This window comes from Eubalaena glacialis, chromosome 3 (assembly GCF_028564815.1).
Source record: "Eubalaena glacialis isolate mEubGla1 chromosome 3, mEubGla1.1.hap2.+ XY, whole genome shotgun sequence".
NCBI lineage: Eukaryota > Metazoa > Chordata > Mammalia > Artiodactyla > Balaenidae > Eubalaena > Eubalaena glacialis.
In genome coordinates this window covers 70,099,787-70,171,875 of record NC_083718.1, presented here as the reverse complement: position 1 = coordinate 70,171,875, position 72,089 = coordinate 70,099,787, and positions in this window count along the sequence as shown.

The following is a 72,089-nucleotide window of genomic DNA, read 5'->3' as shown; positions in this document are numbered from 1 at the left end:
AGAGAAAAATGGATAAAGAGGTTGTGGTACTTATGCACAATGGAATATCACTCAGCCATGAAATCAATGTCACAAGGCTAGTAGCAGCATGACGAGTGGATTTAGGTACGATGACTCTAAGTGAAATAAGTCACACAGAAAAAGACACTTATCCTAAGATATCACTTATAGAGGGAATGTCAAAATCGCTACACTTGAACTGAATTACAAAACAGAACAGAATCACACGTTTAGAAAACACACTATGGCTGCTTAACGGGAAAGATCAGGTGGGGTGATGCATAAAACAAGGGTTTGAAATTAGCTCAGATACCATTCCATAAGCCAAATATGTAATAGACAAACCTACTCCCTGCTCAGTGAACTGGACTCAACATCCCCTATTCACCGCACAAGAATATATCTGACTAGTAAGAATCTTAAAACCTATGTATTGATATCTCTCTGGAAATGAATCAATAGGGTGTAAAGCGGCATAAACACAGCAGTGAAAAGCAGCTAAACCCCATAACAAAAATAAATTACTTTAAAAAAAACCCATAAAACAAAGACAGTGAAAGAGAGAGAAATTCTTACAAAATCCGTTCAGGGGCTCTGATGCAACCTGGATTGACCATATCTACACCCACAGCTGGATGAGACATAAGGCTGGACACTCTTGGGGCTGAGAGGATTGGTGAGGTTGGGTGAGCAAACGCAGACCCTTTCAAGTAATAGTGCGTGGTACCCTTCCCATGGGTCCCAAATCTCCAGGTTCAAGGGCATCTTCCTACATCGAAAACATGCATGGGAAACCCAGAAGATGGTACACCGTGTGATCGGGAAAGGTTTCTGAAATGCACCTCATTTCTCCTCTCCTTGTGCTCGGGTTCGCCATTCCAGCCGCTTTACGAACAATCTCCCTACTTGGAGAATCAGCACCGTTAACCTCCTGTTTCGTACAGGTTGCAATTTGTCCTGAGGATGAACGGGAAGAGGGGGAACCAAGTAGAGACTAGCTCTAGGTGTGGGGACAGGCACAGGTCACTCTATTTTCCCATCAGGAAGAAGAATGAACCACAGGCTCAGCCTGCCCCCCCGGAACCAGAATAGGGCCTGAAGCAATCCTGCGCTTTTGCGGCCAGCTCCCAAACAAGCGAGTTGACAAATGGAGCTCAGGGGCACTGCAATTCACAAACCTGCAGAGTTCTAAATGATAACTCTCGTCCACAAATATATTGAGGGAAGGCAACGAAGAGGATTTGAAAGCAAGGCAGAATTGCAGGAAACAGATTTCAGGAGGTAGATTCGACTCGCCTTTAAAGCACATGAAAAGCGGCAAAACGTCGACAATGATGCCCTTGGCCAAAAAGGGCGTATGCGTTTTTTCCTGAATATATTCAGGAAAAAACGCATACGCCCTTTTTGGCCAACCAAGCAAGCCTGAAAGGCAAATCAGCACTACAAAGAAGTCTCGCTTGCCATCGGTCAAAAGGGCCATGCTGAAAAAAGTGTAAAAACCAGAAATGCAGGACAGGCCATGGACACATGGGAGCCTTGCTACCATGATGGGCAGGATGTAATTTGCCAACAGCCACTCTGGAGAAGTGTACGGTGTGTCCTGAAACATGTAATAAACACAGCTTAGAGAGCATAGGGCACTTCCACTCATGGGCGTATACATTGGGAAAACTGAAAATCCACAAGACACAGGCACCCCAGAGTGTAGGGCTGCTCTGTTTACAAGAATCTCCACTTCGGTACACCTTCAATAGCCCAGGAAAGAGAAAAATGGATAAAGAGGTTGTGGTACTTATGCACAATGGAATATCACTCAGCCATGAAATCAATGTCACAAGGCTAGTAGCAGCATGACGAGTGGATTTAGGTACGATGACTCTAAGTGAAATAAGTCACACAGAAAAAGACACTTATCCTAAGATATCACTTATAGAGGGAATGTCAAAATCGCTACACTTGAACTGAATTACAAAGCAGAACAGAATCACACGTTTAGAAAACACACTATGGCTGCTTAACGGGAAAGATCAGGTGGGGTGATGCATAAAACAAGGGTTTGAAATTAGCTCAGATACCATTCCATAAGCCAAATATGTAATAGACAAACCTACTCTCTGCTCAGTGAACTGGACTAAACATCCCCTATTCACCGCACAAGAATATATCTGACTAGTAAGAATCTTAAAACCTATGTATTGATATCTCTCTGGAAATGAATCAATAGGGTGTAAAGCGGCATAAACACAGCAGTGAAAAGCAGCTAAACCCCATAACAAAAATAAATTACTTTAAAAAAAACCCATAAAACAAAGACAGTGAAAGAGAGAGAAATTCTTACAAAATCCGTTCAGGGGCTCTGATGCAACCTGGATTGACCATATCTAGACCCACAGCTGGATGAGACATAAGGCTGGACACTCTTGGGGCTGAGAGGATTGGTGAGGTTGGGTGAGCAAACGCAGACCCTTTCAAGTAATAGTGCGTGGTACCCTTCCCATGGGTCCCAAATCTCCAGGTTCAAGGACATCTTCCTACATGGAAAACATGCCTGGGAAACCCAGAAGATGGTACACCGTGTGATCGGGAAAGGTTTCTGAAATGCACCTCATTTCTCCTCTCCTAGTGCTCGGGTTCGCCATTCCAGCCGCTTTACGAACAATCTCCCTACTTGGAGAATCAGCACCGTTAACCTCCTGTTTCGTACAGGTTGCAATTTGGCCTGAGGATGAACGGGAAGAGGGGGTACCAAGGAGAGACTAACTCTAGGTGTTGGGACAGGCACAGGTCACTCTATTTTCCCATCAGGAAGAAGAATGAACCACAGGCTCAGCCTGCCCCCCCGGAACCAGAATAGGGCCTGAAGCAATCCTGCGCTTTTGCGGCCAGCTCCCAAACAAGCGAGTTGACAAATGGAGCTCAGGGGCACTGCAATTCACAAACCTGTAGAGTTATAAATGATAACTCTCGTCCACAAATATATTGAGGGAAGGCAACGAAGAGGATTTGAAAGCAAGGCAGAATTGCAGGAAACAGATTTCAGGAGGTAGATTCGACTCGCCTTTAAAGCACATGAAAAGCGGCAAAACGTCGACAATGATGCCCTTGGCCAAAAAGGGCGTAGGCGTTTTTTCCTGAATATATTCAGGAAAAAACGCATACGCCCTTTTTGGCCAACCAAGCAAGCCGGAAAGGCAAATCGGCACTACAAAGAAGTCTCGCTTGCCATCGGTCAAAAGGGCCATGCTGAAAAAAGTGTAAAAACCAGAAATGCAGGACAGGCCATGGACACATGGGAGCCTTGCTACGCTGATGGGCAGGATGTAATTTGCCAACAGCCACTCTGGAGAAGTGTACGGTGTGTCCTGAAACATGTAATAAACACAGCTTAGAGAGCATAGGGCACTTCCACTCATGGGCGTATACATTGGGAAAACTGAAAATCCACAAGACACAGGCACCCCAGAGTGTAGGGCTGCTCTGTTTACAAGAATCTCCACTTCGGTACACCTTCAATAGCCCAGGAAAGAGAAAAATGGATAAAGAGGTTGTGGTACTTATGCACAATGGAATATCACTCAGCCATGAAATCAATGTCACAAGGCTAGTAGCAGCATGACGAGTGGATTTAGGTACGATGACTCTAAGTGAAATAAGTCACACAGAAAAAGACACTTATCCTAAGATATCACTTATAGAGGGAATGTCAAAATCGCTACACTTGAACTGAATTACAAAACAGAACAGAATCACACGTTTAGAAAACACACTATGGCTGCTTAACGGGAAAGATCAGGTGGGGTGATGCATAAAACAAGGGTTTGAAATTAGCTCAGATACCGTTCCATAAGCCAAATATGTAATAGACAAACCTACTCCCTGTTCAGTGAACTGGACTCAACATCCCCTATTCACCGCACAAGAATATATCTGACTAGTAAGAATCTTAAAACCTATGTATTGATATCTCTCTGGAAATGAATCAATAGGGTGTAAAGCGGCATAAACACAGCAGTGAAAAGCAGCTAAACCCCATAACAAAAATAAATTACTTTAAAAAAAACCCATAAAACAAAGACAGTGAAAGAGAGAGAAATTCTTACAAAATCCGTTCAGGGGCTCTGATGCAACCTGGATTGACCATATCTACACCCACAGCTGGATGAGACATAAGGCTGGAAACTCTTGGGGCTGAGAGGATTGGTGAGGTTGGGTGAGCAAACGCAGACCCTTTCAAGTAATAGTGCGTGGTACCCTTCCCATGGGTCCCAAATCTCCAGGTTCAAGGGCATCTTCCTACATCGAAAACATGCATGGGAAACCCAGAAGATGGTACACCGCGTGATCGGGAAAGGTTTCTGAAATGCACCTCATTTCTCCTCTCCTTGTGCTCGGGTTCGCCATTCCAGCCACTTTAATAACAATCTCCCTACTTGGAGAATCAGCACCGTTAACCTCCTGTTTCGTACAGGTTGCAATTTGTCCTGAGGATGAACGGGAAGAGGGGGAACCAAGTAGAGACTAGCTCTAGGTGTGGGGACAGACACAGGTCACTCTATTTTCCCATCAGGAAGAAGAATGAACCACAGGCTCAGCCTGCCCCCCCGGAACCAGAATAGGGCCTGAAGCAATCCTGCGCTTTTGCGGCCAGCTCCCAAACAAGCGAGTTGACAAATGGAGCTCAGGGGCACTGCAATTCACAAACCTGCAGAGTTCTAAATGATAACTCTCGTCCACAAATATATTGAGGGAAGGCAACGAAGAGGATTTGAAAGCAAGGCAGAATTGCAGGAAACAGATTTCAGGAGGTAGATTCGACTCGCCTTTAAAGCACATGAAAAGCGGCAAAACGTCGACAATGATGCCCTTGGCCAAAAAGGGCGTATGCGTTTCTTCCTGAATATATTCAGGAAAAAACGCATACGCCCTTTTTGGCCAACCAAGCAAGCCGGAAAGGCAAATCAGCACTACAAAGAAGTCTCGCTTGCCATCGGTCAAAAGGGCCATGCTGAAAAAAGTGTAAAAACCAGAAATGCAGGACAGGCCATGGACACATGGGAGCCTTGCTACGCTGATGGGCGGGATGTAAATTGCCAACAGCCACTCTGGAGAAGTGTACGGTGTGTCCTGAAACATGTAATAAACACAGCTTAGAGAGCATAGGGCACTTCCACTCATGGGCGTATACATTGGGAAAACTGAAAATCCACAAGACACAGGCACCCCAGAGTGTAGGGCTGCTCTGTTTACAAGAATCTCCACTTCGGTACACCTTCAATAGCCCAGGAAAGAGAAAAATGGATAAAGAGGTTGTGGTACTTATGCACAATGGAATATCACTCAGCCATGAAATCAATGTCACAAGGCTAGTAGCAGCATGACGAGTGGATTTAGGTACGATGACTCTAAGTGAAATAAGTCACACAGAAAAAGACACTTATCCTAAGATATCACTTATAGAGGGAATGTCAAAATCGCTACACTTGAACTGAATTACAAAACAGAACAGAATCACACGTTTAGAAAACACACTATGGCTGCTTAACGGGAAAGATCAGGTGGGGTGATGCATAAAACAAGGGTTTGAAATTAGCTCAGATACCATTCCATAAGCCAAATATGTAATAGACAAACCTACTCCCTGCTCAGTGAACTGGACTCAACATCCCCTATTCACCGCACAAGAATATATCTGACTAGTAAGAATCTTAAAACCTATGTATTGATATCTCTCTGGAAATGAATCAATAGGGTGTAAAGCGGCATAAACACAGCAGTGAAAAGCAGCTAAACCCCATAACAAAAATAAATTACTTTAAAAAAAACCCATAAAACAAAGACAGTGAAAGAGAGAGAAATTCTTACAAAATCCGTTCAGGGGCTCTGATGCAACCTGGATTGACCATATCTACACCCACAGCTGGATGAGACATAAGGCTGGACACTCTTGGGGCTGAGAGGATTGGTGAGGTTGGGTGAGCAAACGCAGACCCTTTCAAGTAATAGTGCGTGGTACCCTTCCCATGGGTCCCAAATCTCCAGGTTCAAGGGCATCTTCCTACATCGAAAACATGCATGGGAAACCCAGAAGATGGTACACCGTGTGATCGGGAGAGGTTTCTGAAATGCACCTCATTTCTCCTCTCCTTGTGCTCGGGTTCGCCATTCCAGCCGCTTTACGAACAATCTCCCTACTTGGAGAATCAGCACCGTTAACCTCCTGTTTCGTACAGGTTGCAATTTGGCCTGAGGATGAACGGGAAGAGGGGGTACCAAGGAGAGACTAACTCTAGGTGTTGGGACAGGCACAGGTCACTCTATTTTCCCATCAGGAAGAAGAATGAACCACAGGCTCAGCCTGCGCCCCCGGAACCAGAATAGGGCCTGAAGCAATCCTGCGCTTTTGCGGCCAGCTCCCAAACAAGCGAGTTGACAAATGGAGCTCAGGGGCACTGCAATTCACAAACCTGTAGAGTTATAAATGATAACTCTCGTCCACAAATATATTGAGGGAAGGCAACGAAGAGGATTTGAAAGCAAGGCAGAATTGCAGGAAACAGATTTCAGGAGGTAGATTCGACTCGCCTTTAAAGCACATGAAAAGCGGCAAAACGTCGACAATGATGCCCTTGGCCAAAAAGGGCGTATGCGTTTTTTCCTGAATATATTCAGGAAAAAACGCATACGCCCTTTTTGGCCAACCAAGCAAGCCGGAAAGGCAAATCAGCACTACAAAGAAGTCTCGCTTGCCATCGGTCAAAAGGGCCATGCTGAAAAAAGTGTAAAAACCAGAAATGCAGGACAGGCCATGGACACATGGGAGCCTTGCTACCATGATGGGCAGGATGTAATTTGCCAACAGCCACTCTGGAGAAGTGTACGGTGTGTCCTGAAACATGTAATAAACACAGCTTAGAGAGCATAGGGCACTTCCACTCATGGGCGTATACATTGGGAAAACTGAAAATCCACAAGACAAAGGCACACCAAAGTGAAGGGCTGCTCTGTTTACAAGAATCTCCACTTCGGTACACCTTCAATAGCCCAGGAAAGAGAAAAATGGATAAAGAGGTTGTGGTACTTATGCACAATGGAATATCACTCAGCCATGAAATCAATGTCACAAGGCTAGTAGCAGCATGACGAGTGGATTTAGGTACGATGAATCTAAGTGAAATAAGTCACACAGAAAAAGACACTTATCCTAAGATATCACTTATAGAGGGAATGTCAAAATCGCTACACTTGAACTGAATTACAAAACAGAACAGAGTCACACGTTTAGAAAACACACTATGGCTGCTTAACGGGAAAGATCAGGTGGGGTGATGCATAAAACAAGGGTTTGAAATTAGCTCAGATACCATTCCATAAGCCAAATATGTAATAGACAAACCTACTCCCTGCTCAGTGAACTGGACTCAACATCCCCTATTCACCGCACAAGAATATATCTGACTAGTAAGAATCTTAAAACCTATGTATTGATATCTCTCTGGAAGTGAATCAATAGGGTGTAAAGCGGCATAAACACAGCAGTGAAAAGCAGCTAAACCCCATTATAAAAAGAAATTACTCAAAAAAAACCCCATAAAACAAAGACAGTGAAAGAGACAGAAATTCTTACAAAATCCGTTCAGGGGCTATGATGCAACCTGGATTGACCATATCTAGACCCACAGCTGGATGAGACATAAGGCTGGACACTCTTGAGGCTGAGAGGATTGGTGAGGTTGGGTGAGCAAACGCAGACTCTTTAAAGTAATACTGCGTGGTACCCATCCCATGGGTCCCAAATCTCCAGGTTCAAGGGCATCTTCCTACATCGAAAACATGCATGGGAAACTCAGAAGTTGGTAAACCGTGTGATCGGGAAAGGTTTCTAAAACGCACCTCATTTCTCCTATCCTTGTCCTCGGGTTCGCCATTCCAGCCACTTTAATAACAATCTCCCTACTTGGAGAATCAGCACCGTTAACCTCCTGTTTCGTACAGGTTGCAATTTGTCCTGAGGATGAACGGAAGAGGGGGAACCAAGTAGAGACTAGCTCTAGGTGTGGGGACAGGCACAGGTCACTCTATTTTCCCATCAGGAAGAAGAATGAACCACAGGCTCAGCCTGCCCCCCCGGAACCAGAATAGGGCCTGAAGCAATCCTGCGCTTTTGTGGCCAGCTCCCAAACAAGCGAGTTGACAAATGGAGCTCAGGGGCACTGCAATTCACAAACCTGCAGAGTTCTAAATGATAACTCTCGTCCACAAATATATTGAGGGAAGGCAACGAAGAGGATTTGAAAGCAAGTCAGAATTGCAGGAAACAGATTTCAGGAGGTAGATTCGACTCGCCTTTAAAGCACATGAAAAGCGGCAAAACGTCGACAATGATGCCCTTGGCCAAAAAGGGCGTATGCGTTTTTTCCTGAATATATTCACGAAAAAACGCATACGCCCTTTTTGGCCAACCAAGCAAGCCGGAAAGGCAAATCAGCACTACAAAGAAGTCTCGCTTGCCATCGGTCAAAAGGGCCATGCTGAAAAAAGTGTAAAAACCAGAAATGCAGGACAGGCCATGGACACATGGGAGCCTTGCTACGCTGATGGGCGGGATGTAAATTGCCAACAGCCACTCTGGAGAAGTGTACGGTGTGTCCTGAAACATGTAATAAACACAGCTTAGAGAGCATAGGGCACTTCCACTCATGGGCGTATACATTGGGAAAACTGAAACTCCAGAAGACAAAGGCAACCCAGAGTGTAGGGCTGCTCTGTTTACAAGAATCTCCACTTCGGTACACCTTCAATAGCCCAGGAAAGAGAAAAATGGATAAAGAGGTTGTGGTACTTATGCACAATGGAATATCACTCAGCCATGAAATCAATGTCACAAGGCTAGTAGCAGCATGACGAGTGGATTTAGGTACGATGACTCTAAGTGAAATAAGTCACACAGAAAAAGACACTTATCCTAAGATATCACTTATAGAGGGAATGTCAAAATCGCTACACTTGAACTGAATTACAAAACAGAACAGAGTCACACGTTTAGAAAACACACTATGGCTGCTTAACGGGAAAGATCAGGTGGGGTGATGCATAAAACAAGGGTTTGAAATTAGCTCAGATACCATTCCATAAGCCAAATATGTAATAGACAAACCTACTCCCTGCTCAGTGAACTGGACTCAACATCCCCTATTCACCGCACAAGAATATATCTGACTAGTAAGAATCTTAAAACCTATGTATTGATATCTCTCTGGAAATGAATCAATAGGGTGTAAAGCGGCATAAACACAGCAGTGAAAAGCAGCTAAACCCCATAACAAAAATAAATTACTTTAAAAAAAACCCATAAAACAAAGACAGTGAAAGAGAGAGAAATTCTTACAAAATCCGTTCAGGGGCTCTGATGCAACCTGGATTGACCATATCTACACCCACAGCTGGATGAGACATAAGGCTGGACACTCTTGGGGCTGAGAGGATTGGTGAGGTTGGGTGAGCAAACGCAGACCCTTTCAAGTAATAGTGCGTGGTACCCTTCCCATGGGTCCCAAATCTCCAGGTTCAAGGGCATCTTCCTACATCGAAAACATGCATGGGAAACCCAGAAGATGGTACACCGTGTGATCGGGAAAGGTTTCTGAAATGCACCTCATTTCTCCTCTCCTTGTGCTCGGGTTCGCCATTCCAGCCGCTTTACGAACAATCTCCCTACTTGGAGAATCAGCACCGTTAACCTCCTGTTTCGTACAGGTTGCAATTTGGCCTGAGGATGAACGGGAAGAGGGGGAACCAAGTAGAGACTAGCTCTAGGTGTGGGGACAGGCACAGGTCACTCTATTTTCCCATCAGGAAGAAGAATGAACCACAGGCTCAGCCTGCCCCCCCGGAACCAGAATAGGGCCTGAAGCAATCCTGCGCTTTTGCGGCCAGCTCCCAAACAAGCGAGTTGACAAATGGAGCTCAGGGGCACTGCAATTCACAAACCTGCAGAGTTCTAAATGATAACTCTCGTCCACAAATATATTGAGGGAAGGCAACGAAGAGGATTTGAAAGCAAGGCAGAATTGCAGGAAACAGATTTCAGGAGGTAGATTCGACTCGCCTTTAAAGCACATGAAAAGCGGCAAAACGTCGACATTGATGCCCTTGGCCAAAAAGGGCGTATGCGTTTTTTCCTGAATATATTCAGGAAAAAACGCATACGCCCTTTTTGGCCAACCAAGCAATCCTGAAAGGCAAATCAGCACTACAAAGAAGTCTCGCTTGCCATCGGTCAAAAGGGCCATGCTGAAAAAAGTGTAAAAACCAGAAATGCAGGACAGGCCATGGACACATGGGAGCCTTGCTACGCTGATGGGCGGGATGTAAATTGCCAACAGCCACTCTGGAGAAGTGTACGGTGTGTCCTGAAACATGTAATAAACACAGCTTAGAGAGCATAGGGCACTTCCACTCATGGGCGTATACATTGGGAAAACTGAAAATCCACAAGACACAGGCACCCCAGAGTGTAGGGCTGCTCTGTTTACAAGAATCTCCACTTCGGTACACCTTCAATAGCCCAGGAAAGAGAAAAATGGATAAAGAGGTTGTGGTACTTATGCACAATGGAATATCACTCAGCCATGAAATCAATGTCACAAGGCTAGTAGCAGCATGACGAGTGGATTTAGGTACGATGACTCTAAGTGAAATAAGTCACACAGAAAAAGACACTTATCCTAAGATATCACTTATAGAGGGAATGTCAAAATCGCTACACTTGAACTGAATTACAAAGCAGAACAGAATCACACGTTTAGAAAACACACTATGGCTGCTTAACGGGAAAGATCAGGTGGGGTGATGCATAAAACAAGGGTTTGAAATTAGCTCAGATACCGTTCCATAAGCCAAATATGTAATAGACAAACCTACTCCCTGCTCAGTGAACTGGACTAAACATCCCCTATTCACCGCACAAGAATATATCTGACTAGTAAGAATCTTAAAACCTATGTATTGATATCTCTCTGGAAATGAATCAATAGGGTGTAAAGCGGCATAAACACAGCAGTGAAAAGCAGCTAAACCCCATAACAAAAATAAATTACTTTAAAAAAAACCCATAAAACAAAGACAGTGAAAGAGAGAGAAATTCTTACAAAATCCGTTCAGGGGCTCTGATGCAACCTGGATTGACCATATCTACACCCACAGCTGGATGAGACATAAGGCTGGACACTCTTGGGGCTGAGAGGATTGGTGAGGTTGGGTGAGCAAACGCAGACCCTTTCAAGTAATAGTGCGTGGTACCCTTCCCATGGGTCCCAAATCTCCAGGTTCAAGGACATCTTCCTACATCGAAAACATGCATGGGAAACCCAGAAGATGGTACACCGTGTGATCGGGAAAGGTTTCTGAAATGCACCTCATTTCTCCTCTCCTTGTGCTCGGGTTCGCCATTCCAGCCGCTTTACGAACAATCTCCCTACTTGGAGAATCAGCACCGTTAACCTCCTGTTTCGTACAGGTTGCAATTTGGCCTGAGGATGAACGGGAAGAGGGGGTACCAAGGAGAGACTAACTCTAGGTGTTGGGACAGGCACAGGTCACTCTATTTTCCCATCAGGAAGAAGAATGAACCACAGGCTCAGCCTGCCCCCCCGGAACCAGAATAGGGCCTGAAGCAATCCTGCGCTTTTGCGGCCAGCTCCCAAACAAGCGAGTTGACAAATGGAGCTCAGGGGCACTGCAATTCACAAACCTGTAGAGTTATAAATGATAACTCTCGTCCACAAATATATTGAGGGAAGGCAACGAAGAGGATTTGAAAGCAAGGCAGAATTGCAGGAAACAGATTTCAGGAGGTAGATTCGACTCGCCTTTAAAGCACATGAAAAGCGGCAAAACGTCGACAATGATGCCCTTGGCCAAAAAGGGCGTAGGCGTTTTTTCCTGAATATATTCAGGAAAAAACGCATACGCCCTTTTTGGCCAACCAAGCAAGCCGGAAAGGCAAATCGGCACTACAAAGAAGTCTCGCTTGCCATCGGTCAAAAGGGCCATGCTGAAAAAAGTGTAAAAACCAGAAATGCAGGACAGGCCATGGACACATGGGAGCCTTGCTACGCTGATGGGCAGGATGTAATTTGCCAACAGCCACTCTGGAGAAGTGTACGGTGTGTCCTGAAACATGTAATAAACACAGCTTAGAGAGCATAGGGCACTTCCACTCATGGGCGTATACATTGGGAAAACTGAAAATCCACAAGACACAGGCACCCCAGAGTGTAGGGCTGCTCTGTTTACAAGAATCTCCACTTCGGTACACCTTCAATAGCCCAGGAAAGAGAAAAATGGATAAAGAGGTTGTGGTACTTATGCACAATGGAATATCACTCAGCCATGAAATCAATGTCACAAGGCTAGTAGCAGCATGACGAGTGGATTTAGGTACGATGACTCTAAGTGAAATAAGTCACACAGAAAAAGACACTTATCCTAAGATATCACTTATAGAGGGAATGTCAAAATCGCTACACTTGAACTGAATTACAAAACAGAACAGAATCACACGTTTAGAAAACACACTATGGCTGCTTAACGGGAAAGATCAGGTGGGGTGATGCATAAAACAAGGGTTTGAAATTAGCTCAGATACCGTTCCATAAGCCAAATATGTAATAGACAAACCTACTCCCTGTTCAGTGAACTGGACTCAACATCCCCTATTCACCGCACAAGAATATATCTGACTAGTAAGAATCTTAAAACCTATGTATTGATATCTCTCTGGAAATGAATCAATAGGGTGTAAAGCGGCATAAACACAGCAGTGAAAAGCAGCTAAACCCCATAACAAAAATAAATTACTTTAAAAAAAACCCATAAAACAAAGACAGTGAAAGAGAGAGAAATTCTTACAAAATCCGTTCAGGGGCTCTGATGCAACCTGGATTGACCATATCTAGACCCACAGCTGGATGAGACATAAGGCTGGAAACTCTTGGGGCTGAGAGGATTGGTGAGGTTGGGTGAGCAAACGCAGACCCTTTCAAGTAATAGTGCGTGGTACCCTTCCCATGGGTCCCAAATCTCCAGGTTCAAGGGCATCTTCCTACATCGAAAACATGCATGGGAAACCCAGAAGATGGTACACCGTGTGATCGGGAAAGGTTTCTGAAATGCACCTCATTTCTCCTCTCCTTGTGCTCGGGTTCGCCATTCCAGCCGCTTTACGAACAATCTCCCTACTTGGAGAATCAGCACCGTTAACCTCCTGTTTCGTACAGGTTGCAATTTGGCCTGAGGATGAACGGGAAGAGGGGGTACCAAGGAGAGACTAACTCTAGGTGTTGGGACAGGCACAGGTCACTCTATTTTCCCATCAGGAAGAAGAATGAACCACAGGCTCAGCCTGCCCCCCCGGAACCAGAATAGGGCCTGAAGCAATCCTGCGCTTTTGCGGCCAGCTCCCAAACAAGCGAGTTGACAAATGGAGCTCAGGGGCACTGCAATTCACAAACCTGTAGAGTTATAAATGATAACTCTCGTCCACAAATATATTGAGGGAAGGCAACGAAGAGGATTTGAAAGCAAGGCAGAATTGCAGGAAACAGATTTCAGGAGGTAGATTCGACCTGCCTTTAAAGCACATGAAAAGCGGCAAAACGTCGACAATGATGCCCTTGGCCAAAAAGGGCGTAGGCGTTTTTTCCTGAATATATTCAGGAAAAAACGCATACGCCCTTTTTGGCCAACCAAGCAAGCCGGAAAGGCAAATCGGCACTACAAAGAAGTCTCGCTTGCCATCGGTCAAAAGGGCCATGCTGAAAAAAGTGTAAAAACCAGAAATGCAGGACAGGCCATGGACACATGGGAGCCTTGCTACGCTGATGGGCAGGATGTAATTTGCCAACAGCCACTCTGGAGAAGTGTACGGTGTGTCCTGAAACATGTAATAAACACAGCTTAGAGAGCATAGGGCACTTCCACTCATGGGCGTATACATTGGGAAAACTGAAAATCCACAAGACACAGGCACCCCAGAGTGTAGGGCTGCTCTGTTTACAAGAATCTCCACTTCGGTACACCTTCAATAGCCCAGGAAAGAGAAAAATGGATAAAGAGGTTGTGGTACTTATGCACAATGGAATATCACTCAGCCATGAAATCAATGTCACAAGGCTAGTAGCAGCATGACGAGTGGATTTAGGTACGATGACTCTAAGTGAAATAAGTCACACAGAAAAAGACACTTATCCTAAGATATCACTTATAGAGGGAATGTCAAAATCGCTACACTTGAACTGAATTACAAAACAGAACAGAATCACACGTTTAGAAAACACACTATGGCTGCTTAACGGGAAAGATCAGGTGGGGTGATGCATAAAACAAGGGTTTGAAATTAGCTCAGATACCGTTCCATAAGCCAAATATGTAATAGACAAACCTACTCCCTGTTCAGTGAACTGGACTCAACATCCCCTATTCACCGCACAAGAATATATCTGACTAGTAAGAATCTTAAAACCTATGTATTGATATCTCTCTGGAAATGAATCAATAGGGTGTAAAGCGGCATAAACACAGCAGTGAAAAGCAGCTAAACCCCATAACAAAAATAAATTACTTTAAAAAAAACCCATAAAACAAAGACAGTGAAAGAGAGAGAAATTCTTACAAAATCCGTTCAGGGGCACTGATGCAACCTGGATTGACCATATCTACACCCACAGCTGGATGAGACATAAGGCTGGAAACTCTTGGGGCTGAGAGGATTGGTGAGGTTGGGTGAGCAAACGCAGACCCTTTCAAGTAATAGTGCGTGGTACCCTTCCCATGGGTCCCAAATCTCCAGGTTCAAGGGCATCTTCCTACATCGAAAACATGCATGGGAAACCCAGAAGATGGTACACCGCGTGATCGGGAAAGGTTTCTGAAATGCACCTCATTTCTCCTCTCCTTGTGCTCGGGTTCGCCATTCCAGCCACTTTAATAACAATCTCCCTACTTGGAGAATCAGCACCGTTAACCTCCTGTTTCGTACAGGTTGCAATTTGTCCTGAGGATGAACGGGAAGAGGGGGAACCAAGTAGAGACTAGCTCTAGGTGTGGGGACAGACACAGGTCACTCTATTTTCCCATCAGGAAGAAGAATGAACCACAGGCTCAGCCTGCCCCCCCGGAACCAGAATAGGGCCTGAAGCAATCCTGCGCTTTTGCGGCCAGCTCCCAAACAAGCGAGTTGACAAATGGAGCTCAGGGGCACTGCAATTCACAAACCTGCAGAGTTCTAAATGATAACTCTCGTCCACAAATATATTGAGGGAAGGCAACGAAGAGGATTTGAAAGCAAGGCAGAATTGCAGGAAACAGATTTCAGGAGGTAGATTCGACTCGCCTTTAAAGCACATGAAAAGCGGCAAAACGTCGACAATGATGCCCTTGGCCAAAAAGGGCGTATGCGTTTCTTCCTGAATATATTCAGGAAAAAACGCATACGCCCTTTTTGGCCAACCAAGCAAGCCGGAAAGGCAAATCAGCACTACAAAGAAGTCTCGCTTGCCATCGGTCAAAAGGGCCATGCTGAAAAAAGTGTAAAAACCAGAAATGCAGGACAGGCCATGGACACATGGGAGCCTTGCTACGCTGATGGGCGGGATGTAAATTGCCAACAGCCACTCTGGAGAAGTGTACGGTGTGTCCTGAAACATGTAATAAACACAGCTTAGAGAGCATAGGGCACTTCCACTCATGGGCGTATACATTGGGAAAACTGAAAATCCACAAGACACAGGCACCCCAGAGTGTAGGGCTGCTCTGTTTACAAGAATCTCCACTTCGGTACACCTTCAATAGGCCAGGAAAGAGAAAAATGGATAAAGAGGTTGTGGTACTTATGCACAATGGAATATCACTCAGCCATGAAATCAATGTCACAAGGCTAGTAGCAGCATGACGAGTGGATTTAGGTACGATGACTCTAAGTGAAATAAGTCACACAGAAAAAGACACTTATCCTAAGATATCACTTATAGAGGGAATGTCAAAATCGCTACACTTGAACTGAATTACAAAACAGAACAGAATCACACGTTTAGAAAACACACTATGGCTGCTTAACGGGAAAGATCAGGTGGGGTGATGCATAAAACAAGGGTTTGAAATTAGCTCAGATACCATTCCATAAGCCAAATATGTAATAGACAAACCTACTCCCTGCTCAGTGAACTGGACTCAACATCCCCTATTCACCGCACAAGAATATATCTGACTAGTAAGAATCTTAAAACCTATGTATTGATATCTCTCTGGAAATGAATCAATAGGGTGTAAAGCGGCATAAACACAGCAGTGAAAAGCAGCTAAACCCCATAACAAAAATAAATTACTTTAAAAAAAACCCATAAAACAAAGAGAGTGAAAGAGAGAGAAATTCTTACAAAATCCGTTCAGGGGCTCTGATGCAACCTGGATTGACCATATCTACACCCACAGCTGGATGAGACATAAGGCTGGACACTCTTGGGGCTGAGAGGATTGGTGAGGTTGGGTGAGCAAACGCAGACCCTTTCAAGTAATAGTGCGTGGTACCCTTCCCATGGGTCCAAAATCTCCAGGTTCAAGGGCATCTTCCTACATCGAAAACATGCATGGGAAACCCAGAAGATGGTACACCGTGTGATCGGGAGAGGTTTCTGAAATGCACCTCATTTCTCCTCTCCTTGTGCTCGGGTTCGCCATTCCAGCCGCTTTACGAACAATCTCCCTACTTGGAGAATCAGCACCGTTAACCTCCTGTTTCGTACAGGTTGCAATTTGGCCTGAGGATGAACGGGAAGAGGGGGTACCAAGGAGAGACTAACTCTAGGTGTTGGGACAGGCACAGGTCACTCTATTTTCCCATCAGGAAGAAGAATGAACCACAGGCTCAGCCTGCGCCCCCGGAACCAGAATAGGGCCTGAAGCAATCCTGCGCTTTTGCGGCCAGCTCCCAAACAAGCGAGTTGACAAATGGAGCTCAGGGGCACTGCAATTCACAAACCTGTAGAGTTATAAATGATAACTCTCGTCCACAAATATATTGAGGGAAGGCAACGAAGAGGATTTGAAAGCAAGGCAGAATTGCAGGAAACAGATTTCAGGAGGTAGATTCGACTCGCCTTTAAAGCACATGAAAAGCGGCAAAACGTCGACAATGATGCCCTTGGCCAAAAAGGGCGTATGCGTTTTTTCCTGAATATATTCAGGAAAAAACGCATACGCCCTTTTTGGCCAACCAAGCAAGCCGGAAAGGCAAATCAGCACTACAAAGAAGTCTCGCTTGCCATCGGTCAAAAGGGCCATGCTGAAAAAAGTGTAAAAACCAGAAATGCAGGACAGGCCATGGACACATGGGAGCCTTGCTACCATGATGGGCAGGATGTAATTTGCCAACAGCCACTCTGGAGAAGTGTACGGTGTGTCCTGAAACATGTAATAAACACAGCTTAGAGAGCATAGGGCACTTCCACTCATGGGCGTATACATTGGGAAAACTGAAAATCCACAAGACAAAGGCACACCAAAGTGAAGGGCTGCTCTGTTTACAAGAATCTCCACTTCGGTACACCTTCAATAGCCCAGGAAAGAGAAAAATGGATAAAGAGGTTGTGGTACTTATGCACAATGGAATATCACTCAGCCATGAAATCAATGTCACAAGGCTAGTAGCAGCATGACGAGTGGATTTAGGTACGATGAATCTAAGTGAAATAAGTCACACAGAAAAAGACACTTATCCTAAGATATCACTTATAGAGGGAATGTCAAAATCGCTACACTTGAACTGAATTACAAAACAGAACAGAGTCACACGTTTAGAAAACACACTATGGCTGCTTAACGGGAAAGATCAGGTGGGGTGATGCATAAAACAAGGGTTTGAAATTAGCTCAGATACCATTCCATAAGCCAAATATGTAATAGACAAACCTACTCCCTGCTCAGTGAACTGGACTCAACATCCCCTATTCACCGCACAAGAATATATCTGACTAGTAAGAATCTTAAAACCTATGTATTGATATCTCTCTGGAAGTGAATCAATAGGGTGTAAAGCGGCATAAACACAGCAGTGATAAGCAGCTAAACCCCATTATAAAAAGAAATTACTCAAAAAAAACCCCATAAAACAAAGACAGTGAAAGAGACAGAAATTCTTACAAAATCCGTTCAGGGGCTATGATGCAACCTGGATTGACCATATCTAGACCCACAGCTGGATGAGACATAAGGCTGGACACTCTTGAGGCTGAGAGGATTGGTGAGGTTGGTGAGCAAAAGCAGACTCTTTAAAGTAATACTGCGTGGTACCCATCCCATGGGTCCCAAATCTCCAGGTTCAAGGGCATCTTCCTACATCGAAAACATGCATGGGAAACTCAGAAGTTGGTAAACCGTGTGATCGGGAAAGGTTTCTAAAACGCACCTCATTTCTCCTATCCTTGTCCTCGGGTTCGCCATTCCAGCCACTTTAATAACAATCTCCCTACTTGGAGAATCAGCACCGTTAACCTCCTGTTTCGTACAGGTTGCAATTTGTCCTGAGGATGAACGGAAGAGGGGGAACCAAGTAGAGACTAGCTCTAGGTGTGGGGACAGGCACAGGTCACTCTATTTTCCCATCAGGAAGAAGAATGAACCACAGGCTCAGCCTGCCCCCCCGGAACCAGAATAGGGCCTGAAGCAATCCTGCGCTTTTGTGGCCAGCTCCCAAACAAGCGAGTTGACAAATGGAGCTCAGGGGCACTGCAATTCACAAACCTGCAGAGTTCTAAATGATAACTCTCGTCCACAAATATATTGAGGGAAGGCAACGAAGAGGATTTGAAAGCAAGTCAGAATTGCAGGAAACAGATTTCAGGAGGTAGATTCGACTCGCCTTTAAAGCACATGAAAAGCGGCAAAACGTCGACAATGATGCCCTTGGCCAAAAAGGGCGTATGCGTTTTTTCCTGAATATATTCAGGAAAAAACGCATACGCCCTTTTTGGCCAACCAAGCAAGCCGGAAAGGCAAATCAGCACTACAAAGAAGTCTCGCTTGCCATCGGTCAAAAGGGCCATGCTGAAAAAAGTGTAAAAACCAGAAATGCAGGACAGGCCATGGACACATGGGAGCCTTGCTATGCTGATGGGCGGGATGTAAATTGCCAACAGCCACTCTGGAGAAGTGTACGGTGTGTCCTGAAACATGTAATAAACACAGCTTAGAGAGCATAGGGCACTTCCACTCATGGGCGTATACATTGGGAAAACTGAAACTCCAGAAGACAAAGGCAACCCAGAGTGTAGGGCAGCTCTGTTTACAAGAATCTCCACTTCGGTACACCTTCAATAGCCCAGGAAAGAGAAAAATGGATAAAGAGGTTGTGGTACTTATGCACAATGGAATATCACTCAGCCATGAAATCAATGTCACAAGGCTAGTAGCAGCATGACGAGTGGATTTAGGTACGATGACTCTAAGTGAAATAAGTCACACAGAAAAAGACACTTATCCTAAGATATCACTTATAGAGGGAATGTCAAAATCGCTACACTTGAACTGAATTACAAAACAGAACAGAATCACACGTTTAGAAAACACACTATGGCTGCTTAACGGGAAAGATCAGGTGGGGTGATGCATAAAACAAGGGTTTGAAATTAGCTCAGATACCGTTCCATAAGCCAAATATGTAATAGACAAACCTACTCCCTGCTCAGTGAACTGGACTCAACATCCCCTATTCACCGCACAAGAATATATCTGACTAGTAAGAATCTTAAAACCTATGTATTGATATCTCTCTGGAAATGAATCAATAGGGTGTAAAGCGGCATAAACACAGCAGTGAAAAGCAGCTAAACCCCATAACAAAAATAAATTACTTTAAAAAAAACCCATAAAACAAAGACAGTGAAAGAGAGAGAAATTCTTACAAAATCCGTTCAGGGGCTCTGATGCAACCTGGATTGACCATATCTACACCCACAGCTGGATGAGACATAAGGCTGGACACTCTTGGGGCTGAGAGGATTGGTGAGGTTGGGTGAGCAAACGCAGACCCTTTCAAGTAATAGTGCGTGGTACCCTTCCCATGGGTCCCAAATCTCCAGGTTCAAGGGCATCTTCCTACATCGAAAACATGCATGGGAAACCCAGAAGATGGTACACCGTGTGATCAGGAAAGGTTTCTAAAACGCACCTCATTTCTCCTATCCTTGTGCTAGGGTTCGCCATTCCAGCCGCTTTACTAACAATCTCCCTACGTGGAGAATCAGCACCGTTAACCTCCTGTTTCGTACAGGTTGCAATTTGTCCTGAGGATGAACGGGAAGAAGGGGAACCAATGAGAGACGAGCTCGAGGTGTTGGGACAGGCACAGGTCACTCTATTTTCCCATCAGGAAGAAGAATGAACCACAGGCTCAGCCTGCGCCCCCGGAACCAGAATAGGGCCTGAAGCAATCCTGCGCTTTTGCGGCCAGCTCCCAAACAAGCGAGTTGACAAATGGAGCTCAGGGGCACTGCAATTCACAAACCTGCAGAGTTATAAATGATAACTCTCATCCACAAATATATTGAGGGAAGGCAACGAAGAGGATTTGAAAGCAAGGCAGAATTGCAGGAAACAGATTTCAGGAGGTAGATTCGACTCGCATTTAAAGCACATGAAAAGCGGCAAAACGTCGACAATGATGCCCTTGGCCAAAAAGGGCGTATGCGTTTTTTCCTGAATATATTCAGGAAAAAACGCATACGCCCTTTTTGGCCAACCAAGCAAGCCGGAAAGGCAAATCAGCACTACAAAGAAGTCTCGCTTGCCATCGGTCAAAAGGGCCATGCTGAAAAAAGTGTAAAAACCAGAAATGCAGGACAGGCCATGGACACATGGGAGCCTTGCTACGCTGATGGGCAGGATGTAATTTGCCAACAGCCACTCTGGAGAAGTGTACGGTGTGTCCTGAAACATGTAATAAACACAGCTTAGAGAGCATAGGGCACTTCCACTAATGGGCGTATACATTGGGAAAACTGAAAATCCACAAGACAAAGGCACACCAAAGTGTAGGGCTGCTCTGTTTACAAGAATCTCCACTTCGGTACACCTTCAATAGCCCAGGAAAGAGAAAAATGGATAAAGAGGTTGTGGTACTTATGCACAATGGAATATCACTCAGCCATGAAATCAATGTCACAAGGCTAGTAGCAGCATGACGAGTGGATTTAGGTACGATGACTCTAAGTGAAATAAGTCACACAGAAAAAGACACTTATCCTAAGATATCACATATAGAGGGAATGTCAAAATCGCTACACTTGAACTGAATTACAAAACAGAACAGAATCACACGTTTAGAAAACACACTATGGCTGCTTAACGTGAAAGATCAGGTGGGGTGATGCATAAAACAAGGGTTTGAAATTAGCTCAGATACCGTTCCATAAGCCAAATATGTAATAGACAAACCTACTCCCTGCTCAGTGAACTGGACTCAACATCCCCTATTCACCACACAAGAATATATCTGACTAGTAAGAATCTTATAATCTATGTATTGATATCTCTCTGGAAATGAATCAATAGGGTGTAAAGCGGCATAAACACAGCAGTGAAAAGCAGCTAAACCCCATAACAAAAATAAATTACTTTAAAAAAAACCCATAAAACAAAGACAGTGAAAGAGAGAGAAATTCTTACAAAATCCGTTCAGGGGCTCTGATGCAACCTGGATTGACCATATCTACACCCACAGCTGGACGAGACATAAGGCTGGACACTCTTGGGGCTGAGAGGATTGGTGAGGTTGGGTGAGCAAACGCAGACCCTTTCAAGTAATAGTGCGTGGTACCCTTCCCATGAGTCCCAAATCTCCAGGTTCAAGGGCATCTTCCTACATCTAAAACATGCATGGGAAACCCAGAAGATGGTACACCGTGTGATCGGGAAAGGTTTCTAAAACGCACCTCATTTCTCCTATCCTTGTGCTCGGGTTCGCCATTCCAGCCGCTTTACTAACAATCTCCCTACGTGGAGAATCAGCACCGTTAACCTCCTGTTTCGTACAGGTTGCAATTTGTCCTGAGGATGAACGGGAAGAGGGGGAACCAAGTAGAGACTAGCTCTAGGTGTGGGGACAGGCACAGGTCACTCTATTTTCCCATCAGGAAGAAGAATGAACCACAGGCTCAGCCTGCGCCCCCGGAACCAGAATAGGGCCTGAAGCAATCCTGCGCTTTTGCGGCCAGCTCCCAAACAAACGAGTTGACAAATGGAGCTCAGGGGCACTGCATTTCACAAACCTGCAGAGTTCTAAATGATAACTCTCGTCCACAAATATATTGAGGGAAGGCAACGAAGAGGATTTGAAAGCAAGGCAGAATTGCAGGAAACAGATTTCAGGAGGTAGATTCGACTCGCCTTTAAAGCACATGAAAAGCGGCAAAACGTCGACAATGATGCCCTTGGCCAAAAAGGGCGTATGCGTTTTTTCCTGAATATATTCAGGAAAAAACGCATACGCCCTTTTTGGCCAACCAAGCAAGCCGGAAAGGCAAATCAGCACTACAAAGAAGTCTCGCTTGCCATCGGTCAAAAGGGCCATGCTGAAAAAAGTGTAAAAACCAGAAATGCAGGACAGGCCATGGACACATGGGAGCCTTGCTACGCTGATAGGCGGGATGTAAATTGCCAACAGCCACTCTGGAGAAGTGTACGGTGTGTCCTGAAACATGTAATAAACACAGCTTAGAGAGCATAGGGCACTTCCACTCATGGGCGTATACATTGGGAAAACTGAAAATCCACAAGACACAGGCACCCCAGAGTGTAGGGCTGCTCTGTTTACAACAATCTCCACTTCGGTACACCTTCAATAGCCCAGGAAAGAGAAAAATGGATAAAGAGGTTGTGGTACTTATGCACAATGGAATATCACTCAGCCATGAAATCAATGTCACAAGGCTAGTAGCAGCATGATGAGTGGATTTAGGTACGATGACTCTAAGTGAAATAAGTCACACAGAAAAAGACACTTATCCTAAGATATCACTTATAGAGGGAATGTCAAAATCGCTACACTTGAACTGAATTACAAAACAGAACAGAATCACACGTTTAGAAAACACACTATGGCTGCTTAACGGGAAAGATCAGGTGGGGTGATGCATAAAACAAGGGTTTGAAATTAGCTCAGATACCGTTCCATAAGCCAAATATGTAATAGACAAACCTACTCCCTGCTCAGTGAACTGGACTCAACATCCCCTATTCACCGCACAAGAATATATCTGACTAGTAAGAATCTTAAAACCTATGTATTGATATCTCTCTGGAAGTGAATCAATAGGGTGTAAAGCGGCATAAACACAGCAGTGAAAAGCAGCTAAACCCCATTATAAAAAGAAATTACTCAAAAAAAAAACCCATAAAACAAAGACAGTGAAAGAGACAGAAATTCTTACAAAATCTGTTCAGGGGCTATGATGCAACCTGGATTGACCATATCTAGACCCACAGCTGGATGAGACATAAGGCTGGACACTCTTGAGGCTGAGAGGATTGGTGAGGTTGGGTGAGCAAACGCAGACCCTTTAAAGTAATACTGCGTGGTACCCATCCCATGGGTCCCAAATCTCCAGGTTCAAGGGCATCTTCCTACATCGAAAACATGCATGGGAAACTCAGAAGTTGGTAAACCGTGTGATCGGGGAAGGTTTCTAAAACGAACCTCATTTCTCCTATCCTTGTGCTCGGGTTCGCCATTCCAGCCACTTTAATAACAATCTCCCTACTTGGAGAATCAGCACCGTTAACCTCCTGTTTCGTACAGGTTGCAATTTGGCCTGAGGATGAACGGGAAGAGGGGGTACCAAGGAGAGACTAACTCTAGGTGTTGGGACAGGCACAGGTCACTCTATTTTCCCATCAGGAAGAAGAATGAACCACAGGCTCAGCCTGCCCCCCCGGAACCAGAATAGGGCCTGAAGCAATCCTGCGCTTTTGCGGCCAGCTCCCAAACAAGCGAGTTGACAAATGGAGCTCAGGGGCACTGAAATTCACAATCCTGCAGAGTTATAAATGATAACTCTCGTCCACAAATATATTGATGGTAGGCAACGAAGAGGACTTGAAAGCAAGGCAGAATTGCAGGAAACAGATTTCAGGAGGTAGATGCGACCCGCCTTTAAAGCACATGAAAAGCGGCAAAACGTCGACAATGATGCCCTTGGCCAAAAAGGGCGTATGCGTTTTTTCCTGAATATAAGCAGGAAAAAACGCATACGCCCTTTTTGGACAACCAAGCAAGCCAGAAAGGCAAATTAGGACTGCAAAGAAGTCCCGCTTGCCATCGGTCAAAAGGGCCATGCTGAAAAATGTGTAAAAACCAGAAATGCAGGACAGGCCATGGAGACATGGGAGCCTTGCTACGCTGATGGGCGGGATGTAAATTGCCAACAGCCACTCTGGAGAAGTGTCCGGTGTGTCCTGAAACATGTAATAAACACAGCTTAGAGAGCATAGCGCACTTCCACTCATGGGCGTATACATTGGGAAAACTGAAAATCCACAAGACACAGGCACCCCAAAGTGTAGGGCTGCTCTGTTTACAAGAACCTCCACTTCGGTACACCTTAAATAGCCCAGGAAAGAGAAAAATGGATAAAGAAGATGTGGTACTTATGCACAATGGAATATCACTCAGCCATGAAATCAATGTCATAAGGCTAGTAGCAGCAAGCATGATGAGTGGATTTAGGTACGATGACTCTAAGTGAAATAAGTCACACAGAAAAAGACACTTATCCTAAGATATCACTTATAGAGGGAATGTCAAACTCGCTACACTTGAACTGAATTACAAAACAGAACAGAATCACACGTTTAGAAAACACACTATGGCTGCTTAACCGGCAAGATCAGGTGGGTGATGCATAAAATAAAGGGTTTGAAATTAGCTCAGATACCGTTCCATAAGCCAAATATGTAATAGACAAACCTACTCCCTGCTCAGTGAACTGGACTCAACATCCCCTATTCACCGCACAAGAATATATCTGACTAGTAAGAATCTTAAAACCTATGTATTGATATCTCTCTGGAAGTGAATCAATAGGGTGTAAAGCGGCATAAACACAGCAGTGAAAAGCAGCTAAACCCCATTATAAAAAGAAATTACTCAAAAAAAAACCCATAAAACAAAGACAGTGAAAGAGAGAGAAATTCTTACAAAATTCGTTCAGGGGCTCTGATGCAACCTGAATTGACCATATCTACACCCACAGCTGGATGAGACATAAGGCTGGAAACTCTTGGGGCTGAGAGGATTGGTGAGGTTGGGTGAGCAAACGCAGACCCTTTCAAGTAATAGTGCGTGGTACCCTTCCCATGGGTCCCAAATCTCCAGGTTCCAGGGCATCTTCCTACATCGAAAACATGCATGGGAAACCCAGAAGATGGTACACCGCGTGATCGGGAAAGGTTTCTGAAATGCACCTCATTTCTCCTCTCCTTGTGCTCGGGTTCGCCATTCCAGCCACTTTAATAACAATCTCCCTACTTGGAGAATCAGCACCGTTAACCTCCTGTTTCGTACAGGTTGCAATTTGTCCTGAGGATGAACGGGAAGAGGGGGAACCAAGTAGAGACTAGCTCTAGGTGTGGGGACAGGCACAGGTCACTCTTTTTTCCCATCAGGAAGAAGAATGAACCACAGGCTCAGCCTGCCCCCCCGGAACCAGAATAAGGCCTGAAGCAATCCTGCGCTTTTGCGGCCAGCTCCCAAACAAGCGAGTTGACAAATGGAGCTCAGGGGCACTGCAATTCACAAACCTGCAGAGTTCTAAATATTAACTCTCGTCCACAAATATATTGAGGGAAGGCAACGAAGAGGATTTGAAAGCAAGGCAGAATTGCAGGAAACAGATTTCAGGAGGTAGATTCGACTCGCCTTTAAAGCACATGAAAAGCGGCAAAACGTCGACAATGATGCCCTTGGCCAAAAAGGGCGTATGCGTTTTTTCCTGAATATATTCACGAAAAAACGCATACGCCCTTTTTGGCCAACCAAGCAAGCCGGAAAGGCAAATCAGCACTACAAAGAAGTCTCGCTTGCCATCGGTCAAAAGGGCCATGCTGAAAAAAGTGTAAAAACCAGAAATGCAGGACAGGCCATGGACACATGGGAGCCTTGCTACGCTGATGGGCGGGATGTAAATTGCCAACAGCCACTCTGGAGAAGTGTACGGTGTGTCCTGAAACATGTAATAAACACAGCTTAGAGAGCATAGGGCACTTCAACTCATGGGCGTATACATTGGGAAAACTGAAAATCCACAAGACACAGGCACCCCAGAGTGTAGGGCTGCTCTGTTTACAAGAATCTCCACTTCGGTACACCTTCAATAGCCCAGGAAAGAGAAAAATGGATAAAGAGGTTGTGGTACTTATGCACAATGGAATATCACTCAGCCATGAAATCAATGTCACAAGGCTAGTAGCAGCATGACGAGTGGATTTAGGTACGATGACTCTAAGTGAAATAAGTCACACAGAAAAAGACACTTATCCTAAGATATCACTTATAGAGGGAATGTCAAAATCGCTACACTTGAACTGAATTACAAAACAGAACAGAATCACACGTTTAGAAAACACACTATGGCTGCTTAACGGGAAAGATCAGGTGGGGTGATGCATAAAACAAGGGTTTGAAATTAGCTCAGATACCATTCCATAAGCCAAATATGTAATAGACAAACCTACTCCCTGCTCAGTGAACTGGACTCAACATCCCCTATTCACCGCACAAGAATATATCTGACTAGTAAGAATCTTAAAACCTATGTATTGATATCTCTCTGGAAATGAATCAATAGGGTGTAAAGCGGCATAAACACAGCAGTGAAAAGCAGCTAAACCCCATAACAAAAATAAATTACTTTAAAAAAAACCCATAAAACAAAGACAGTGAAAGAGAGAGAAATTCTTACAAAATCCGTTCAGGGGCTCTGATGCAACCTGGATTGACCATATCTACACCCACAGCTGGATGAGACATAAGGCTGGACACTCTTGGGGCTGAGAGGATTGGTGAGGTTGGGTGAGCAAACGCAGACCCTTTCAAGTAATAGTGCGTGGTACCCTTCCCATGGGTCCCAAATCTCCAGGTTCAAGGGCATCTTCCTACATCGAAAACATGCATGGGAAACCCAGAAGATGGTACACCGTGTGATCGGGAAAGGTTTCTGAAATGCACCTCATTTCTCCTCTCCTTGTGCTCGGGTTCGCCATTCCAGCCGCTTTACGAACAATCTCCCTACTTGGAGAATCAGCACCGTTAACCTCCTGTTTCGTACAGGTTGCAATTTGTCCTGAGGATGAACGGGAAGAGGGGGAACCAAGTAGAGACTAGCTCTAGGGGTGGGGACAGGCACAGGTCACTCTATTTTCCCATCAGGAAGAAGAATGAACCACAGGCTCAGCCTGCCCCCCGGAACCAGAATAGGGCCTGAAGCAATCCTGCGCTTTTGCGGCCAGCTCCCAAACAAGCGAGTTGACAAATGGAGCTCAGGGGCACTGCAATTCACAAACCTGCAGAGTTCTAAATGATAACTCTCGTCCACAAATATATTGAGGGAAGGCAACGAAGAGGATTTGAAAGCAAGGCAGAATTGCAGGAAACAGATTTCAGGAGGTAGATTCGACTCGCCTTTAAAGCACATGAAAAGCGGCAAAACGTCGACAATGATGCCCTTGGCCAAAAAGGGCGTAGGCGTTTTTTCCTGAATATATTCAGGAAAAAACGCATACGCCCTTTTTGGCCAACCAAGCAAGCCGGAAAGGCAAATCAGCACTACAAAGAAGTCTCGCTTGCCATCGGTCAAAAGGGCCATGCTGAAAAAAGTGTAAAAACCAGAAATGCAGGACAGGCCATGGACACATGGGAGCCTTGCTACGCTGATGGGCAGGATGTAATTTGCCAACAGCCACTCTGGAGAAGTGTACGGTGTGTCCTGAAACATGTAATAAACACAGCTTAGAGAGCATAGGGCACTTCCACTCATGGGCGTATACATTGGGAAAACTGAAAATCCACAAGACACAGGCACCCCAGAGTGTAGGGCTGCTCTGTTTACAAGAATCTCCACTTCGGTACACCTTCAATAGCCCAGGAAAGAGAAAAATGGATAAAGAGGTTGTGGTACTTATGCACAATGGAATATCACTCAGCCATGAAATCAATGTCACAAGGCTAGTAGCAGCATGACGAGTGGATTTAGGTACGATGACTCTAAGTGAAATAAGTCACACAGAAAAAGACACTTATCCTAAGATATCACTTATAGAGGGAATGTCAAAATCGCTACACTTGAACTGAATTACAAAACAGAACAGAATCACACGTTTAGAAAACACACTATGGCTGCTTAACGGGAAAGATCAGGTGGGGTGATGCATAAAACAAGGGTTTGAAATTAGCTCAGATACCATTCCATAAGCCAAATATGTAATAGACAAACCTACTCCCTGCTCAGTGAACTGGACTCAACATCCCCTATTCACCGCACAAGAATATATCTGACTAGTAAGAATCTTAAAACCTATGTATTGATATCTCTCTGGAAATGAATCAATAGGGTGTAAAGCGGCATAAACACAGCAGTGAAAAGCAGCTAAACCCCATAACAAAAATAAATTACTTTAAAAAAAACCCATAAAACAAAGACAGTGAAAGAGAGAGAAATTCTTACAAAATCCGTTCAGGGGCTCTGATGCAACCTGGATTGACCATATCTACACCCACAGCTGGATGAGACATAAGGCTGGACACTCTTGGGGCTGAGAGGATTGGTGAGGTTGGGTGAGCAAACGCAGACCCTTTCAAGTAATAGTGCGTGGTACCCTTCCCATGGGTCCCAAATCTCCAGGTTCAAGGGCATCTTCCTACATCGAAAACATGCATGGGAAACCCAGAAGATGGTACACCGTGTGATCGGGAAAGGTTTCTGAAATGCACCTCATTTCTCCTCTCCTTGTGCTCGGGTTCGCCATTCCAGCCGCTTTACGAACAATCTCCCTACTTGGAGAATCAGCACCGTTAACCTCCTGTTTCGTACAGGTTGCAATTTGTCCTGAGGATGAACGGGAAGAGGGGGAACCAAGTAGAGACTAGCTCTAGGTGTGGGGACAGGCACAGGTCACTCTATTTTCCCATCAGGAAGAAGAATGAACCACAGGCTCAGCCTGCCCCCCCGGAACCAGAATAGGGCCTGAAGCAATCCTGCGCTTTTGCGGCCAGCTCCCAAACAAGCGAGTTGACAAATGGAGCTCAGGGGCACTGCAATTCACAAACCTGCAGAGTTCTAAATGATAACTCTCGTCCACAAATATATTGAGGGAAGGCAACGAAGAGGATTTGAAAGCAAGGCAGAATTGCAGGAAACAGATTTCAGGAGGTAGATTCGACTCGCCTTTAAAGCACATGAAAAGCGGCAAAACGTCGACAATGATGCCCTTGGCCAAAAAGGGCGTATGCGTTTTTTCCTGAATATATTCAGGAAAAAACGCATACGCCCTTTTTGGCCAACCAAGCAAGCCTGAAAGGCAAATCAGCACTACAAAGAAGTCTCGCTTGCCATCGGTCAAAAGGGCCATGCTGAAAAAAGTGTAAAAACCAGAAATGCAGGACAGGCCATGGACACATGGGAGCCTTGCTACCATGATGGGCAGGATGTAATTTGCCAACAGCCACTCTGGAGAAGTGTACGGTGTGTCCTGAAACATGTAATAAACACAGCTTAGAGAGCATAGGGCACTTCCACTCATGGGCGTATACATTGGGAAAACTGAAAATCCACAAGACACAGGCACCCCAGAGTGTAGGGCTGCTCTGTTTACAAGAATCTCCACTTCGGTACACCTTCAATAGCCCAGGAAAGAGAAAAATGGATAAAGAGGTTGTGGTACTTATGCACAATGGAATATCACTCAGCCATGAAATCAATGTCACAAGGCTAGTAGCAGCATGACGAGTGGATTTAGGTACGATGACTCTAAGTGAAATAAGTCACACAGAAAAAGACACTTATCCTAAGATATCACTTATAGAGGGAATGTCAAAATCGCTACACTTGAACTGAATTACAAAGCAGAACAGAATCACACGTTTAGAAAACACACTATGGCTGCTTAACGGGAAAGATCAGGTGGGGTGATGCATAAAACAAGGGTTTGAAATTAGCTCAGATACCATTCCATAAGCCAAATATGTAATAGACAAACCTACTCTCTGCTCAGTGAACTGGACTAAACATCCCCTATTCACCGCACAAGAATATATCTGACTAGTAAGAATCTTAAAACCTATGTATTGATATCTCTCTGGAAATGAATCAATAGGGTGTAAAGCGGCATAAACACAGCAGTGAAAAGCAGCTAAACCCCATAACAAAAATAAATTATTTTAAAAAAAACCCATAAAACAAAGACAGTGAAAGAGAGAGAAATTCTTACAAAATCCGTTCAGGGGCTCTGATGCAACCTGGATTGACCATATCTACACCCACAGCTGGATGAGACATAAGGCTGGACACTCTTGGGGCTGAGAGGATTGGTGAGGTTGGGTGAGCAAACGCAGACCCTTTCAAGTAATAGTGCGTGGTACCCTTCCCATGGGTCCCAAATCTCCAGGTTCAAGGACATCTTCCTACATGGAAAACATGCCTGGGAAACCCAGAAGATGGTACACCGTGTGATCGGGAAAGGTTTCTGAAATGCACCTCATTTCTCCTCTCCTAGTGCTCGGGTTCGCCATTCCAGCCGCTTTACGAACAATCTCCCTACTTGGAGAATCAGCACCGTTAACCTCCTGTTTCGTACAGGTTGCAATTTGGCCTGAGGATGAACGGGAAGAGGGGGTACCAAGGAGAGACTAACTCTAGGTGTTGGGACAGGCACAGGTCACTCTATTTTCCCATCAGGAAGAAGAATGAACCACAGGCTCAGCCTGCCCCCCCGGAACCAGAATAGGGCCTGAAGCAATCCTGCGCTTTTGCGGCCAGCTCCCAAACAAGCGAGTTGACAAATGGAGCTCAGGGGCACTGCAATTCACAAACCTGTAGAGTTATAAATGATAACTCTCGTCCACAAATATATTGAGGGAAGGCAACGAAGAGGATTTGAAAGCAAGGCAGAATTGCAGGAAACAGATTTCAGGAGGTAGATTCGACTCGCCTTTAAAGCACATGAAAAGCGGCAAAACGTCGACAATGATGCCCTTGGCCAAAAAGGGCGTAGGCGTTTTTTCCTGAATATATTCAGGAAAAAACGCCTACGCCCTTTTTGGCCAACCAAGCAAGCCGGAAAGGCAAATCGGCACTACAAAGAAGTCTCGCTTGCCATCGGTCAAAAGGGCCATGCTGAAAAAAGTGTAAAAACCAGAAATGCAGGACAGGCCATGGACACATGGGAGCCTTGCTACGCTGATGGGCAGGATGTAATTTGCCAACAGCCACTCTGGAGAAGTGTACGGTGTGTCCTGAAACATGTAATAAACACAGCTTAGAGAGCATAGGGCACTTCCACTCATGGGCGTATACATTGGGAAAACTGAAAATCCACAAGACACAGGCACCCCAGAGTGTAGGGCTGCTCTGTTTACAAGAATCTCCACTTCGGTACACCTTCAATAGCCCAGGAAAGAGAAAAATGGATAAAGAGGTTGTGGTACTTATGCACAATGGAATATCACTCAGCCATGAAATCAATGTCACAAGGCTAGTAGCAGCATGACGAGTGGATTTAGGTACGATGACTCTAAGTGAAATAAGTCACACAGAAAAAGACACTTATCCTAAGATATCACTTATAGAGGGAATGTCAAAATCGCTACACTTGAACTGAATTACAAAACAGAACAGAATCACACGTTTAGAAAACACACTATGGCTGCTTAACGGGAAAGATCAGGTGGGGTGATGCATAAAACAAGGGTTTGAAATTAGCTCAGATACCGTTCCATAAGCCAAATATGTAATAGACAAACCTACTCCCTGTTCAGTGAACTGGACTCAACATCCCCTATTCACCGCACAAGAATATATCTGACTAGTAAGAATCTTAAAACCTATGTATTGATATCTCTCTGGAAATGAATCAATAGGGTGTAAAGCGGCATAAACACAGCAGTGAAAAGCAGCTAAACCCCATAACAAAAATAAATTACTTTAAAAAAAACCCATAAAACAAAGACAGTGAAAGAGAGAGAAATTCTTACAAAATCCGTTCAGGGGCTCTGATGCAACCTGGATTGACCATATCTACACCCACAGCTGGATGAGACATAAGGCTGGAAACTCTTGGGGCTGAGAGGATTGGTGAGGTTGGGTGAGCAAACGCAGACCCTTTCAAGTAATAGTGCGTGGTACCCTTCCCATGGGTCCCAAATCTCCAGGTTCAAGGGCATCTTCCTACATCGAAAACATGCATGGGAAACCCAGAAGATGGTACACCGCGTGATCGGGAAAGGTTTCTGAAATGCACCTCATTTCTCCTCTCCTTGTGCTCGGGTTCGCCATTCCAGCCACTTTAATAACAATCTCCCTACTTGGAGAATCAGCACCGTTAACCTCCTGTTTCGTACAGGTTGCAATTTGTCCTGAGGATGAACGGGAAGAGGGGGAACCAAGTAGAGACTAGCTCTAGGTGTGGGGACAGACACAGGTCACTCTATTTTCCCATCAGGAAGAAGAATGAACCACAGGCTCAGCCTGCCCCCCCGGAACCAGAATAGGGCCTGAAGCAATCCTGCGCTTTTGCGGCCAGCTCCCAAACAAGCGAGTTGACAAATGGAGCTCAGGGGCACTGCAATTCACAAACCTGCAGAGTTCTAAATGATAACTCTCGTCCACAAATATATTGAGGGAAGGCAACGAAGAGGATTTGAAAGCAAGGCAGAATTGCAGGAAACAGATTTCAGGAGGTAGATTCGACTCGCCTTTAAAGCACATGAAAAGCGGCAAAACGTCGACAATGATGCCCTTGGCCAAAAAGGGCGTATGCGTTTCTTCCTGAATATATTCAGGAAAAAACGCATACGCCCTTTTTGGCCAACCAAGCAAGCCGGAAAGGCAAATCAGCACTACAAAGAAGTCTCGCTTGCCATCGGTCAAAAGGGCCATGCTGAAAAAAGTGTAAAAACCAGAAATGCAGGACAGGCCATGGACACATGGGAGCCTTGCTACGCTGATGGGCGGGATGTAAATTGCCAACAGCCACTCTGGAGAAGTGTACGGTGTGTCCTGAAACATGTAATAAACACAGCTTAGAGAGCATAGGGCACTTCCACTCATGGGCGTATACATTGGGAAAACTGAAAATCCACAAGACACAGGCACCCCAGAGTGTAGGGCTGCTCTGTTTACAAGAATCTCCACTTCGGTACACCTTCAATAGCCCAGGAAAGAGAAAAATGGATAAAGAGGTTGTGGTACTTATGCACAATGGAATATCACTCAGCCATGAAATCAATGTCACAAGGCTAGTAGCAGCATGACGAGTGGATTTAGGTACGATGACTCTAAGTGAAATAAGTCACACAGAAAAAGACACTTATCCTAAGATATCACTTATAGAGGGAATGTCAAAATCGCTACACTTGAACTGAATTACAAAACAGAACAGAATCACACGTTTAGAAAACACACTATGGCTGCTTAACGGGAAAGATCAGGTGGGGTGATGCATAAAACAAGGGTTTGAAATTAGCTCAGATACCATTCCATAAGCCAAATATGTAATAGACAAACCTACTCCCTGCTCAGTGAACTGGACTCAACATCCCCTATTCACCGCACAAGAATATATCTGACTAGTAAGAATCTTAAAACCTATGTATTGATATCTCTCTGGAAATGAATCAATAGGGTGTAAAGCGGCATAAACACAGCAGTGAAAAGCAGCTAAACCCCATAACAAAAATAAATTACTTTAAAAAAAACCCATAAAACAAAGACAGTGAAAGAGAGAGAAATTCTTACAAAATCCGTTCAGGGGCTCTGATGCAACCTGGATTGACCATATCTACACCCACAGCTGGATGAGACATAAGGCTGGACACTCTTGGGGCTGAGAGGATTGGTGAGGTTGGGTGAGCAAACGCAGACCCTTTCAAGTAATAGTGCGTGGTACCCTTCCCATGGGTCCCAAATCTCCAGGTTCAAGGGCATCTTCCTACATCGAAAACATGCATGGGAAACCCAGAAGATGGTACACCGTGTGATCGGGAGAGGTTTCTGAAATGCACCTCATTTCTCCTCTCCTTGTGCTCGGGTTCGCCATTCCAGCCGCTTTACGAACAATCTCCCTACTTGGAGAATCAGCACCGTTAACCTCCTGTTTCGTACAGGTTGCAATTTGGCCTGAGGATGAACGGGAAGAGGGGGTACCAAGGAGAGACTAACTCTAGGTGTTGGGACAGGCACAGGTCACTCTATTTTCCCATCAGGAAGAAGAATGAACCACAGGCTCAGCCTGCGCCCCCGGAACCAGAATAGGGCCTGAAGCAATCCTGCGCTTTTGCGGCCAGCTCCCAAACAAGCGAGTTGACAAATGGAGCTCAGGGGCACTGCAATTCACAAACCTGTAGAGTTATAAATGATAACTCTCGTCCACAAATATATTGAGGGAAGGCAACGAAGAGGATTTGAAAGCAAGGCAGAATTGCAGGAAACAGATTTCAGGAGGTAGATTCGACTCGCCTTTAAAGCACATGAAAAGCGGCAAAACGTCGACAATGATGCCCTTGGCCAAAAAGGGCGTATGCGTTTTTTCCTGAATATATTCAGGAAAAAACGCATACGCCCTTTTTGGCCAACCAAGCAAGCCGGAAAGGCAAATCAGCACTACAAAGAAGTCTCGCTTGCCATCGGTCAAAAGGGCCATGCTGAAAAAAGTGTAAAAACCAGAAATGCAGGACAGGCCATGGACACATGGGAGCCTTGCTACCATGATGGGCAGGATGTAATTTGCCAACAGCCACTCTGGAGAAGTGTACGGTGTGTCCTGAAACATGTAATAAACACAGCTTAGAGAGCATAGGGCACTTCCACTCATGGGCGTATACATTGGGAAAACTGAAAATCCACAAGACAAAGGCACACCAAAGTGAAGGGCTGCTCTGTTTACAAGAATCTCCACTTCGGTACACCTTCAATAGCCCAGGAAAGAGAAAAATGGATAAAGAGGTTGTGGTACTTATGCACAATGGAATATCACTCAGCCATGAAATCAATGTCACAAGGCTAGTAGCAGCATGACGAGTGGATTTAGGTACGATGAATCTAAGTGAAATAAGTCACACAGAAAAAGACACTTATCCTAAGATATCACTTATAGAGGGAATGTCAAAATCGCTACACTTGAACTGAATTACAAAACAGAACAGAGTCACACGTTTAGAAAACACACTATGGCTGCTTAACGGGAAAGATCAGGTGGGGTGATGCATAAAACAAGGGTTTGAAATTAGCTCAGATACCATTCCATAAGCCAAATATGTAATAGACAAACCTACTCCCTGCTCAGTGAACTGGACTCAACATCCCCTATTCACCGCACAAGAATATATCTGACTAGTAAGAATCTTAAAACCTATGTATTGATATCTCTCTGGAAGTGAATCAATAGGGTGTAAAGCGGCATAAACACAGCAGTGAAAAGCAGCTAAACCCCATTATAAAAAGAAATTACTCAAAAAAAACCCCATAAAACAAAGACAGTGAAAGAGACAGAAATTCTTACAAAATCCGTTCAGGGGCTATGATGCAACCTGGATTGACCATATCTAGACCCACAGCTGGATGAGACATAAGGCTGGACACTCTTGAGGCTGAGAGGATTGGTGAGGTTGGGTGAGCAAACGCAGACTCTTTAAAGTAATACTGCGTGGTACCCATCCCATGGGTCCCAAATCTCCAGGTTCAAGGGCATCTTCCTACATCGAAAACATGCATGGGAAACTCAGAAGTTGGTAAACCGTGTGATCGGGAAAGGTTTCTAAAACGCACCTCATTTCTCCTATCCTTGTCCTCGGGTTCGCCATTCCAGCCACTTTAATAACAATCTCCCTACTTGGAGAATCAGCACCGTTAACCTCCTGTTTCGTACAGGTTGCAATTTGTCCTGAGGATGAACGGAAGAGGGGGAACCAAGTAGAGACTAGCTCTAGGTGTGGGGACAGGCACAGGTCACTCTATTTTCCCATCAGGAAGAAGAATGAACCACAGGCTCAGCCTGCCCCCCCGGAACCAGAATAGGGCCTGAAGCAATCCTGCGCTTTTGTGGCCAGCTCCCAAACAAGCGAGTTGACAAATGGAGCTCAGGGGCACTGCAATTCACAAACCTGCAGAGTTCTAAATGATAACTCTCGTCCACAAATATATTGAGGGAAGGCAACGAAGAGGATTTGAAAGCAAGTCAGAATTGCAGGAAACAGATTTCAGGAGGTAGATTCGACTCGCCTTTAAAGCACATGAAAAGCGGCAAAACGTCGACAATGATGCCCTTGGCCAAAAAGGGCGTATGCGTTTTTTCCTGAATATATTCACGAAAAAACGCATACGCCCTTTTTGGCCAACCAAGCAAGCCGGAAAGGCAAATCAGCACTACAAAGAAGTCTCGCTTGCCATCGGTCAAAAGGGCCATGCTGAAAAAAGTGTAAAAACCAGAAATGCAGGACAGGCCATGGACACATGGGAGCCTTGCTACGCTGATGGGCGGGATGTAAATTGCCAACAGCCACTCTGGAGAAGTGTACGGTGTGTCCTGAAACATGTAATAAACACAGCTTAGAGAGCATAGGGCACTTCCACTCATGGGCGTATACATTGGGAAAACTGAAACTCCAGAAGACAAAGGCAACCCAGAGTGTAGGGCTGCTCTGTTTACAAGAATCTCCACTTCGGTACACCTTCAATAGCCCAGGAAAGAGAAAAATGGATAAAGAGGTTGTGGTACTTATGCACAATGGAATATCACTCAGCCATGAAATCAATGTCACAAGGCTAGTAGCAGCATGACGAGTGGATTTAGGTACGATGACTCTAAGTGAAATAAGTCACACAGAAAAAGACACTTATCCTAAGATATCACTTATAGAGGGAATGTCAAAATCGCTACACTTGAACTGAATTACAAAACAGAACAGAGTCACACGTTTAGAAAACACACTATGGCTGCTTAACGGGAAAGATCAGGTGGGGTGATGCATAAAACAAGGGTTTGAAATTAGCTCAGATACCATTCCATAAGCCAAATATGTAATAGACAAACCTACTCCCTGCTCAGTGAACTGGACTCAACATCCCCTATTCACCGCACAAGAATATATCTGACTAGTAAGAATCTTAAAACCTATGTATTGATATCTCTCTGGAAATGAATCAATAGGGTGTAAAGCGGCATAAACACAGCAGTGAAAAGCAGCTAAACCCCATAACAAAAATAAATTACTTTAAAAAAAACCCATAAAACAAAGACAGTGAAAGAGAGAGAAATTCTTACAAAATCCGTTCAGGGGCTCTGATGCAACCTGGATTGACCATATCTACACCCACAGCTGGATGAGACATAAGGCTGGACACTCTTGGGGCTGAGAGGATTGGTGAGGTTGGGTGAGCAAACGCAGACCCTTTCAAGTAATAGTGCGTGGTACCCTTCCCATGGGTCCCAAATCTCCAGGTTCAAGGGCATCTTCCTACATCGAAAACATGCATGGGAAACCCAGAAGATGGTACACCGTGTGATCGGGAAAGGTTTCTGAAATGCACCTCATTTCTCCTCTCCTTGTGCTCGGGTTCGCCATTCCAGCCGCTTTACGAACAATCTCCCTACTTGGAGAATCAGCACCGTTAACCTCCTGTTTCGTACAGGTTGCAATTTGGCCTGAGGATGAACGGGAAGAGGGGGAACCAAGTAGAGACTAGCTCTAGGTGTGGGGACAGGCACAGGTCACTCTATTTTCCCATCAGGAAGAAGAATGAACCACAGGCTCAGCCTGCCCCCCCGGAACCAGAATAGGGCCTGAAGCAATCCTGCGCTTTTGCGGCCAGCTCCCAAACAAGCGAGTTGACAAATGGAGCTCAGGGGCACTGCAATTCACAAACCTGCAGAGTTCTAAATGATAACTCTCGTCCACAAATATATTGAGGGAAGGCAACGAAGAGGATTTGAAAGCAAGGCAGAATTGCAGGAAACAGATTTCAGGAGGTAGATTCGACTCGCCTTTAAAGCACATGAAAAGCGGCAAAACGTCGACATTGATGCCCTTGGCCAAAAAGGGCGTATGCGTTTTTTCCTGAATATATTCAGGAAAAAACGCATACGCCCTTTTTGGCCAACCAAGCAATCCTGAAAGGCAAATCAGCACTACAAAGAAGTCTCGCTTGCCATCGGTCAAAAGGGCCATGCTGAAAAAAGTGTAAAAACCAGAAATGCAGGACAGGCCATGGACACATGGGAGCCTTGCTACGCTGATGGGCGGGATGTAAATTGCCAACAGCCACTCTGGAGAAGTGTACGGTGTGTCCTGAAACATGTAATAAACACAGCTTAGAGAGCATAGGGCACTTCCACTCATGGGCGTATACATTGGGAAAACTGAAAATCCACAAGACACAGGCACCCCAGAGTGTAGGGCTGCTCTGTTTACAAGAATCTCCACTTCGGTACACCTTCAATAGCCCAGGAAAGAGAAAAATGGATAAAGAGGTTGTGGTACTTATGCACAATGGAATATCACTCAGCCATGAAATCAATGTCACAAGGCTAGTAGCAGCATGACGAGTGGATTTAGGTACGATGACTCTAAGTGAAATAAGTCACACAGAAAAAGACACTTATCCTAAGATATCACTTATAGAGGGAATGTCAAAATCGCTACACTTGAACTGAATTACAAAGCAGAACAGAATCACACGTTTAGAAAACACACTATGGCTGCTTAACGGGAAAGATCAGGTGGGGTGATGCATAAAACAAGGGTTTGAAATTAGCTCAGATACCGTTCCATAAGCCAAATATGTAATAGACAAACCTACTCCCTGTTCAGTGAACTGGACTAAACATCCCCTATTCACCGCACAAGAATATATCTGACTAGTAAGAATCTTAAAACCTATGTATTGATATCTCTCTGGAAATGAATCAATAGGGTGTAAAGCGGCATAAACACAGCAGTGAAAAGCAGCTAAACCCCATAACAAAAATAAATTACTTTAAAAAAAACCCATAAAACAAAGACAGTGAAAGAGAGAGAAATTCTTACAAAATCCGTTCAGGGGCTCTGATGCAACCTGGATTGACCATATCTACACCCACAGCTGGATGAGACATAAGGCTGGACACTCTTGGGGCTGAGAGGATTGGTGAGGTTGGGTGAGCAAACGCAGACCCTTTCAAGTAATAGTGCGTGGTACCCTTCCCATGGGTCCCAAATCTCCAGGTTCAAGGACATCTTCCTACATCGAAAACATGCATGGGAAACCCAGAAGATGGTACACCGTGTGATCGGGAAAGGTTTCTGAAATGCACCTCATTTCTCCTCTCCTTGTGCTCGGGTTCGCCATTCCAGCCGCTTTACGAACAATCTCCCTACTTGGAGAATCAGCACCGTTAACCTCCTGTTTCGTACAGGTTGCAATTTGGCCTGAGGATGAACGGGAAGAGGGGGTACCAAGGAGAGACTAACTCTAGGTGTTGGGACAGGCACAGGTCACTCTATTTTCCCATCAGGAAGAAGAATGAACCACAGGCTCAGCCTGCCCCCCCGGAACCAGAATAGGGCCTGAAGCAATCCTGCGCTTTTGCGGCCAGCTCCCAAACAAGCGAGTTGACAAATGGAGCTCAGGGGCACTGCAATTCACAAACCTGTAGAGTTATAAATGATAACTCTCGTCCACAAATATATTGAGGGAAGGCAACGAAGAGGATTTGAAAGCAAGGCAGAATTGCAGGAAACAGATTTCAGGAGGTAGATTCGACTCGCCTTTAAAGCACATGAAAAGCGGCAAAACGTCGACAATGATGCCCTTGGCCAAAAAGGGCGTAGGCGTTTTTTCCTGAATATATTCAGGAAAAAACGCATACGCCCTTTTTGGCCAACCAAGCAAGCCGGAAAGGCAAATCGGCACTACAAAGAAGTCTCGCTTGCCATCGGTCAAAAGGGCCATGCTGAAAAAAGTGTAAAAACCAGAAATGCAGGACAGGCCATGGACACATGGGAGCCTTGCTACGCTGATGGGCAGGATGTAATTTGCCAACAGCCACTCTGGAGAAGTGTACGGTGTGTCCTGAAACATGTAATAAACACAGCTTAGAGAGCATAGGGCACTTCCACTCATGGGCGTATACATTGGGAAAACTGAAAATCCACAAGACACAGGCACCCCAGAGTGTAGGGCTGCTCTGTTTACAAGAATCTCCACTTCGGTACACCTTCAATAGCCCAGGAAAGAGAAAAATGGATAAAGAGGTTGTGGTACTTATGCACAATGGAATATCACTCAGCCATGAAATCAATGTCACAAGGCTAGTAGCAGCATGACGAGTGGATTTAGGTACGATGACTCTAAGTGAAATAAGTCACACAGAAAAAGACACTTATCCTAAGATATCACTTATAGAGGGAATGTCAAAATCGCTACACTTGAACTGAATTACAAAACAGAACAGAATCACACGTTTAGAAAACACACTATGGCTGCTTAACGGGAAAGATCAGGTGGGGTGATGCATAAAACAAGGGTTTGAAATTAGCTCAGATACCGTTCCATAAGCCAAATATGTAATAGACAAACCTACTCCCTGTTCAGTGAACTGGACTCAACCTCCCCTATTCACCGCACAAGAATATATCTGACTAGTAAGAATCTTAAAACCTATGTATTGATATCTCTCTGGAAATGAATCAATAGGGTGTAAAGCGGCATAAACACAGCAGTGAAAAGCAGCTAAACCCCATAACAAAAATAAATTACTTTAAAAAAAACCCATAAAACAAAGACAGTGAAAGAGAGAGAAATTCTTACAAAATCCGTTCAGGGGCTCTGATGCAACCTGGATTGACCATATCTAGACCCACAGCTGGATGAGACATAAGGCTGGAAACTCTTGGGGCTGAGAGGATTGGTGAGGTTGGGTGAGCAAACGCAGACCCTTTCAAGTAATAGTGCGTGGTACCCTTCCCATGGGTCCCAAATCTCCAGGTTCAAGGGCATCTTCCTACATCGAAAACATGCATGGGAAACCCAGAAGATGGTACACCGTGTGATCGGGAAAGGTTTCTGAAATGCACCTCATTTCTCCTCTCCTTGTGCTCGGGTTCGCCATTCCAGCCGCTTTACGAACAATCTCCCTACTTGGAGAATCAGCACCGTTAACCTCCTGTTTCGTACAGGTTGCAATTTGGCCTGAGGATGAACGGGAAGAGGGGGTACCAAGGAGAGACTAACTCTAGGTGTTGGGACAGGCACAGGTCACTCTATTTTCCCATCAGGAAGAAGAATGAACCACAGGCTCAGCCTGCCCCCCCGGAACCAGAATAGGGCCTGAAGCAATCCTGCGCTTTTGCGGCCAGCTCCCAAACAAGCGAGTTGACAAATGGAGCTCAGGGGCACTGCAATTCACAAACCTGTAGAGTTATAAATGATAACTCTCGTCCACAAATATATTGAGGGAAGGCAACGAAGAGGATTTGAAAGCAAGGCAGAATTGCAGGAAACAGATTTCAGGAGGTAGATTCGACCTGCCTTTAAAGCACATGAAAAGCGGCAAAACGTCGACAATGATGCCCTTGGCCAAAAAGGGCGTAGGCGTTTTTTCCTGAATATATTCAGGAAAAAACGCATACGCCCTTTTTGGCCAACCAAGCAAGCCGGAAAGGCAAATCGGCACTACAAAGAAGTCTCGCTTGCCATCGGTCAAAAGGGCCATGCTGAAAAAAGTGTAAAAACCAGAAATGCAGGACAGGCCATGGACACATGGGAGCCTTGCTACGCTGATGGGCAGGATGTAATTTGCCAACAGCCACTCTGGAGAAGTGTACGGTGTGTCCTGAAACATGTAATAAACACAGCTTAGAGAGCATAGGGCACTTCCACTCATGGGCGTATACATTGGGAAAACTGAAAATCCACAAGACACAGGCACCCCAGAGTGTAGGGCTGCTCTGTTTACAAGAATCTCCACTTCGGTACACCTTCAATAGCCCAGGAAAGAGAAAAATGGATAAAGAGGTTGTGGTACTTATGCACAATGGAATATCACTCAGCCATGAAATCAATGTCACAAGGCTAGTAGCAGCATGACGAGTGGATTTAGGTACGATGACTCTAAGTGAAATAAGTCACACAGAAAAAGACACTTATCCTAAGATATCACTTATAGAGGGAATGTCAAAATCGCTACACTTGAACTGAATTACAAAACAGAACAGAATCACACGTTTAGAAAACACACTATGGCTGCTTAACGGGAAAGATCAGGTGGGGTGATGCATAAAACAAGGGTTTGAAATTAGCTCAGATACCGTTCCATAAGCCAAATATGTAATAGACAAACCTACTCCCTGTTCAGTGAACTGGACTCAACATCCCCTATTCACCGCACAAGAATATATCTGACTAGTAAGAATCTTAAAACCTATGTATTGATATCTCTCTGGAAATGAATCAATAGGGTGTAAAGCGGCATAAACACAGCAGTGAAAAGCAGCTAAACCCCATAACAAAAATAAATTACTTTAAAAAAAACCCATAAAACAAAGACAGTGAAAGAGAGAGAAATTCTTACAAAATCCGTTCAGGGGCTCTGATGCAACCTGGATTGACCATATCTACACCCACAGCTGGATGAGACATAAGGCTGGAAACTCTTGGGGCTGAGAGGATTGGTGAGGTTGGGTGAGCAAACGCAGACCCTTTCAAGTAATAGTGCGTGGTACCCTTCCCATGGGTCCCAAATCTCCAGGTTCAAGGGCATCTTCCTACATCGAAAACATGCATGGGAAACCCAGAAGATGGTACACCGCGTGATCGGGAAAGGTTTCTGAAATGCACCTCATTTCTCCTCTCCTTGTGCTCGGGTTCGCCATTCCAGCCACTTTAATAACAATCTCCCTACTTGGAGAATCAGCACCGTTAACCTCCTGTTTCGTACAGGTTGCAATTTGTCCTGAGGATGAACGGGAAGAGGGGGAACCAAGTAGAGACTAGCTCTAGGTGTGGGGACAGACACAGGTCACTCTATTTTCCCATCAGGAAGAAGAATGAACCACAGGCTCAGCCTGCCCCCCCGGAACCAGAATAGGGCCTGAAGCAATCCTGCGCTTTTGCGGCCAGCTCCCAAACAAGCGAGTTGACAAATGGAGCTCAGGGGCACTGCAATTCACAAACCTGCAGAGTTCTAAATGATAACTCTCGTCCACAAATATATTGAGGGAAGGCAACGAAGAGGATTTGAAAGCAAGGCAGAATTGCAGGAAACAGATTTCAGGAGGTAGATTCGACTCGCCTTTAAAGCACATGAAAAGCGGCAAAACGTCGACAATGATGCCCTTGGCCAAAAAGGGCGTATGCGTTTCTTCCTGAATATATTCAGGAAAAAACGCATACGCCCTTTTTGGCCAACCAAGCAAGCCGGAAAGGCAAATCAGCACTACAAAGAAGTCTCGCTTGCCATCGGTCAAAAGGGCCATGCTGAAAAAAGTGTAAAAACCAGAAATGCAGGACAGGCCATGGACACATGGGAGCCTTGCTACGCTGATGGGCGGGATGTAAATTGCCAACAGCCACTCTGGAGAAGTGTACGGTGTGTCCTGAAACATGTAATAAACACAGCTTAGAGAGCATAGGGCACTTCCACTCATGGGCGTATACATTGGGAAAACTGAAAATCCACAAGACACAGGCACCCCAGAGTGTAGGGCTGCTCTGTTTACAAGAATCTCCACTTCGGTACACCTTCAATAGGCCAGGAAAGAGAAAAATGGATAAAGAGGTTGTGGTACTTATGCACAATGGAATATCACTCAGCCATGAAATCAATGTCACAAGGCTAGTAGCAGCATGACGAGTGGATTTAGGTACGATGACTCTAAGTGAAATAAGTCACACAGAAAAAGACACTTATCCTAAGATATCACTTATAGAGGGAATGTCAAAATCGCTACACTTGAACTGAATTACAAAACAGAACAGAATCACACGTTTAGAAAACACACTATGGCTGCTTAACGGGAAAGATCAGGTGGGGTGATGCATAAAACAAGGGTTTGAAATTAGCTCAGATACCATTCCATAAGCCAAATATGTAATAGACAAACCTACTCCCTGCTCAGTGAACTGGACTCAACATCCCCTATTCACTGCACAAGAATATATCTGACTAGTAAGAATCTTAAAACCTATGTATTGATATCTCTCTGGAAATGAATCAATAGGGTGTAAAGCGGCATAAACACAGCAGTGAAAAGCAGCTAAACCCCATAACAAAAATAAATTACTTTAAAAAAAACCCATAAAACAAAGACAGTGAAAGAGAGAGAAATTCTTACAAAATCCGTTCAGGGGCTCTGATGCAACCTGGATTGACCATATCTACACCCACAGCTGGATGAGACATAAGGCTGGACACTCTTGGGGCTGAGAGGATTGGTGAGGTTGGGTGAGCAAACGCAGACCCTTTCAAGTAATAGTGCGTGGTACCCTTCCCATGGGTCCCAAATCTCCAGGTTCAAGGGCATCTTCCTACATCGAAAACATGCATGGGAAACCCAGAAGATGGTACACCGTGTGATCGGGAGAGGTTTCTGAAATGCACCTCATTTCTCCTCTCCTTGTGCTCGGGTTCGCCATTCCAGCCGCTTTACGAACAATCTCCCTACTTGGAGAATCAGCACCGTTAACCTCCTGTTTCGTACAGGTTGCAATTTGGCCTGAGGATGAACGGGAAGAGGGGGTACCAAGGAGAGACTAACTCTAGGTGTTGGGACAGGCACAGGTCACTCTATTTTCCCATCAGGAAGAAGAATGAACCACAGGCTCAGCCTGCGCCCCCGGAACCAGAATAGGGCCTGAAGCAATCCTGCGCTTTTGCGGCCAGCTCCCAAACAAGCGAGTTGACAAATGGAGCTCAGGGGCACTGCAATTCACAAACCTGTAGAGTTATAAATGATAACTCTCGTCCACAAATATATTGAGGGAAGGCAACGAAGAGGATTTGAAAGCAAGGCAGAATTGCAGGAAACAGATTTCAGGAGGTAGATTCGACTCGCCTTTAAAGCACATGAAAAGCGGCAAAACGTCGACAATGATGCCCTTGGCCAAAAAGGGCGTATGCGTTTTTTCCTGAATATATTCAGGAAAAAACGCATACGCCCTTTTTGGCCAACCAAGCAAGCCGGAAAGGCAAATCAGCACTACAAAGAAGTCTCGCTTGCCATCGGTCAAAAGGGCCATGCTGAAAAAAGTGTAAAAACCAGAAATGCAGGACAGGCCATGGACACATGGGAGCCTTGCTACCATGATGGGCAGGATGTAATTTGCCAACAGCCACTCTGGAGAAGTGTACGGTGTGTCCTGAAACATGTAATAAACACAGCTTAGAGAGCATAGGGCACTTCCACTCATGGGCGTATACATTGGGAAAACTGAAAATCCACAAGACAAAGGCACACCAAAGTGAAGGGCTGCTCTGTTTACAAGAATCTCCACTTCGGTACACCTTCAATAGCCCAGGAAAGAGAAAAATGGATAAAGAGGTTGTGGTACTTATGCACAATGGAATATCACTCAGCCATGAAATCAATGTCACAAGGCTAGTAGCAGCATGACGAGTGGATTTAGGTACGATGAATCTAAGTGAAATAAGTCACACAGAAAAAGACACTTATCCTAAGATATCACTTATAGAGGGAATGTCAAAATCGCTACACTTGAACTGAATTACAAAACAGAACAGAGTCACACGTTTAGAAAACACACTATGGCTGCTTAACGGGAAAGATCAGGTGGGGTGATGCATAAAACAAGGGTTTGAAATTAGCTCAGATACCATTCCATAAGCCAAATATGTAATAGACAAACCTACTCCCTGCTCAGTGAACTGGACTCAACATCCCCTATTCACCGCACAAGAATATATCTGACTAGTAAGAATCTTAAAACCTATGTATTGATATCTCTCTGGAAGTGAATCAATAGGGTGTAAAGCGGCATAAACACAGCAGTGATAAGCAGCTAAACCCCATTATAAAAAGAAATTACTCAAAAAAAACCCCATAAAACAAAGACAGTGAAAGAGACAGAAATTCTTACAAAATCCGTTCAGGGGCTATGATGCAACCTGGATTGACCATATCTAGACCCACAGCTGGATGAGACATAAGGCTGGACACTCTTGAGGCTGAGAGGATTGGTGAGGTTGGTGAGCAAACGCAGACTCTTTAAAGTAATACTGCGTGGTACCCATCCCATGGGTCCCAAATCTCCAGGTTCAAGGGCATCTTCCTACATCGAAAACATGCATGGGAAACTCAGAAGTTGGTAAACCGTGTGATCGGGAAAGGTTTCTAAAACGCACCTCATTTCTCCTATCCTTGTCCTCGGGTTCGCCATTCCAGCCACTTTAATAACAATCTCCCTACTTGGAGAATCAGCACCGTTAACCTCCTGTTTCGTACAGGTTGCAATTTGTCCTGAGGATGAACGGAAGAGGGGGAACCAAGTAGAGACTAGCTCTAGGTGTGGGGACAGGCACAGGTCACTCTATTTTCCCATCAGGAAGAAGAATGAACCACAGGCTCAGCCTGCCCCCCCGGAACCAGAATAGGGCCTGAAGCAATCCTGCGCTTTTGTGGCCAGCTCCCAAACAAGCGAGTTGACAAATGGAGCTCAGGGGCACTGCAATTCACAAACCTGCAGAGTTCTAAATGATAACTCTCGTCCACAAATATATTGAGGGAAGGCAACGAAGAGGATTTGAAAGCAAGTCAGAATTGCAGGAAACAGATTTCAGGAGGTAGATTCGACTCGCCTTTAAAGCACATGAAAAGCGGCAAAACGTCGACAATGATGCCCTTGGCCAAAAAGGGCGTATGCGTTTTTTCCTGAATATATTCAGGAAAAAATGCATACGCCCTTTTTGGCCAACCAAGCAAGCCGGAAAGGCAAATCAGCACTACAAAGAAGTCTCGCTTGCCATCGGTCAAAAGGGCCATGCTGAAAAAAGTGTAAAAACCAGAAATGCAGGACAGGCCATGGACACATGGGAGCCTTGCTACGCTGATGGGCGGGATGTAAATTGCCAACAGCCACTCTGGAGAAGTGTACGGTGTGTCCTGAAACATGTAATAAACACAGCTTAGAGAGCATAGGGCACTTCCACTCATGGGCGTATACATTGGGAAAACTGAAACTCCAGAAGACAAAGGCAACCCAGAGTGTAGGGCTGCTCTGTTTACAAGAATCTCCACTTCGGTACACCTTCAATAGCCCAGGAAAGAGAAAAATGGATAAAGAGGTTGTGGTACTTATGCACAATGGAATATCACTCAGCCATGAAATCAATGTCACAAGGCTAGTAGCAGCATGACGAGTGGATTTAGGTACGATGACTCTAAGTGAAATAAGTCACACAGAAAAAGACACTTATCCTAAGATATCACTTATAGAGGGAATGTCAAAATCGCTACACTTGAACTGAATTACAAAACAGAACAGAATCACACGTTTAGAAAACACACTATGGCTGCTTAACGGGAAAGATCAGGTGGGGTGATGCATAAAACAAGGGTTTGAAATTAGCTCAGATACCGTTCCATAAGCCAAATATGTAATAGACAAACCTACTCCCTGCTCAGTGAACTGGACTCAACATCCCCTATTCACCGCACAAGAATATATCTGACTAGTAAGAATCTTAAAACCTATGTATTGATATCTCTCTGGAAATGAATCAATAGGGTGTAAAGCGGCATAAACACAGCAGTGAAAAGCAGCTAAACCCCATAACAAAAATAAATTACTTTAAAAAAAACCCATAAAACAAAGACAGTGAAAGAGAGAGAAATTCTTACAAAATCCGTTCAGGGGCTCTGATGCAACCTGGATTGACCATATCTACACCCAGAGCTGGATGAGACATAAGGCTGGACACTCTTGGGGCTGAGAGGATTGGTGAGGTTGGGTGAGCAAACGCAGACCCTTTCAAGTAATAGTGCGTGGTACCCTTCCCATGGGTCCCAAATCTCCAGGTTCAAGGGCATCTTCCTACATCGAAAACATGCATGGGAAACCCAGAAGATGGTACACCGTGTGATCAGGAAAGGTTTCTAAAACGCACCTCATTTCTCCTATCCTTGTGCTAGGGTTCGCCATTCCAGCCGCTTTACTAACAATCTCCCTACGTGGAGAATCAGCACCGTTAACCTCCTGTTTCGTACAGGTTGCAATTTGTCCTGAGGATGAACGGGAAGAAGGGGAACCAATGAGAGACGAGCTCGAGGTGTTGGGACAGGCACAGGTCACTCTATTTTCCCATCAGGAAGAAGAATGAACCACAGGCTCAGCCTGCGCCCCCGGAACCAGAATAGGGCCTGAAGCAATCCTGCGCTTTTGCGGCCAGCTCCCAAACAAGCGAGTTGACAAATGGAGCTCAGGGGCACTGCAATTCACAAACCTGCAGAGTTATAAATGATAACTCTCATCCACAAATATATTGAGGGAAGGCAACGAAGAGGATTTGAAAGCAAGGCAGAATTGCAGGAAACAGATTTCAGGAGGTAGATTCGACTCGCATTTAAAGCACATGAAAAGCGGCAAAACGTCGACAATGATGCCCTTGGCCAAAAAGGGCGTATGCGTTTTTTCCTGAATATATTCAGGAAAAAACGCATACGCCCTTTTTGGCCAACCAAGCAAGCCGGAAAGGCAAATCAGCACTACAAAGAAGTCTCGCTTGCCATCGGTCAAAAGGGCCATGCTGAAAAAAGTGTAAAAACCAGAAATGCAGGACAGGCCATGGACACATGGGAGCCTTGCTACGCTGATGGGCAGGATGTAATTTGCCAACAGCCACTCTGGAGAAGTGTACGGTGTGTCCTGAAACATGTAATAAACACAGCTTAGAGAGCATAGGGCACTTCCACTAATGGGCGTATACATTGGGAAAACTGAAAATCCACAAGACAAAGGCACACCAAAGTGTAGGGCTGCTCTGTTTACAAGAATCTCCACTTCGGTACACCTTCAATAGCCCAGGAAAGAGAAAAATGGATAAAGAGGTTGTGGTACTTATGCACAATGGAATATCACTCAGCCATGAAATCAATGTCACAAGGCTAGTAGCAGCATGACGAGTGGATTTAGGTACGATGACTCTAAGTGAAATAAGTCACACAGAAAAAGACACTTATCCTAAGATATCACATATAGAGGGAATGTCAAAATCGCTACACTTGAACTGAATTACAAAACAGAACAGAATCACACGTTTAGAAAACACACTATGGCTGCTTAACGTGAAAGATCAGGTGGGGTGATGCATAAAACAAGGGTTTGAAATTAGCTCAGATACCGTTCCATAAGCCAAATATGTAATAGACAAACCTACTCCCTGCTCAGTGAACTGGACTCAACATCCCCTATTCACCACACAAGAATATATCTGACTAGTAAGAATCTTAAAATCTATGTATTGATATCTCTCTGGAAATGAATCAATAGGGTGTAAAGCGGCATAAACACAGCAGTGAAAAGCAGCTAAACCCCATAACAAAAATAAATTACTTTAAAAAAAACCCATAAAACAAAGACAGTGAAAGAGAGAGAAATTCTTACAAAATCCGTTCAGGGGCTCTGATGCAACCTGGATTGACCATATCTACACCCACAGCTGGATGAGACATAAGGCTGGACACTCTTGGGGCTGAGAGGATTGGTGAGGTTGGGTGAGCAAACGCAGACCCTTTCAAGTAATAGTGCGTGGTACCCTTCCCATGAGTCCCAAATCTCCAGGTTCAAGGGCATCTTCCTACATCTAAAACATGCATGGGAAACCCAGAAGATGGTACACCGTGTGATCGGGAAAGGTTTCTAAAACGCACCTCATTTCTCCTATCCTTGTGCTCGGGTTCGCCATTCCAGCCGCTTTACTAACAATCTCCCTACGTGGAGAATCAGCACCGTTAACCTCCTGTTTCGTACAGGTTGCAATTTGTCCTGAGGATGAACGGGAAGAGGGGGAACCAAGTAGAGACTAGCTCTAGGTGTGGGGACAGGCACAGGTCACTCTATTTTCCCATCAGGAAGAAGAATGAACCACAGGCTCAGCCTGCGCCCCCGGAACCAGAATAGGGCCTGAAGCAATCCTGCGCTTTTGCGGCCAGCTCCCAAACAAACGAGTTGACAAATGGAGCTCAGGGGCACTGCAATTCACAAACCTGCAGAGTTCTAAATGATAACTCTCGTCCACAAATATATTGAGGGAAGGCAACGAAGAGGATTTGAAAGCAAGGCAGAATTGCAGGAAACAGATTTCAGGAGGTAGATTCGACTCGCCTTTAAAGCACATGAAAAGCGGCAAAACGTCGACAATGATGCCCTTGGCCAAAAAGGGCGTATGCGTTTTTTCCTGAATATATTCAGGAAAAAACGCATACGCCCTTTTTGGCCAACCAAGCAAGCCGGAAAGGCAAATCAGCACTACAAAGAAGTCTCGCTTGCCATCGGTCAAAAGGGCCATGCTGAAAAAAGTGTAAAAACCAGAAATGCAGGACAGGCCATGGACACATGGGAGCCTTGCTACGCTGATAGGCGGGATGTAAATTGCCAACAGCCACTCTGGAGAAGTGTACGGTGTGTCCTGAAACATGTAATAAACACAGCTTAGAGAGCATAGGGCACTTCCACTCATGGGCGTATACATTGGGAAAACTGAAAATCCACAAGACACAGGCACCCCAGAGTGTAGGGCTGCTCTGTTTACAACAATCTCCACTTCGGTACACCTTCAATAGCCCAGGAAAGAGAAAAATGGATAAAGAGGTTGTGGTACTTATGCACAATGGAATATCACTCAGCCATGAAATCAATGTCACAAGGCTAGTAGCAGCATGATGAGTGGATTTAGGTACGATGACTCTAAGTGAAATAAGTCACACAGAAAAAGACACTTATCCTAAGATATCACTTATAGAGGGAATGTCAAAATCGCTACACTTGAACTGAATTACAAAACAGAACAGAATCACACGTTTAGAAAACACACTATGGCTGCTTAACGGGAAAGATCAGGTGGGGTGATGCATAAAACAAGGGTTTGAAATTAGCTCAGATACCGTTCCATAAGCCAAATATGTAATAGACAAACCTACTCCCTGCTCAGTGAACTGGACTCAACATCCCCTATTCACCGCACAAGAATATATCTGACTAGTAAGAATCTTAAAACCTATGTATTGATATCTCTCTGGAAGTGAATCAATAGGGTGTAAAGCGGCATAAACACAGCAGTGAAAAGCAGCTAAACCCCATTATAAAAAGAAATTACTCAAAAAAAAAACCCATAAAACAAAGACAGTGAAAGAGACAGAAATTCTTACAAAATCTGTTCAGGGGCTATGATGCAACCTGGATTGACCATATCTAGACCCACAGCTGGATGAGACATAAGGCTGGACACTCTTGAGGCTGAGAGGATTGGTGAGGTTGGGTGAGCAAACGCAGACCCTTTAAAGTAATACTGCGTGGTACCCATCCCATGGGTCCCAAATCTCCAGGTTCAAGGGCATCTTCCTACATCGAAAACATGCATGGGAAACTCAGAAGTTGGTAAACCGTGTGATCGGGGAAGGTTTCTAAAACGAACCTCATTTCTCCTATCCTTGTGCTCGGGTTCGCCATTCCAGCCACTTTAATAACAATCTCCCTACTTGGAGAATCAGCACCGTTAACCTCCTGTTTCGTACAGGTTGCAATTTGGCCTGAGGATGAACGGGAAGAGGGGGTACCAAGGAGAGACTAACTCTAGGTGTTGGGACAGGCACAGGTCACTCTATTTTCCCATCAGGAAGAAGAATGAACCACAGGCTCAGCCTGCCCCCCCGGAACCAGAATAGGGCCTGAAGCAATCCTGCGCTTTTGCGGCCAGCTCCCAAACAAGCGAGTTGACAAATGGAGCTCAGGGGCACTGCAATTCACAATCCTGCAGAGTTATAAATGATAACTCTCGTCCACAAATATATTGATGGTAGGCAACGAAGAGGACTTGAAAGCAAGGCAGAATTGCAGGAAACAGATTTCAGGAGGTAGATGCGACCCGCCTTTAAAGCACATGAAAAGCGGCAAAACGTCGACAATGATGCCCTTGGCCAAAAAGGGCGTATGCGTTTTTTCCTGAATATAAGCAGGAAAAAACGCATACGCCCTTTTTGGACAACCAAGCAAGCCAGAAAGGCAAATTAGGACTGCAAAGAAGTCCCGCTTGCCATCGGTCAAAAGGGCCATGCTGAAAAAAGTGTAAAAACCAGAAATGCAGGACAGGCCATGGAGACATGGGAGCCTTGCTACGCTGATGGGCGGGATGTAAATTGCCAACAGCCACTCTGGAGAAGTGTCCGGTGTGTCCTGAAACATGTAATAAACACAGCTTAGAGAGCATAGCGCACTTCCACTCATGGGCGTATACATTGGGAAAACTGAAAATCCACAAGACACAGGCACCCCAAAGTGTAGGGCTGCTCTGTTTACAAGAACCTCCACTTCGGTACACCTTAAATAGCCCAGGAAAGAGAAAAATGGATAAAGAAGATGTGGTACTTATGCACAATGGAATATCACTCAGCCATGAAATCAATGTCATAAGGCTAGTAGCAGCAAGCATGATGAGTGGATTTAGGTACGATGACTCTAAGTGAAATAAGTCACACAGAAAAAGACACTTATCCTAAGATATCACTTATAGAGGGAATGTCAAACTCGCTACACTTGAACTGAATTACAAAACAGAACAGAATCACACGTTTAGAAAACACACTATGGCTGCTTAACCGGCAAGATCAGGTGGGTGATGCATAAAATAAAGGGTTTGAAATTAGCTCAGATACCGTTCCATAAGCCAAATATGTAATAGACAAACCTACTCCCTGCTCAGTGAACTGGACTCAACATCCCCTATTCACCGCACAAGAATATATCTGACTAGTAAGAATCTTAAAACCTATGTATTGATATCTCTCTGGAAGTGAATCAATAGGGTGTAAAGCGGCATAAACACAGCAGTGAAAAGCAGCTAAACCCCATTATAAAAAGAAATTACTCAAAAAAAAACCCATAAAACAAAGACAGTGAAAGAGAGAGAAATTCTTACAAAATTCGTTCAGGGGCTCTGATGCAACCTGAATTGACCATATCTACACCCACAGCTGGATGAGACATAAGGCTGGAAACTCTTGGGGCTGAGAGGATTGGTGAGGTTGGGTGAGCAAACGCAGACCCTTTCAAGTAATAGTGCGTGGTACCCTTCCCATGGGTCCCAAATCTCCAGGTTCCAGGGCATCTTCCTACATCGAAAACATGCATGGGAAACCCAGAAGATGGTACACCGCGTGATCGGGAAAGGTTTCTGAAATGCACCTCATTTCTCCTCTCCTTGTGCTCGGGTTCGCCATTCCAGCCGCTTTACGAACAATCTCCCTACTTGGAGAATCAGCACCGTTAACCTCCTGTTTCGTACAGGTTGCAATTTGTCCTGAGGATGAACGGGAAGAGGGGGAACCAAGTAGAGACTAGCTCTAGGTGTGGGGACAGGCACAGGTCACTCTTTTTTCCCATCAGGAAGAAGAATGAACCACAGGCTCAGCCTGCCCCCCCGGAACCAGAATAGGGCCTGAAGCAATCCTGCGCTTTTGCGGCCAGCTCCCAAACAAGCGAGTTGACAAATGGAGCTCAGGGGCACTGCAATTCACAAACCTGCAGAGTTCTAAATATTAACTCTCGTCCACAAATATATTGAGGGAAGGCAACGAAGAGGATTTGAAAGCAAGGCAGAATTGCAGGAAACAGATTTCAGGAGGTAGATTCGACTCGCCTTTAAAGCACATGAAAAGCGGCAAAACGTCGACAATGATGCCCTTGGCCAAAAAGGGCGTATGCGTTTTTTCCTGAATATATTCACGAAAAAACGCATACGCCCTTTTTGGCCAACCAAGCAAGCCGGAAAGGCAAATCAGCACTACAAAGAAGTCTCGCTTGCCATCGGTCAAAAGGGCCATGCTGAAAAAAGTGTAAAAACCAGAAATGCAGGACAGGCCATGGACACATGGGAGCCTTGCTACGCTGATGGGCGGGATGTAAATTGCCAACAGCCACTCTGGAGAAGTGTACGGTGTGTCCTGAAACATGTAATAAACACAGCTTAGAGAGCATAGGGCACTTCAACTCATGGGCGTATACATTGGGAAAACTGAAAATCCACAAGACACAGGCACCCCAGAGTGTAGGGCTGCTCTGTTTACAAGAATCTCCACTTCGGTACACCTTCAATAGCCCAGGAAAGAGAAAAATGGATAAAGAGGTTGTGGTACTTATGCACAATGGAATATCACTCAGCCATGAAATCAATGTCACAAGGCTAGTAGCAGCATGACGAGTGGATTTAGGTACGATGACTCTAAGTGAAATAAGTCACACAGAAAAAGACACTTATCCTAAGATATCACTTATAGAGGGAATGTCAAAATCGCTACACTTGAACTGAATTACAAAACAGAACAGAATCACACGTTTAGAAAACACACTATGGCTGCTTAACGGGAAAGATCAGGTGGGGTGATGCATAAAACAAGGGTTTGAAATTAGCTCAGATACCATTCCATAAGCCAAATATGTAATAGACAAACCTACTCCCTGCTCAGTGAACTGGACTCAACATCCCCTATTCACCGCACAAGAATATATCTGACTAGTAAGAATCTTAAAACCTATGTATTGATATCTCTCTGGAAATGAATCAATAGGGTGTAAAGCGGCATAAACACAGCAGTGAAAAGCAGCTAAACCCCATAACAAAAATAAATTACTTTAAAAAAAACCCATAAAACAAAGACAGTGAAAGAGAGAGAAATTCTTACAAAATCCGTTCAGGGGCTCTGATGCAACCTGGATTGACCATATCTACACCCACAGCTGGATGAGACATAAGGCTGGACACTCTTGGGGCTGAGAGGATTGGTGAGGTTGGGTGAGCAAACGCAGACCCTTTCAAGTAATAGTGCGTGGTACCCTTCCCATGGGTCCCAAATCTCCAGGTTCAAGGGCATCTTCCTACATCGAAAACATGCATGGGAAACCCAGAAGATGGTACACCGTGTGATCGGGAAAGGTTTCTGAAATGCACCTCATTTCTCCTCTCCTTGTGCTCGGGTTCGCCATTCCAGCCGCTTTACGAACAATCTCCCTACTTGGAGAATCAGCACCGTTAACCTCCTGTTTCGTACAGGTTGCAATTTGTCCTGAGGATGAACGGGAAGAGGGGGAACCAAGTAGAGACTAGCTCTAGGTGTGGGGACAGGCACAGGTCACTCTATTTTCCCATCAGGAAGAAGAATGAACCACAGGCTCAGCCTGCCCCCCCGGAACCAGAATAGGGCCTGAAGCAATCCTGCGCTTTTGCGGCCAGCTCCCAAACAAGCGAGTTGACAAATGGAGCTCAGGGGCACTGCAATTCACAAACCTGCAGAGTTCTAAATGATAACTCTCGTCCACAAATATATTGAGGGAAGGCAACGAAGAGGATTTGAAAGCAAGGCAGAATTGCAGGAAACAGATTTCAGGAGGTAGATTCGACTCGCCTTTAAAGCACATGAAAAGCGGCAAAACGTCGACAATGATGCCCTTGGCCAAAAAGGGCGTAGGCGTTTTTTCCTGAATATATTCAGGAAAAAACGCATACGCCCTTTTTGGCCAACCAAGCAAGCCGGAAAGGCAAATCAGCACTACAAAGAAGTCTCGCTTGCCATCGGTCAAAAGGGCCATGCTGAAAAAAGTGTAAAAACCAGAAATGCAGGACAGGCCATGGACACATGGGAGCCTTGCTACGCTGATGGGCAGGATGTAATTTGCCAACAGCCACTCTGGAGAAGTGTACGGTGTGTCCTGAAACATGTAATAAACACAGCTTAGAGAGCATAGGGCACTTCCACTCATGGGCGTATACACTGGGAAAACTGAAAATCCACAAGACACAGGCACCCCAGAGTGTAGGGCTGCTCTGTTTACAAGAATCTCCACTTCGGTACACCTTCAATAGCCCAGGAAAGAGAAAAATGGATAAAGAGGTTGTGGTACTTATGCACAATGGAATATCACTCAGCCATGAAATCAATGTCACAAGGCTAGTAGCAGCATGACGAGTGGATTTAGGTACGATGACTCTAAGTGAAATAAGTCACACAGAAAAAGACACTTATCCTAAGATATCACTTATAGAGGGAATGTCAAAATCGCTACACTTGAACTGAATTACAAAACAGAACAGAATCACACGTTTAGAAAACACACTATGGCTGCTTAACGGGAAAGATCAGGTGGGGTGATGCATAAAACAAGGGTTTGAAATTAGCTCAGATACCATTCCATAAGCCAAATATGTAATAGACAAACCTACTCCCTGCTCAGTGAACTGGACTCAACATCCCCTATTCACCGCACAAGAATATATCTGACTAGTAAGAATCTTAAAACCTATGTATTGATATCTCTCTGGAAATGAATCAATAGGGTGTAAAGCGGCATAAACACAGCAGTGAAAAGCAGCTAAACCCCATAACAAAAATAAATTACTTTAAAAAAAACCCATAAAACAAAGACAGTGAAAGAGAGAGAAATTCTTACAAAATCCGTTCAGGGGCTCTGATGCAACCTGGATTGACCATATCTACACCCACAGCTGGATGAGACATAAGGCTGGACACTCTTGGGGCTGAGAGGATTGGTGAGGTTGGGTGAGCAAACGCAGACCCTTTCAAGTAATAGTGCGTGGTACCCTTCCCATGGGTCCCAAATCTCCAGGTTCAAGGGCATCTTCCTACATCGAAAACATGCATGGGAAACCCAGAAGATGGTACACCGTGTGATCGGGAAAGGTTTCTGAAATGCACCTCATTTCTCCTCTCCTTGTGCTCGGGTTCGCCATTCCAGCCGCTTTACGAACAATCTCCCTACTTGGAGAATCAGCACCGTTAACCTCCTGTTTCGTACAGGTTGCAATTTGTCCTGAGGATGAACGGGAAGAGGGGGAACCAAGTAGAGACTAGCTCTAGGTGTGGGGACAGGCACAGGTCACTCTATTTTCCCATCAGGAAGAAGAATGAACCACAGGCTCAGCCTGCCCCCCCGGAACCAGAATAGGGCCTGAAGCAATCCTGCGCTTTTGCGGCCAGCTCCCAAACAAGCGAGTTGACAAATGGAGCTCAGGGGCACTGCAATTCACAAACCTGCAGAGTTCTAAATGATAACTCTCGTCCACAAATATATTGAGGGAAGGCAACGAAGAGGATTTGAAAGCAAGGCAGAATTGCAGGAAACAGATTTCAGGAGGTAGATTCGACTCGCCTTTAAAGCACATGAAAAGCGGCAAAACGTCGACAATGATGCCCTTGGCCAAAAAGGGCGTATGCGTTTTTTCCTGAATATATTCAGGAAAAAACGCATACGCCCTTTTTGGCCAACCAAGCAAGCCTGAAAGGCAAATCAGCACTACAAAGAAGTCTCGCTTGCCATCGGTCAAAAGGGCCATGCTGAAAAAAGTGTAAAAACCAGAAATGCAGGACAGGCCATGGACACATGGGAGCCTTGCTACCATGCTGGGCAGGATGTAATTTGCCAACAGCCACTCTGGAGAAGTGTACGGTGTGTCCTGAAACATGTAATAAACACAGCTTAGAGAGCATAGGGCACTTCCACTCATGGGCGTATACATTGGGAAAACTGAAAATCCACAAGACACAGGCACCCCAGAGTGTAGGGCTGCTCTGTTTACAAGAATCTCCACTTCGGTACACCTTCAATAGCCCAGGAAAGAGAAAAATGGATAAAGAGGTTGTGGTACTTATGCACAATGGAATATCACTCAGCCATGAAATCAATGTCACAAGGCTAGTAGCAGCATGACGAGTGGATTTAGGTACGATGACTCTAAGTGAAATAAGTCACACAGAAAAAGACACTTATCCTAAGATATCACTTATAGAGGGAATGTCAAAATCGCTACACTTGAACTGAATTACAAAGCAGAACAGAATCACACGTTTAGAAAACACACTATGGCTGCTTAACGGGAAAGATCAGGTGGGGTGATGCATAAAACAAGGGTTTGAAATTAGCTCAGATACCATTCCATAAGCCAAATATGTAATAGACAAACCTACTCTCTGCTCAGTGAACTGGACTAAACATCCCCTATTCACCGCACAAGAATATATCTGACTAGTAAGAATCTTAAAACCTATGTATTGATATCTCTCTGGAAATGAATCAATAGGGTGTAAAGCGGCATAAACACAGCAGTGAAAAGCAGCTAAACCCCATAACAAAAATAAATTACTTTAAAAAAAACCCATAAAACAAAGACAGTGAAAGAGAGAGAAATTCTTACAAAATCCGTTCAGGGGCTCTGATGCAACCTGGATTGACCATATCTACACCCACAGCTGGATGAGACATAAGGCTGGACACTCTTGGGGCTGAGAGGATTGGTGAGGTTGGGTGAGCAAACGCAGACCCTTTCAAGTAATAGTGCGTGGTACCCTTCCCATGGGTCCCAAATCTCCAGGTTCAAGGACATCTTCCTACATGGAAAACATGCCTGGGAAACCCAGAAGATGGTACACCGTGTGATCGGGAAAGGTTTCTGAAATGCACCTAATTTCTCCTCTCCTAGTGCTCGGGTTCGCCATTCCAGCCGTTTTACGAACAATCTCCCTACTTGGAGAATCAGCACCGTTAACCTCCTGTTTCGTACAGGTTGCAATTTGGCCTGAGGATGAACGGGAAGAGGGGGTACCAAGGAGAGACTAACTCTAGGTGTTGGGACAGGCACAGGTCACTCTATTTTCCCATCAGGAAGAAGAATGAACCACAGGCTCAGCCTGCCCCCCCGGAACCAGAATAGGGCCTGAAGCAATCCTGCGCTTTTGCGGCCAGCTCCCAAACAAGCGAGTTGACAAATGGAGCTCAGGGGCACTGCAATTCACAAACCTGTAGAGTTATAAATGATAACTCTCGTCCACAAATATATTGAGGGAAGGCAACGAAGAGGATTTGAAAGCAAGGCAGAATTGCAGGAAACAGATTTCAGGAGGTAGATTCGACTCGCCTTTAAAGCACATGAAAAGCGGCAAAACGTCGACAATGATGCCCTTGGCCAAAAAGGGCGTAGGCGTTTTTTCCTGAATATATTCAGGAAAAAACGCCTACGCCCTTTTTGGCCAACCAAGCAAGCCGGAAATGCAAATCGGCACTACAAAGAAGTCTCGCTTGCCATCGGTCAAAAGGGCCATGCTGAAAAAAGTGTAAAAACCAGAAATGCAGGACAGGCCATGGACACATGGGAGCCTTGCTACGCTGATGGGCAGGATGTAATTTGCCAACAGCCACTCTGGAGAAGTGTACGGTGTGTCCTGAAACATGTAATAAACACAGCTTAGAGAGCATAGGGCACTTCCACTCATGGGCGTATACATTGGGAAAACTGAAAATCCACAAGACACAGGCACCCCAGAGTGTAGGGCTGCTCTGTTTACAAGAATCTCCACTTCGGTACACCTTCAATAGCCCAGGAAAGAGAAAAATGGATAAAGAGGTTGTGGTACTTATGCACAATGGAATATCACTCAGCCATGAAATCAATGTCACAAGGCTAGTAGCAGCATGACGAGTGGATTTAGGTACGATGACTCTAAGTGAAATAAGTCACACAGAAAAAGACACTTATCCTAAGATATCACTTATAGAGGGAATGTCAAAATCGCTACACTTGAACTGAATTACAAAACAGAACAGAATCACACGTTTAGAAAACACACTATGGCTGCTTAACGGGAAAGATCAGGTGGGGTGATGCATAAAACAAGGGTTTGAAATTAGCTCAGATACCGTTCCATAAGCCAAATATGTAATAGACAAACCTACTCCCTGTTCAGTGAACTGGACTCAACATCCCCTATTCACCGCACAAGAATATATCTGACTAGTAAGAATCTTAAAACCTATGTATTGATATCTCTCTGGAAATGAATCAATAGGGTGTAAAGCGGCATAAACACAGCAGTGAAAAGCAGCTAAACCCCATAACAAAAATAAATTACTTTAAAAAAAACCCATAAAACAAAGACAGTGAAAGAGAGAGAAATTCTTACAAAATCCGTTCAGGGGCTCTGATGCAACCTGGATTGACCATATCTACACCCACAGCTGGATGAGACATAAGGCTGGAAACTCTTGGGGCTGAGAGGATTGGTGAGGTTGGGTGAGCAAACGCAGACCCTTTCAAGTAATAGTGCGTGGTACCCTTCCCATGGGTCCCAAATCTCCAGGTTCAAGGGCATCTTCCTACATCGAAAACATGCATGGGAAACCCAGAAGATGGTACACCGCGTGATCGGGAAAGGTTTCTGAAATGCACCTCATTTCTCCTCTCCTTGTGCTCGGGTTCGCCATTCCAGCCACTTTAATAACAATCTCCCTACTTGGAGAATCAGCACCGTTAACCTCCTGTTTCGTACAGGTTGCAATTTGTCCTGAGGATGAACGGGAAGAGGGGGAACCAAGTAGAGACTAGCTCTAGGTGTGGGGACAGACACAGGTCACTCTATTTTCCCATCAGGAAGAAGAATGAACCACAGGCTCAGCCTGCCCCCCCGGAACCAGAATAGGGCCTGAAGCAATCCTGCGCTTTTGCGGCCAGCTCCCAAACAAGCGAGTTGACAAATGGAGCTCAGGGGCACTGCAATTCACAAACCTGCAGAGTTCTAAATGATAACTCTCGTCCACAAATATATTGAGGGAAGGCAACGAAGAGGATTTGAAAGCAAGGCAGAATTGCAGGAAACAGATTTCAGGAGGTAGATTCGACTCGCCTTTAAAGCACATGAAAAGCGGCAAAACGTCGACAATGATGCCCTTGGCCAAAAAGGGCGTATGCGTTTCTTCCTGAATATATTCAGGAAAAAACGCATACGCCCTTTTTGGCCAACCAAGCAAGCCGGAAAGGCAAATCAGCACTACAAAGAAGTCTCGCTTGCCATCGGTCAAAAGGGCCATGCTGAAAAAAGTGTAAAAACCAGAAATGCAGGACAGGCCATGGACACATGGGAGCCTTGCTACGCTGATGGGCGGGATGTAAATTGCCAACAGCCACTCTGGAGAAGTGTACGGTGTGTCCTGAAACATGTAATAAACACAGCTTAGAGAGCATAGGGCACTTCCACTCATGGGCGTATACATTGGGAAAACTGAAAATCCACAAGACACAGGCACCCCAGAGTGTAGGGCTGCTCTGTTTACAACAATCTCCACTTCGGTACACCTTCAATAGCCCAGGAAAGAGAAAAATGGATAAAGAGGTTGTGGTACTTATGCACAATGGAATATCACTCAGCCATGAAATCAATGTCACAAGGCTAGTAGCAGCATGACGAGTGGATTTAGGTACGATGACTCTAAGTGAAATAAGTCACACAGAAAAAGACACTTATCCTAAGATATCACTTATAGAGGGAATGTCAAAATCGCTACACTTGAACTGAATTACAAAACAGAACAGAGTCACACGTTTAGAAAACACACTATGGCTGCTTAACGGGAAAGATCAGGTGGGGTGATGCATAAAACAAGGGTTTGAAATTAGCTCAGATACCATTCCATAAGCCAAATATGTAATAGACAAACCTACTCCCTGCTCAGTGAACTGGACTCAACATCCCCTATTCACCGCACAAGAATATATCTGACTAGTAAGAATCTTAAAACCTATGTATTGATATCTCTCTGGAAATGAATCAATAGGGTGTAAAGCGGCATAAACACAGCAGTGAAAAGCAGCTAAACCCCATAACAAAAATAAATTACTTTAAAAAAAACCCATAAAACAAAGACAGTGAAAGAGAGAGAAATTCTTACAAAATCCGTTCAGGGGCTCTGATGCAACCTGGATTGACCATATCTACACCCACAGCTGGATGAGACATAAGGCTGGACACTCTTGGGGCTGAGAGGATTGGTGAGGTTGGGTGAGCAAACGCAGACCCTTTCAAGTAATAGTGCATGGTACCCTTCCCATGGGTCCCAAATCTCCAGGTTCAAGGGCATCTTCCTACATCGAAAACATGCATGGGAAACCCAGAAGATGGTACACCGTGTGATCGGGAGAGGTTTCTGAAATGCACCTCATTTCTCCTCTCCTTGTGCTCGGGTTCGCCATTCCAGCCGCTTTACGAACAATCTCCCTACTTGGAGAATCAGCACCGTTAACCTCCTGTTTCGTACAGGTTGCAATTTGGCCTGAGGATGAACGGGAAGAGGGGGTACCAAGGAGAGACTAACTCTAGGTGTTGGGACAGGCACAGGTCACTCTATTTTCCCATCAGGAAGAAGAATGAACCACAGGCTCAGCCTGCGCCCCCGGAACCAGAATAGGGCCTGAAGCAATCCTGCGCTTTTGCGGCCAGCTCCCAAACAAGCGAGTTGACAAATGGAGCTCAGGGGCACTGCAATTCACAAACCTGTAGAGTTATAAATGATAACTCTCGTCCACAAATATATTGAGGGAAGGCAACGAAGAGGATTTGAAAGCAAGGCAGAATTGCAGGAAACAGATTTCAGGAGGTAGATTCGACTCGCCTTTAAAGCACATGAAAAGCGGCAAAACGTCGACAATGATGCCCTTGGCCAAAAAGGGCGTATGCGTTTTTTCCTGAATATATTCAGGAAAAAACGCATACGCCCTTTTTGGCCAACCAAGCAAGCCGGAAAGGCAAATCAGCACTACAAAGAAGTCTCGCTTGCCATCGGTCAAAAGGGCCATGCTGAAAAAAGTGTAAAAACCAGAAATGCAGGACAGGCCATGGACACATGGGAGCCTTGCTACCATGATGGGCAGGATGTAATTTGCCAACAGCCACTCTGGAGAAGTGTACGGTGTGTCCTGAAACATGTAATAAACACAGCTTAGAGAGCATAGGGCACTTCCACTCATGGGCGTATACATTGGGAAAACTGAAAATCCACAAGACAAAGGCACACCAAAGTGAAGGGCTGCTCTGTTTACAAGAATCTCCACTTCGGTACACCTTCAATAGCCCAGGAAAGAGAAAAATGGATAAAGAGGTTGTGGTACTTATGCACAATGGAATATCACTCAGCCATGAAATCAATGTCACAAGGCTAGTAGCAGCATGACGAGTGGATTTAGGTACGATGAATCTAAGTGAAATAAGTCACACAGAAAAAGACACTTATCCTAAGATATCACTTATAGAGGGAATGTCAAAATCGCTACACTTGAACTGAATTACAAAACAGAACAGAGTCACACGTTTAGAAAACACACTATGGCTGCTTAACGGGAAAGATCAGGTGGGGTGATGCATAAAACAAGGGTTTGAAATTAGCTCAGATACCATTCCATAAGCCAAATATGTAATAGACAAACCTACTCCCTGCTCAGTGAACTGGACTCAACATCCCCTATTCACCGCACAAGAATATATCTGACTAGTAAGAATCTTAAAACCTATGTATTGATATCTCTCTGGAAGTGAATCAATAGGGTGTAAAGCGGCATAAACACAGCAGTGAAAAGCAGCTAAACCCCATTATAAAAAGAAATTACTCAAAAAAAACCCCATAAAACAAAGACAGTGAAAGAGACAGAAATTCTTACAAAATCCGTTCAGGGGCTATGATGCAACCTGGATTGACCATATCTAGACCCACAGCTGGATGAGACATAAGGCTGGACACTCTTGAGGCTGAGAGGATTGGTGAGGTTGGGTGAGCAAACGCAGACTCTTTAAAGTAATACTGCGTGGTACCCATCCCATGGGTCCCAAATCTCCAGGTTCAAGGGCATCTTCCTACATCGAAAACATGCATGGGAAACTCAGAAGTTGGTAAACCGTGTGATCGGGAAAGGTTTCTAAAACGCACCTCATTTCTCCTATCCTTGTCCTCGGGTTCGCCATTCCAGCCACTTTAATAACAATCTCCCTACTTGGAGAATCAGCACCGTTAACCTCCTGTTTCGTACAGGTTGCAATTTGTCCTGAGGATGAACGGAAGAGGGGGAACCAAGTAGAGACTAGCTCTAGGTGTGGGGACAGGCACAGGTCACTCTATTTTCCCATCAGGAAGAAGAATGAACCACAGGCTCAGCCTGCCCCCCCGGAACCAGAATAGGGCCTGAAGCAATCCTGCGCTTTTGTGGCCAGCTCCCAAACAAGCGAGTTGACAAATGGAGCTCAGGGGCACTGCAATTCACAAACCTGCAGAGTTCTAAATGATAACTCTCGTCCACAAATATATTGAGGGAAGGCAACGAAGAGGATTTGAAAGCAAGTCAGAATTGCAGGAAACAGATTTCAGGAGGTAGATTCGACTCGCCTTTAAAGCACATGAAAAGCGGCAAAACGTCGACAATGATGCCCTTGGCCAAAAAGGGCGTATGCGTTTTTTCCTGAATATATTCACGAAAAAACGCATACGCCCTTTTTGGCCAACCAAGCAAGCCGGAAAGGCAAATCAGCACTACAAAGAAGTCTCGCTTGCCATCGGTCAAAAGGGCCATGCTGAAAAAAGTGTAAAAACCAGAAATGCAGGACAGGCCATGGACACATGGGAGCCTTGCTACGCTGATGGGCGGGATGTAAATTGCCAACAGCCACTCTGGAGAAGTGTACGGTGTGTCCTGAAACATGTAATAAACACAGCTTAGAGAGCATAGGGCACTTCCACTCATGGGCGTATACATTGGGAAAACTGAAACTCCAGAAGACAAAGGCAACCCAGAGTGTAGGGCTGCTCTGTTTACAAGAATCTCCACTTCGGTACACCTTCAATAGCCCAGGAAAGAGAAAAATGGATAAAGAGGTTGTGGTACTTATGCACAATGGAATATCACTCAGCCATGAAATCAATGTCACAAGGCTAGTAGCAGCATGACGAGTGGATTTAGGTACGATGACTCTAAGTGAAATAAGTCACACAGAAAAAGACACTTATCCTAAGATATCACTTATAGAGGGAATGTCAAAATCGCTACACTTGAACTGAATTACAAAACAGAACAGAATCACACGTTTAGAAAACACACTATGGCTGCTTAACGGGAAAGATCAGGTGGGGTGATGCATAAAACAAGGGTTTGAAATTAGCTCAGATACCGTTCCATAAGCCAAATATGTAATAGACAAACCTACTCCCTGCTCAGTGAACTGGACTCAACATCCCCTATTCACCGCACAAGAATATATCTGACTAGTAAGAATCTTAAAACCTATGTATTGATATCTCTCTGGAAATGAATCAATAGGGTGTAAAGCGGCATAAACACAGCAGTGAAAAGCAGCTAAACCCCATAACAAAAATAAATTACTTTAAAAAAAACCCATAAAACAAAGACAGTGAAAGAGAGAGAAATTCTTACAAAATCCGTTCAGGGGCTCTGATGCAACCTGGATTGACCATATCTACACCCACAGCTGGATGAGACATAAGGCTGGACACTCTTGGGGCTGAGAGGATTGGTGAGGTTGGGTGAGCAAACGCAGACCCTTTCAAGTAATAGTGCGTGGTACCCTTCCCATGGGTCCCAAATCTCCAGGTTCAAGGGCATCTTCCTACATCGAAAACATGCATGGGAAACCCAGAAGATGGTACACCGTGTGATCGGGAAAGGTTTCTAAAACGCACCTCATTTCTCCTATCCTTGTGCTAGGGTTCGCCATTCCAGCCGCTTTACTAACAATCTCCCTACGTGGAGAATCAGCACCGTTAACCTCCTGTTTCGTACAGGTTGCAATTTGTCCTGAGGATGAACGGGAAGAAGGGGAACCAATGAGAGACGAGCTCGAGGTGTTGGGACAGGCACAGGTCACTCTATTTTCCCATCAGGAAGAAGAATGAACCACAGGCTCAGCCTGCGCCCCCGGAACCAGAATAGGGCCTGAAGCAATCCTGCGCTTTTGCGGCCAGCTCCCAAACAAGCGAGTTGACAAATGGAGCTCAGGGGCACTGCAATTCACAAACCTGCAGAGTTATAAATGATAACTCTCGTCCACAAATATATTGAGGGAAGGCAACGAAGAGGATTTGAAAGCAAGGCAGAATTGCAGGAAACAGATTTCAGGAGGTAGATTCGACTCGCCTTTAAAGCACATGAAAAGCGGCAAAACGTCGACAATGATGCCCTTGGCCAAAAAGGGCGTATGCGTTTTTTCCTGAATATATTCAGGAAAAAACGCATACGCCCTTTTTGGCCAACCAAGCAAGCCGGAAAGGCAAATCAGCACTACAAAGAAGTCTCGCTTGCCATCGGTCAAAAGGGCCATGCTGAAAAAAGTGTAAAAACCAGAAATGCAGGACAGGCCATGGACACATGGGAGCCTTGCTACGCTGATGGGCAGGATGTAATTTGCCAACAGCCACTCTGGAGAAGTGTACGGTGTGTCCTGAAACATGTAATAAACACAGCTTAGAGAGCATAGGGCACTTCCACTAATGGGCGTATACATTGGGAAAACTGAAAATCCACAAGACAAAGGCACACCAAAGTGTAGGGCTGCTCTGTTTACAAGAATCTCCACTTCGGTACACCTTCAATAGCCCAGGAAAGAGAAAAATGGATAAAGAGGTTGTGGTACTTATGCACAATGGAATATCACTCAGCCATGAAATCAATGTCACAAGGCTAGTAGCAGCATGACGAGTGGATTTAGGTACGATGACTCTAAGTGAAATAAGTCACACAGAAAAAGACACTTATCCTAAGATATCACATATAGAGGGAATGTCAAAATCGCTACACTTGAACTGAATTACAAAACAGAACAGAATCACACGTTTAGAAAACACACTATGGCTGCTTAACGTGAAAGATCAGGTGGGGTGATGCATAAAACAAGGGTTTGAAATTAGCTCAGATACCGTTCCATAAGCCAAATATGTAATAGACAAACCTACTCCCTGCTCAGTGAACTGGACTCAACATCCCCTATTCACCACACAAGAATATATCTGACTAGTAAGAATCTTAAAATCTATGTATTGATATCTCTCTGGAAATGAATCAATAGGGTGTAAAGCGGCATAAACACAGCAGTGAAAAGCAGCTAAACCCCATAACAAAAATAAATTACTTTAAAAAAAACCCATAAAACAAAGACAGTGAAAGAGAGAGAAATTCTTACAAAATCCGTTCAGGGGCTCTGATGCAACCTGGATTGACCATATCTACACCCACAGCTGGATGAGACATAAGGCTGGACACTCTTGGGGCTGAGAGGATTGGTGAGGTTGGGTGAGCAAACGCAGACCCTTTCAAGTAATAGTGCGTGGTACCCTTCCCATGAGTCCCAAATCTCCAGGTTCAAGGGCATCTTCCTACATCGAAAACATGCATGGGAAACCCAGAAGATGGTACACCGTGTGATCGGGAAAGGTTTCTAAAACGCACCTCATTTCTCCTATCCTTGTGCTCGGGTTCGCCATTCCAGCCGCTTTACTAACAATCTCCCTACGTGGAGAATCAGCACCGTTAACCTCCTGTTTCGTACAGGTTGCAATTTGTCCTGAGGATGAACGGGAAGAGGGGGAACCAAGTAGAGACTAGCTCTAGGTGTGGGGACAGGCACAGGTCACTCTATTTTCCCATCAGGAAGAAGAATGAACCACAGGCTCAGCCTGCGCCCCCGGAACCAGAATAGGGCCTGAAGCAATCCTGCGCTTTTGCGGCCAGCTCCCAAACAAACGAGTTGACAAATGGAGCTCAGGGGCACTGCAATTCACAAACCTGCAGAGTTCTAAATGATAACTCTCGTCCACAAATATATTGAGGGAAGGCAACGAAGAGGATTTGAAAGCAAGGCAGAATTGCAGGAAACAGATTTCAGGAGGTAGATTCGACTCGCCTTTAAAGCACATGAAAAGCGGCAAAACGTCGACAATGATGCCCTTGGCCAAAAAGGGCGTATGCGTTTTTTCCTGAATATATTCAGGAAAAAACGCATACGCCCTTTTTGGCCAACCAAGCAAGCCGGAAAGGCAAATCAGCACTACAAAGAAGTCTCGCTTGCCATCGGTCAAAAGGGCCATGCTGAAAAAAGTGTAAAAACCAGAAATGCAGGACAGGCCATGGACACATGGGAGCCTTGCTACGCTGATAGGCGGGATGTAAATTGCCAACAGCCACTCTGGAGAAGTGTACGGTGTGTCCTGAAACATGTAATAAACACAGCTTAGAGAGCATAGGGCACTTCCACTCATGGGCGTATACATTGGGAAAACTGAAAATCCACAAGACACAGGCACCCCAGAGTGTAGGGCTGCTCTGTTTACAACAATCTCCACTTCGGTACACCTTCAATAGCCCAGGAAAGAGAAAAATGGATAAAGAGGTTGTGGTACTTATGCACAATGGAATATCACTCAGCCATGAAATCAATGTCACAAGGCTAGTAGCAGCATGATGAGTGGATTTAGGTACGATGACTCTAAGTGAAATAAGTCACACAGAAAAAGACACTTATCCTAAGATATCACTTATAGAGGGAATGTCAAAATCGCTACACTTGAACTGAATTACAAAACAGAACAGAATCACACGTTTAGAAAACACACTATGGCTGCTTAACGGGAAAGATCAGGTGGGGTGATGCATAAAACAAGGGTTTGAAATTAGCTCAGATACCGTTCCATAAGCCAAATATGTAATAGACAAACCTACTCCCTGCTCAGTGAACTGGACTCAACATCCCCTATTCACCGCACAAGAATATATCTGACTAGTAAGAATCTTAAAACCTATGTATTGATATCTCTCTGGAAATGAATCAATAGGGTGTAAAGCGGCATAAACACAGCAGTGAAAAGCAGCTAAACCCCATAACAAAAATAAATTACTTTAAAAAAAACCCATAAAACAAAGACAGTGAAAGAGAGAGAAATTCTTACAAAATCCGTTCAGGGGCTCTGATGCAACCTGGATTGACCATATCTACACCCACAGCTGGATGAGACATAAGGCTGGACACTCTTGGGGCTGAGAGGATTGGTGAGGTTGGGTGAGCAAACGCAGACCCTTTCAAGTAATAGTGCGTGGTACCCTTCCCATGGGTCCCAAATCTCCAGGTTCAAGGGCATCTTCCTACATCGAAAACATGCATGGGAAACCCAGAAGATGGTACACCGTGTGATCGGGAAAGGTTTCTAAAACGCACCTCATTTCTCCTATCCTTGTGCTAGGGTTCGCCATTCCAGCCGCTTTACTAACAATCTCCCTACGTGGAGAATCAGCACCGTTAACCTCCTGTTTCGTACAGGTTGCAATTTGTCCTGAGGATGAACGGGAAGAAGGGGAACCAATGAGAGACGAGCTCGAGGTGTTGGGACAGGCACAGGTCACTCTATTTTCCCATCAGGAAGAAGAATGAACCACAGGCTCAGCCTGCGCCCCCGGAACCAGAATAGGGCCTGAAGCAATCCTGCGCTTTTGCGGCCAGCTCCCAAACAAGCGAGTTGACAAATGGAGCTCAGGGGCACTGCAATTCACAAACCTGCAGAGTTATAAATGATAACTCTCGTCCACAAATATATTGAGGGAAGGCAACGAAGAGGATTTGAAAGCAAGGCAGAATTGCAGGAAACAGATTTCAGGAGGTAGATTCGACTCGCCTTTAAAGCACATGAAAAGCGGCAAAACGTCGACAATGATGCCCTTGGCCAAAAAGGGCGTATGCGTTTTTTCCTGAATATATTCAGGAAAAAACGCATACGCCCTTTTTGGCCAACCAAGCAAGCCGGAAAGGCAAATCAGCACTACAAAGAAGTCTCGCTTGCCATCGGTCAAAAGGGCCATGCTGAAAAAAGTGTAAAAACCAGAAATGCAGGACAGGCCATGGACACATGGGAGCCTTGCTACGCTGATGGGCAGGATGTAATTTGCCAACAGCCACTCTGGAGAAGTGTACGGTGTGTCCTGAAACATGTAATAAACACAGCTTAGAGAGCATAGGGCACTTCCACTAATGGGCGTATACATTGGGAAAACTGAAAATCCACAAGACAAAGGCACACCAAAGTGTAGGGCTGCTCTGTTTACAAGAATCTCCACTTCGGTACACCTTCAATAGCCCAGGAAAGAGAAAAATGGATAAAGAGGTTGTGGTACTTATGCACAATGGAATATCACTCAGCCATGAAATCAATGTCACAAGGCTAGTAGCAGCATGACGAGTGGATTTAGGTACGATGACTCTAAGTGAAATAAGTCACACAGAAAAAGACACTTATCCTAAGATATCACATATAGAGGGAATGTCAAAATCGCTACACTTGAACTGAATTACAAAACAGAACAGAATCACACGTTTAGAAAACACACTATGGCTGCTTAACGTGAAAGATCAGGTGGGGTGATGCATAAAACAAGGGTTTGAAATTAGCTCAGATACCGTTCCATAAGCCAAATATGTAATAGACAAACCTACTCCCTGCTCAGTGAACTGGACTCAACATCCCCTATTCACCACACAAGAATATATCTGACTAGTAAGAATCTTAAAATCTATGTATTGATATCTCTCTGGAAATGAATCAATAGGGTGTAAAGCGGCATAAACACAGCAGTGAAAAGCAGCTAAACCCCATAACAAAAATAAATTACTTTAAAAAAAACCCATAAAACAAAGACAGTGAAAGAGAGAGAAATTCTTACAAAATCCGTTCAGGGGCTCTGATGCAACCTGGATTGACCATATCTACACCCACAGCTGGATGAGACATAAGGCTGGACACTCTTGGGGCTGAGAGGATTGGTGAGGTTGGGTGAGCAAACGCAGACCCTTTCAAGTAATAGTGCGTGGTACCCTTCCCATGAGTCCCAAATCTCCAGGTTCAAGGGCATCTTCCTACATCGAAAACATGCATGGGAAACCCAGAAGATGGTACACCGTGTGATCGGGAAAGGTTTCTAAAACGCACCTCATTTCTCCTATCCTTGTGCTCGGGTTCGCCATTCCAGCCGCTTTACTAACAATCTCCCTACGTGGAGAATCAGCACCGTTAACCTCCTGTTTCGTACAGGTTGCAATTTGTCCTGAGGATGAACGGGAAGAGGGGGAACCAAGTAGAGACTAGCTCTAGGTGTGGGGACAGGCACAGGTCACTCTATTTTCCCATCAGGAAGAAGAATGAACCACAGGCTCAGCCTGCGCCCCCGGAACCAGAATAGGGCCTGAAGCAATCCTGCGCTTTTGCGGCCAGCTCCCAAACAAACGAGTTGACAAATGGAGCTCAGGGGCACTGCAATTCACAAACCTGCAGAGTTCTAAATGATAACTCTCGTCCACAAATATATTGAGGGAAGGCAACGAAGAGGATTTGAAAGCAAGGCAGAATTGCAGGAAACAGATTTCAGGAGGTAGATTCGACTCGCCTTTAAAGCACATGAAAAGCGGCAAAACGTCGACAATGATGCCCTTGGCCAAAAAGGGCGTATGCGTTTTTTCCTGAATATATTCAGGAAAAAACGCATACGCCCTTTTTGGCCAACCAAGCAAGCCGGAAAGGCAAATCAGCACTACAAAGAAGTCTCGCTTGCCATCGGTCAAAAGGGCCATGCTGAAAAAAGTGTAAAAACCAGAAATGCAGGACAGGCCATGGACACATGGGAGCCTTGCTACGCTGATAGGCGGGATGTAAATTGCCAACAGCCACTCTGGAGAAGTGTACGGTGTGTCCTGAAAC